Here is a 56,877-nt window from a genome sequence, read left to right on the forward strand (position 1 = left end):
GCATCAAACATGATCTCAACGACATTATCATCCATAATTGAGAGAGGAATATATTTCATTACTTTTCCAACAACCGATGGATATCTGCAAATTACTTTAATGCGCTTTTGTTGCTTATCAATCGACGTAGCAATATGGATTTGATCGATGAGTTCATTGAACTGTATTTTGCATTGAACCTTAATAGCTTGATTCGGAGACTTGTTGTAAGTTATACCTTATTCTCCGTCACAAATTTTTCCATCCCAATAACATAATAATGTAATAAATTTTCATGTCATGGCAATGAAAATCTATAAAAACAAAAGTATTTATTTCAAAGGATTTAACATCATATTAATATATAAAACACATGCATCGATTACAAAACTTACTACCCTAAAAAAGAACAAAGAACACGTATTATAAGAATCACATAAGTTACTTTTGCAAGATCTTAAAGATATTATATAGTAACACAAACTAAATACAAAAGCAATGAAACTCACGCACATTATCAACATGTTTGAAGTGATGAAAGAACCATTAACATATTACAGTGGAGTAAAAGATATACAAGAAACCTATAACAATAAGGAAAAGACACATATTATGCAATAAAGCATTAACCAACAGAAGGCAATTAGAAGGACTTACCTAGGACCGGCAGAATTAGGGCGGTTGTAGGGTATTCCGGCGGTGGAAGAAGAGCCGTAGGTGGTTCTTGCGATGGAAGCTCTGTGAAGATGAGTACAACGAAGGAGGGAACGCGGGAGAGACAACCATTTGAAGGAAACAGAGTTTACTAGGTTTTTTTTAATTAAAAATACAACTAGTTGGTAAATAAAGTTGAAACTACCTTTACTTGGTAAATGAAATTTTCGATAACTATGTTTATGTAAAAAACTCGTTGGTGGGCAGTAAACCCTAAGTTCCCAAATTGTTTGGCATTTTAACGATGACAGGATAAACTACTTCTCGCTCTATGCCTATGTCGAAGTGTTGATGAGTAAGTTTCTACTTCAAAAACCTCCTTGTGTTTGACTTTTTGAAAGTCGCAAGAGAAATCCCGTTTACTTGTTATATCAATTTTTTCAGAGATTATCTTTGAATTATGTCGCCTTTGATATCTTTTGTTCATTATAGTTAATCAATACGTTGACTCTATTTAATTTTTTGGATTTTGGATGTCATTTATCACCTATTCATTGGAAACAGAGTCAAGAAACTCATTTTGAAAAGATTTATTATTTGCAGTTCGAGATGTCATTGGATACTTGTTATTTTCGGAAGGAGCACGTATGAAGGGGTTAAGCTAGGTTTCGCCTGTGTTCATGTAATTTCTTTATTTTTGAGTAGATTTAAGTTATGTTTTGCTAGGGGAAGCCATTGATGGAACTTATAGTACAAGAGGTGACCCCCTCTAGGGTTTTAGGTATTCCATCACTACATACACGATGTCACTCTTCTGGAACTCTTAGTGTTATAGAGTCTCCAATTAGTACAATGTAATTGATTAGTTGCCTGAGTTTCTTGTAATGCATTTTAATTGACATCAATTTTGCTTTTGGAGATCTTATATTGCTCTAGGTTGGACACACTCTTACAACTATGGAATAAAATTATTGCTAGACGCTTTTGATATCCTATGAATTCAGGTCCCTTTCTCTTCGTTATTCTATGGGCCTCTTTTAAACCATTATGTTGTTGAAGACATTTGGATAGTTGGATTATTACCAAAATGTAATATGTGACTCACATTTCCTTAAAAAAATGCTAACAACCATTAACTATAAGTATTACAAAGACAAAACTGTAAAATTGGTCTTTGTGATATTCAAAAAACTTTAGATAGGGTCCAAAACGTTTTTAACTTGCAAAGACAAAACTGTAAAGAATTTCCTATGATTTTAGTTCAAAAAATGTTGAAATGACTATTTTTCCCTTCTCATTTCTTTTTTGTATTTTTATATTTGTTTTAATACCTTATTAATTAGAAAACAAACAAAAGAAATTTTTTTAAAAACATGTCGGGTCCAACCTACCCATAGGTTCTCTCTCTCTCTCTCTCTCTCTCTCTCTCTCTCTCTCTCTCCTACCCATAGGTTCTCTCTCTCTCTCTCTCCTACCCATAGGTTCTCTCTCTCTCTCTCTCTCTCTCTCTCTCTCTCTCTCTCTCTCTCTCTCTCTCTCCTAGATCTGAACCATAGATTGTAAAAATCGATTTCAATAATCTTTAAAAGTTGCATCAAAATACAAGCTTTATAATTCCCACCTCCAATTTTACACATGAACAAAAAGGTTATAATGCTTGAAGGTGGGTTTGCTCTTTCCAGATCTGAAACGAAGATGCATGGAGAATGCAAGATCTGAAATGAAAGTCACATACAAAACTCTAATCGAAGAACACCGCCTGAAATGACGATGAGCTCTGATGAACACCACCTGGAACACAACCGATGAACATCACTTGGAACGATGACGAACTTAGGAGATCCACCATCGATGATGATTTGAAGTCAGGGGCGTAGCAAGACTGTCTTCCTCCTATCCCCTGGAGATCCATCCACAAACACCACTATTAACGTCGTTTGGTTGTAGCATCAACCAAAATTGATATCTATTTGTGGTTTGTGGTTTTCGTTTCCTGCAAACATAACCCAAATTTATTGCTTCTTCTTCCATGGGGAAAGGTAGAATACCAGATCGGAATCCACACAACCCAAATAGATTACATCCGATTTCAAACCCAAATACATTGCTTCTTCTTCTTTGAGTTCAATCATCCATCAATTTATGTATGTTTATGTTAGCAGTTATTTCTAAAAAACCCATAAATTGATTTATGTGTGTTTATGTTAATAGTGTGTGTGTTCTGTGAGAGTTTAGGGGAGAGAGAGAGAGAGAGAGAGAGAGAGAGAGAGAGAGAGTATTGGTAGTGGTGGGTGTGGACCCACTTCCTTCATTTTTAATTTTTAATTAATAAATTATAAAAGAAAATATAAAAAAAAAATACAAAAAATGAAATGGAAAGGGCAAAACAGTCTTTTCAAGTCCTCCAGGGACTAAAACCGAAGGAAATTCTTGATTTTGGACCTTCCGTGCAAGTTAAAAACGTTTTGGACCATATCCAAAGTTTTTTGAATACCTCACGGACCAATTTTATAGTTTTGTCTATTGCAAATAAAAGTGTTTATTTATAATGAGTTATGTTACCACTCCTAAACCTCCACTGATATTCAAAGGATATTAAGAAGAGTATTAGAAATGTCAAGCTGTTTAGTGTTTCTTATTGCTTAAGCTTTCAATTTTCCTTGAAATAACCAAGTCCCATTTTTGTTTCTCAATCTAATGACAGGAAAATATAAAAGGAGGTCTGTAGCTTGTGTTGGAGAAGACAGAATCAGTAACTTGCCAGATCACTTGATAGCCTCAATCTTAGAGCGGGTCCCTGTTCAAGATGCTGTAAAAACAAGCATTATATCAAAAATATGGAGGTACAGATGGACCGAAATGAGGGCACTGGTTTTTGATAACTACTTCTCAAAAAAGATGGCAAAAAACAAAGCTTTTGGTCATAATGGGTTTATAAGGAGAAGCATTATATCTAAAAACTTGAGGTACATATTGACTGAAAAACAGGCGCTGGTTTTTGATAAACAGTTAAACAGATTTGCATAAAACGAAGCTTTTGGTCTTAATGGGTTTATAAGGATCATAAACCAAGTTTTGACCCTTCACAAGGGTCCTATCTTGAAATTTCATCTCATCTCCATATACCAGACATTTCTCTTGATAGCTTCCAAGAAGTCGATCAATGGATGCTACTCTTATCAAGAAACGGAGTCAAGGAGCTCAATCTTACCACTTCAAATCTATGTTATGAACTTCCTTCGTATGTGTTTCTTTGTCTAGAATTGAAAAAGTTGAAACTGAAAAACTGTTTCTTTAAACCACCACTTAATTTTGAAGGATTTCTAAATCTTAAAGATCTTTTTCTCCGACGTATCGACTTTGGGGCTAACTTGTGTGGAGCTAAGATCAACCTACCACAACTTAAGCAGTTGTCTCTTCATAAGTGCACAAACGTTTACAATTTCAACATTAAGCTTACAAAACTGCAAAATTTGACTGTCATTGCTTGTCCTGATGCCATGTTGACCACAATGTTAAGTAACATGACTAGAATTAAATGTTTTTTCGTCGATGCTCAGTTTCTTAAGGTATAATTCTCAAAAGGAATTTGCACAAAAGATATATTTTTCATGTAGTTTAGGCAAGTTAAAATCTAACTTTCACCTCAAAGATTTTTACAGCAGAAAATATTCCAAAGTGGTTTCCGCATCCGGTTAATAGTTTAAAGCGTATGTGGTTCCGAAAATTTCAACTTGGTGACGTGGATCAACTTAATGGTGCTCTTTGTTTGCTTCAGAAGTCACCAAATCTAAAGACACTGGGGATGCCCTTGCAAATGGTAAAGTAACAAGTGCTAAAATTATATAATTATTTTACTTATATAATGCAAGAGTTGGGAGCTAAACATCCGTTGCATTTTTGTGTTGTTTCAGGAGAGCCTCGAGTGGATGTGGGACCTGCTTCAAATTATTTCGAATCCCCAAACTTGGACTGTACATTGGATCGATTGCAAACTGTTGAGATAAGATATTTAGAAGGATCAAAACCAGACCTGCTTTTTATAAAGCTTCTTCTTGCTCATTCCCCTTCTCTTCAGAAGTTTAACCTTAGACCAAGTGAAGCTTCTGATGTTCAAAAAAGACTTGACATTGCAGTGGATATTATGCAGTTTCCTCAACCCTCAACAAAAGCAAAAATGTTCTACTTGAATCCCAATCTGTAATTCTGTAATGAGGAATGTTCAGCTATATTGCAATGTAGCTTTATACTTACATCCTTATCTTTCTTTTGTTTTTATTCCCCTTGGCGATTTTGATAAATGCTAAGTATGAATTCTGTTGCTTTATACTTTGGATCACTATATTACTCCTTTAGGCAACATGCTGATTTCAGCATTGCAAATGGCAATGGCCTTTGTTGGTTGCACGTCTACCTTGCATGTAGTTTAAAGCGGTATTGATTTGCGGATGATAGGAATAGAATTAATGTTATGTTTATTTTTTATGATATTTTAAAGTAAGTACACTTGCATTTGTTGAATGTAAAATCTTGGATTGTGTTTCTAGAATTTATTGGCAAAAACGAAAACCTATTTCACTTCTTTATAGTTTATAGAAAAATGATTTATTTTTTTTTAAAGAGTTGTAACTTAGTTTTAAAAATCACATTTAGAGATGACAAAAAGTGACATAATCTGTCAATTCAACTTGAACCCAATCCAAATTTAGCAAGTTGTGTTTAGATCTTTAACACGTTTACATAATTACATAACTATCATCCACGCAAATAATTGAAAGTTGAAACTACAGAAACCATCCACTTTTTAAAATAATAATAATAATAATAATAATAATAATAATAATAATAATAATAAATGAAGCTATGACTTTTATAAAGTACATGGACCTTTACGCAAATTTGTCTATATTTAATGGGATTTTCTAACATTTTTTTTTAGAAAACGGAAAATATCATTGAAAAGACATTCGCGATTAGTAAGTAACTATCGAGGGGAAAAAGAGAGTAACAAAATACAGAGCACAAAAAGTATCAGATACAAAATAGAGATGATGACCATTCATGACTCATCCCATGAATAGGTTCCACCATTACGTCTACATTTAACCCACAAAAATAATGTTGATTTGATTCGCTCTTCACCATACAATGGCATAAAAACACCTGTCTAACGATGGCTTAAAAAACACCTGTCTAAACATCCGGTCATTATGATAATTTCATAGATGCCAGAAAAGACCATAACATATGGAGTGAAACCGGTCTTTTATCTTCGGACTTCTCCCCCAGTTTGAAGCAAAACCAAGTACTTCTCACAACTTTGGCAAACGGACCTTTTACCAAAATGAGATCAGCATCCTCTTCTTCATTGATACATGCGCCACAAGTGATAGTTTGGGTAATCATACCTCTAGCTCTAAGACCCACCATCGAAGCTATCTTGTTTTGAATTGCACACCATATGAAACAATTGACTTTGAGGATCTTCTGACATGTGCTCTAAAAGGACACTTAAAAACTATTAATTATGGGAAATATTACCATAATTAAATGTGAAATGCATTAATTATGAAGAATATTTTCTATAATTAATGAATTTCACTTTTAATTATAGTAATATTTCTTATAATTAATAGTTCAATTAATGCTTTTTATGTATGCGATTAGGGCATGCTAGAAAATCTCATATTAATTTAGGGAGTGGTTTAATCTAGAAATCGATATGCGGTAAATTATAGCTCCAAAAACCTTCTCGTTACATATAAAACGTGGATGATCGCTCCATTCGTCGTTTCAATTTCATCTCAGAATTTTGAGATTTTAACACAAAGATAAACTACTTGGTCGCTCTGAGTGAAGGGTATCTTCAAGTGATGAGTAAGATTCTAATACGTAAACCTCCATTTATTTTGTAAATTTTGTTTGAATTCTGTTGTTTATGATCTCTTTTGTTCATTCAAGTTGAATACATAAACTCTGTTTTTAGAATTTCTTTGTCAACTTTCACATTCCCGTTTAAAAACATAAATCAGTAAACCGATTTTCTGAAGATGTAGTTTGTTGGAAAGTTAACTGGATAGTGCCTAATTTTGCAAGGGAGTGGTTTTCCATATGTTATATGGTCATACAATTTCATTAGTTTGAGTTTCTATAAGTTAGGTTTTACCTGTAGAACTGATGTAACTATAAGGTATTAAGTTTGAGGATAAATAAGTAGATAAGTACTTAAGTACTTAAGGCAGAGATTTGTACATGAGACTAAACATAATACTATACATAACAAGGCTTTATCGATAACGTTTGGCATGGATGGGACAAGAACAAAAGTAGTTGTTGACCAAGTCAAATGAAACTATCTTATTAGATTTTAATCCCATCCAAAAAGGTGGAACAAAACATAGTTACAAAAATACCCCAACATTATTTTCTCATCTCTTTTCCTTCATTAAACAACCATCCAGACACCCTCTAATGGCCTCTTAAAACTGAAACACTTTAGTTATTATCAAATTCTAACCTCCTACATACCTTTGTCTTTTTATCTTATGAATTTCTACAATTGCTTATATATATATATATATATATATATATATATATATATATATATATATATATATATATATGTCTCGGAGACAATCCGGTCTTTTTAATCTCATGTTATGTCCCGTCCTAGTGATAGCAAATGCTTCATAGATAATTTGACTAGTTATGTCGAGTTCAATACTGTTCAGTCCAGTCCTATGCACCAAACACTACCTAAATGCACATAAAAAGGAATTAATTAGCAAAGACCGTCGTTTCAAAAAGAAATAGCAAAGAGTCAAAGACCTATACTACTCGATTGTGCTAATTTTATGTATTAACTCCCTCCTTGGAAGGCACCAACATAAGAACCTTTGTACTCAAATATCATACTTTTTGTGAGAAAAACTAATAATAAAAAAATGTAATATTAGATGCCATTGAACAATCACAAAAGTGTCGAAATTTCCAATGGACCTTACTCCCGATACCAATGTGGGAAATATACTTCATTATCCACCCCTAATAGAAAAGTACTTATATTTCCATTTATTTACCAACAAAGAGCAATATGTATAACCTGAAACTTGGAAAATGCTTACAAGATTACAAGTTTCATGTTGCATAATGTTATCATCAATAAAAATATGCAAGTGCATTGTTATTATCGGTAAGGGATTGTAAATGCATTTCTGTGATATCTGTATAAATATAAGTACATTGCTAATATGAACAAAAACAGAGTACATTATACAAATTTCAGGTTTTGCATTGTTATTGTATGTAACAAGATGTATTATGTTTCTATTATGGGTAAATGTAAGTAAAACTTAGTCCATGTCTCTTATTCATTCCAATTTCTTTGAAATAACTTAGGTATGTGACATGTGAGTCACTTTTCTTAAAAAATGCTCATGACCGTTAAATCATAAGTATTGTGAACGAGACATTTTGTTTCGCACAAGCTATGCTAGTATGCTACCACACCAAAAAGCTTCATTGATAATGAAAGGATATTAAGAAGAGTATTTGAAATGTCAAATTGCAACATGATTCTTATTAGATTTCTTTTTATATTTATATAACTTGGTCTCTTTTGTGAATCTAATAACAGATAGAAATAAAAGGATTGTTGTCAGTTGTGGTGAGGAAGATAATCTCAGTAACTTGCCAGAACACTTGATAGACTCAATCATAGAGAGGCTCCCGATTGAAGATGTTGTAAGGACAAGCATTATATCAAAAAAGTGGAGGTACAGATGGACCACAATGAGGGTGCTGGTTTTTGATGAAAATTTCTCTAATAAATTTGCAAGCAATGGAGATTTTGGTCGTAATAGGTTTATAGGTATCATAAACAAAGTCTTGTTCCTTCACAATGGTCCTATCTTGAAATTTCATCTCCATATATCATATATATTTCATGATAGCTTGCAAGCAATTGGTCAATGGATGTCATTCTTATCAAGAAACGGTGTCACTGAACTAGTCCTTACCTATTCAAATCAACATTATGAACTACCTTCTTATGTGTTTTCTTGTCTGGATTTGACAAAGTTGGAACTGAAAAACTGTATCTATAAGCCGCCACTTGAGTTTAACGGATTTCTCAATCTTAAAGAACTCAATTTGGAGGATGTTGATTTTGGGACTAGCTGTGGAAATAAGATCAACCTACCAAAGCTTAAGAAGTTGTTCCTTTTTAGTTGCAAAAATGTTTACAAATTTAACATTAAGGCTACAAAACTGCAGAAGTTGACTGTCATTGCTTGTCCTGATGCCTTGTTGCTCGGGTTATTGGACAGTCCATGTCTTATTTCAGTTTTCATTTCTTCACAGGATTACACACAGGATTTTGTAGGAGTTGAAAAAATGAATTTGGCCACAATGTTGAGTAACTTGCCGAGACTTCGATACATTTATACCGACAGTAATTTTATTATGGTAAACTTTTTTATTCTTAACCTTTTCTCTTCCCCAATTGTTGTTTGCATAAAGGGTTATACATTTCGTACTCTTATGTAAATAATACTAATGTTTTCTAGGTAAGTTAAATCTAACTTTCATCTCACAGTCTTTGGTTGTAGAAAAGATTCCTAAATTGCTTCCACGTGCGATTAGTCGTTTAAAGCATATGTGGTTGATCCGTTTTCAAGTTGATGATTTGGATCAACTTGATGTTGCTCTTTGCTTGCTTCGAAACTCACCGAAGCTGGAAAAACTCACTATTACACACCTTATGGTAAAGTGAAGAGTGTTAAAATCATATTATATATAAAACAAGATTTGGATGGTAAAGTGCTGTTGCGTTTTTATGTTGTTTTAGGAGCATCATATTGATGTGGGACCAGCTTCAAATCGTTTGGAATCCCCAAACTGCTTGGATTGTACATTAGATCAGTTGCAAGTTGTTGAGATGAGACATTTAAGAGGATCAAAACCGGAACTTCTTTTTATAAAGCTTCTTCTTGCTCATTCCCCTTCTCTCAACAAGTTTACCATCACACCAAATGGAGATCTTGATGCTAAAAAAATACATGACATTGCGAAGGATGTTATGCAATTCCCTCGAGCGTCAACAAAGGCAAAACTATTCTACTTGGATCCCTAGCCGTATTTCCCTAAGAATGTTCAACTACATTGCAATTTAGCTCTATAATTTCGTCATTATAAGTATATTTAGGTTATCTTTTATTTCTTTTTGTTCCTCTTGTCTTGTTTGCTTTGGGATGATTTTGATAAAAATGGCAAGTAAGACAGATTATTTCTCTTTATAGTTTCTTCTTTATAATTGAGTGCGAACCTACTCATAGTTAATTTTTCCTTCTATATGGTGTGTGCTAATACTTGTAAATAGTTCTGTGCACGAAGAAGGGAACAATGATTTTTCTATATACCTTCTTCTTTATAATTATTACTTTACCTCATTCAAAACAGAGATGTTATGTGTCTTTCCAAGTCCCTGTGTTTATTATTGGGTGTTATTTTGCCTTTTCGTGTACTTTGTCTTCCCTATATATTTGTGCTTTGTATGTATATTTTTCATTGAAATGCACAGAATACTCTTTTCTAAAGAGTTTTATGGTATTAGAGCATATCGGCCTCTTTCCTTCCTTCCATTTTCTCCCTCCTCCTCCACAGCCATGTCTACCTCCTCCACTGATAACTGTCTTCCTCACTCCCTTGCTCACTTTATACTTATAAAGCTTTGCTCCTCAAACTATTTACTCTAGAAATACCAAATGATTCCTGTTCTAACTTATCAAAATCTCATCTCTCATGTAGACGGTTCATCTATGCCCCTCTCGCAACCCTCACTGTCAATGAGAAATCCACTGAAAATCCTGCATATGTTGCTTAAATAGGATATTTATATATTATATTAATTATATTTAAAAAAAAACGTAGCACTTATACCTTTGAAATAAAACCGTAGATACTATATTAATATAGGATATTTATATAGATAATTTTTAAATGATATTTAATTATAATACTTCAGTTTTCCAATTTGTAGATACCTACAAAATACCTACGCCACATTTATGCCTACAAATTTGCTACGCCTCCTAAAAACCCAATTCCCACTTTACTGATGTCCAGCACTCATTGATCAAACCTACCCCAACAAAACCCTATCTTACACGGGCGATTTCTGATCCGTCAATTTCCCGCTCCACTGCATCACATATCCGTCGGCGTTGCCCCGTTCCACCACTGTTGCTACACCATACCACCTTCTGCGACACCCCGGGTATGTATTTCACTTTCATTTGCTCACACATTCACAAGACTTCAAATTTTCAGAAATCTAGTTTATGTATAACATGTAATGTTAATCTTGATTTTGATAAATTCTATGTTAAATAAGTTGTGTGTGTTGTATATATCTTCAATTAAGGTTGCATATCGTGTATATTGTAAATGTTGGTTTATTTTGATCAAGACTAAACAGTAAAATACTGCTGCATCAAGATATTGCAAGGAGGTTTGACCTAAAACTTCTATTTTTCTAGTTCAAAACATGTAGCTCACTATTAAACTATTGTAAGATTATTTGACTTTTTATTTCTTTTCGGTGTTTTAGCTTTTAATCTGCTACGAATTTTGTGTCTCTGTGTTATTTGCACATGAGTAGTACAAGGCAGGGTGAACACTTACAGTCTTTCACCAAGTGGTGTATGGCCATATGGGTATATAATAATAAACTATAAAGTAATATACCATTAGCTTAAGTAAATAATACTAAACTATAAAGTAATATACCATTAGAGTACTTTTAGCTTAAGTAGTATTTTGACCTCTTAATGTGATTTTTTTGTACTGTTTTTCTGGTATAAACAGATGTATTATGGGGCTTAATTCCACCCACCAATTATCACATAATTCTCTCTACTAATTATTTCTAATTGTATTTTGCAATTGTCTCAGTTATGATAATTTATATATTATTTTAAATGATTCTTTTTACCCATGGTTGACTTGTCAAGAAATGAAAAAAAAAAAAAAAAAAAAAAAAAAAAAACCGTCAATGGTTTATTGGTTTAAGAGAATTTTGAACCAAGCTGAATAATACATAGAAAACAGCTCCTTTATAACATAATATGCTGTTGTGAAAAAGTTTTGCAAGCACTTATCATTAAAGCAAACAACAAAAAAGTGTTTAAAAAATTATATGGAAACTTAGAGGCAAACACAAAATATTATTTTCCCATTTAATTGTTATTTATTAGTTTTAAATTGTTAATCGGTTAGTTTTAAATAGTTTCATTTATTGCATCAACATATTTGATTAGTGTTTCATGTATTGCTATGCTTATTTGTTTAGGTTATACTACAATGACATGTTTATTTGTTTAGTGTAAAGTACATTGCTATGTTCATTTGTTTAGGGTTTAATCAAGTAGAATGATAGATTAAATGTTGTTTACAGATAGAAATGACATCAAATAGAGAATGGATGTACACAATGAGACTCACTACGAATGGGGCTTTCAATACCGAATTTCGACATTATGTCAATTATTTTTTGGACTTTGCTTACACGAACATAACAAACATCCAACATAGTATTGTGGAAGGGGTGGAGGTTTTTGAAATTAGATGCCCGTGTAAGAAATGCAAAAATCGTTATTACAAGACAAGAAATTTAGTTTAATTGCATCTATGCCAAAATGGATTCATGGAAGATTATATGTTTTGGTATACACATGGGGAATTATATCCAACACAAGAAATTGGTCAATGTTCAATCTCTGAAACGGCTCAAGACAATGATGAAGGTGTGGGTGATTATCGTAGATATGAGCAGATAATTATCGAAAGCATGCATCAACATGAGGCTCCTTACTATCAACAGGCTCCTTATTGTCAACAAGCACAATAAAACCCAAATCAATCAGCCCAAACTTTCTATAAAATATTGAACAAAGTTAGCGAGCCTTTATGGGACGGGTCTAAAAAAGCTTCCACACTCTCCACCACCACCAGATTGTTGAACTGGAAATCGGAGTGCAATGTATCAAACTCTTCATTTGATAGATTAATTCCTATAATCAAAGACAGTCTACCTATAGGTGAGAAGCTTCCTAACAACTTTTACGATACCAAGAAAATGTTGAAGCCATTACAACTGCCTTCACAACGGATTCATGTGTGTATAAACCATTGCATGTTATTCTATGGACATCATGCTAATCTGGATTGTTGTGCAGTATGTAATGAAAGTATATACATGGAAAAGGGCAACAAGGTTCCTAATTTGTTCATGACTTACATGCCTGTTAGATATAGACTTCAAAGGTTGTTCTATTCTAAGAAGACGGCTCAACATTTGACTTGGCACTCAGATCATCCGATAGATCATGAAAAGATGATACATCCCTAGTGAAGGTCGAGCTTGGAGTCATTTTGATGAAGTTTTTCCTGATTTTGCACAAGAGACACGTAATATCCGACTTGGGTTATGTACCGATGGGTTTAGTCCAAATAATTCAAATGGGAGTTCGTATTCATGTTGGCCAGTGTTTATCACAATATACAACCTACCTCCTTGGTTGGCCTTAAAACATCAATACATATTGCTTCCTTTGATCATTCCTGGGCCGAAGAATCATGGTCAAAATTTGGATGTTTTCCTACAACCTTTAGTGCACGAGTTAAAGATGTTGTTCATAGATGGCATTGAAACTTATGATGCTCATCGAAGGGAAAATTTCCAGATGAGAGCTGTATTGATGTGGACAGTTAGCGATTTCCCTGCTTATGCAATGTTTTCCGGATGGAGCACACATGGTAAGTTAGCTTGCCCATATTGTTTGGATCAATTAGAATCATTCTGGCTTCAAAGGGGAAATAAACATTGTTGGTTTGACTGCCATAGAAAATACTTACGCAAAGGCCACACTTTCAAAAAAGATAAGATTAATTTTAAGAAAAACATGACATCGAAGAGCGAAGTAGATATTCCGTACCCAACCAGAGAAGAAATTTGGCAGACAGTCAAACATTTTAACATTGTTTATGAAGGGACTTCGTATCGTCCAAATTATATAAAGCCGGATGGTTTTGGAGTGACACATAATTGGGTAAAGAGGAGCATTTTTGGGAGCTTCCCTATTGGCGTCATTTATTGATCCGAGATAACCTTGATCTGATGCATATCGAGAAGAATGTGTTTGAAAATATGTTTCATACAAGTATGGACACCCCCAAATCTAAAGATAAATTGAGCGCAAGACAAGATCTTGAGATGCTATGTGACCGGCCTCTTCTAAACCCCGTCCGGGACAAAAAAAAAAAAAAAGGGAAGGTTTGGATCAAGAAAGGAGACTACACTTTAGAGAGGGTCGATGTTAAAAAAGTTTGTGCTTGGCTGAAAAAGTTGAAATTTCCAGACGCATATGCATCGAATATAGGGAATTGTGTGAACATCAAAAATGGTAGTTTTTACGGTTTCAAGAGCCATGACTGTCACGTCTTTATGCAACGTTTGCTTCCACTTACTATTAGAGGGTTTGTTCCAAATATGGTATATGAGGCCATAACAGAGTTATTCATGTTTTTTCGAGTATTATGCTCAAAAACATTGCATATGGACGACTTGTACAACATGAAACACAGTATTGCTCAAACCATCTGCAAGTTGGAGAAAATATTCCCTCCTACTTTCTTTGATTCCATGGAACACCTAATCATACATTTAGCTGATGAAGCAATTCTTGGTGGTCCGGTGCAATACAGATGGATCTATCAATACGAGAGGTAATCATTTTGTTTGTAATATTAAGTATTAAACTTTTACACGTTCTTTTTAGTATTCATAACACGTTCTTGATAATTTCTAAATATAGAAAGTTGGGCATAATAAAAAGAAGAATTAGGAACAAAGCAAGGGTTGAAGGTTCAATCGTCAATGAACATCTAGTGAATGAAATCGCTACCTATTGTTCTTTATATTTTGCCCCCACGGTTGACAACATGACAACTCTTCAAGTGGAGATATATTAAGCGTATTTGCCTTTCCATCAAGAAGATTATATGAAAAGGGTGGAAAGAAAAGACCCTTGAAACATGAAGAACTTCACAAAGCACACACTTACATCCTACTAAACTGTGTAGAAGTTGCCCCTTTCATCACAGAATTTGATCGAGCAGCCCAAGCATCATATCAAAATGAACCAATTTCAGTACTTAGAGATAAATACTTTGCAGAATGGTTTAAATACAAAGTAAGTAAAACCAATTCAATCATACTTGTTAATTTTTGTATTTTTTTCAAGAAACATTTTGCATATATGCTCTTTAATGTAGGTAACGAGGGACTCAACTGATGGAAGTGCTAAACATTTAGAACCTTTAGCAAATGGACCCTCAAACAATGCTCGGTCTTATAACGGCTACTTTGTAAATGGTTATAAGTTCCACACACAAGAATATGGTAAAGGACGTGAAACAATAACTATAGACTATGCGTGAGGGGGGAGATATATAATGGCGAAGAGTCAGACTACTACGGCTTATTGGATGAGATCCTAGAGATTGACTATTATGACATTGGGTGCTCGACTGTTGTGCTATTCAAATGCACTTGGTTTGATAATATCTGCGGTGTAGTAGTTAACAAGAATAAATTGGTTGATGTTAAACCTACGTCTCATATTCAAACTAATGATCCTTTTTGTTTGGCATCACAAGCAGAACAAGTATTTTATACACCATATCCTGCGGTGACAGATGAATTAAAAGATCTTTGGACAGTTGTCAAGACAAAACCAAGAGGGGTATATGAAGTCACCAAAGCTGAAACGGAAGTTGCGCTTGATGGAAGTACTGAAGCAAATGGAGTCTTTCATCTTGATGAATGGTTTGAGTTACCGAATGAAGTAAATGTTAGTGAACGTTTGAACCTAGCCTCAAATAGAACTAACTTTGAGCAAATATCTTCCAATGAGAGTGAGAGTTCTGAAGCGGAAAACCAAGAAGATGATACAGATGAAGATGATAGAGACGAACCATTTTATTTTGACTACTATCCAGATGAGGACAAATGTTAGGAAGTTTGTTTTATGTTATACTAGTTGTGAAACCCGTATATTATACGGGTTAATTAAAACATAATATTAAATATGAGTGATTAAATGAAGAGTATTTTTGAATTTGAAATGTGAAATAAGTGAAAATTATGAAAAAAAAAAAAAAACATGCAAAAAATAAATTAATTAAAATTATGTGTTTAATTGTTAGACCCGTGTAGTAAACGATTTATTATTATAAAATGATAAATACAAATGTTTAAAGTGTTAATTTATTTGAAATTGAAATTGAAATTTCAAATTTGAAATTTGAAATTTGAAATTAGTAGTTATCATAGTAGGTTTAATTTATGGAAACTAAATTAATGATATAATAGAAAATAATAATGAAGTAATTGACAAGTGGAAAATAAATATATTTCAAAATTATGACAAAATGACATGTGGCCAAATAAATGAGTGAATGACAAGTGGCAATAACATTTTCATTTATTAGGGTAGATGGTATATACACTTTAATATATTTGTTATCTTGTTTTACTTTTAATTTATAATATGGTATGTAGACACTAGTCTATTTGTTATTTTTTATTATCATCTAACATATTTGACTGTTTTTGTTATATAAACGAAGCATGTTGGATAAAGGCCTAACACGTAACCTTTTTCCGGTTCGTCCTTCGTCGGGTGGTAGGTCATCGTCTTTGCCTAACCGTAGTGGCCTTCAACGCATTCCTCTTACAGGTGGTTCTGTACCAGGAGTCAGGTCATCACCTTTGCCTGATCCTAGTGGCCTTCCACGCATCCCTCTTACAGGTGGTTCAGTACCAGGAGCCAGGTCATCACCTTTGCCTAATCCTAGTAGCCTTCCACGCATCCATCTCACAGGTGGTTCTGTACCAGGAGCCAAGTCATCACCTTTACCTGATCCTAGTGGCCTTCCACGCATCCCTCTTATAGGTGGTTCAATACCAGGAGCCACCTTTGCCTGATCCTAGTGGCCTTCCACGCATCCATCTCACAGGTGGTTCTGTACCAGGAGCTAAGTCATCACCTTTACCTGATCCTAGTGGCCTTCCACGCATCCCTCTTATAGGTGGTTCTGTACCAGGATCCGGGTCATCACCTTTGTTTGATCCTAGTGGCCTTCCACACGGTGGTTTTGTATCGGGAGCGAGGTCATCGTCCGACCCTAATGGCCTTCCACGCATCCCTTTGTCGAGTGGCCTTTCACGCACTTTAGTTAGGACGGCAAGGTCAGGATTCTCAGGGAGTAGTAACATGGGTGACATAAATACCCACATGGGCTTGATTGATGCTATAGCAGATACAGGGGTGGTACAGAATATTGGGAATGGTATTGCATATGGTTATGAGATGACAAGCAACAATGAAGACCCTGCTAGTGATTTCTTTTATAATGGGCCTGAGCATGAAAATGAGCCTGAGCATGGGCATGAGCCTGAATCACCAATGGTTTAGACGCCCCATTATTCGGGTACACATGGTGGATCAAATGATGCAAACTCGAATGGCTCTCATAGGCCACTTATCACACGAAAGGGGTACAAGCAAGTCTTTTTTTTAATTATTATAAATTTACTATTTTAGATGTTATAATTATCCTTATATGGTTATTTCAATATTGTAGGTGTGGGAGACAAAGTATTCATCGGGCGATTGTAAAGATATTTTGGCAGTCTATAAATGAACCTTGGATTACTTCTAAAAAAATTCTAAAGGAAGTTGTCACTCAAATGTTTGAGCGTTTTAGGGTAATATATCAATTATTTATTTTTATTATCTATTTCTCATTCACTGTTATTTTGCATTTTAAACTTTTACTTTTTATTTTTTACAGACTCAATACCGGTGGGATCCAAATGAAGAAGGGTTAATTCGTGAAGGGTTTGAGAATACACTGAAAGATCGCTACAGGGGTAGAATGAGGGATGCTAGGGAAGCATCGGTAATTCTGCAAGAAAAGCTGGCCACATTATCGCAGAGATTAATGATAACTTTGAGATTCTTGCAAATTACAATCCTGCTGAAATACATATAGATGTTTAGCGATGTTTGTGCAGGGCAAGGAATCTAATACATTATTGCTTATTTTGTTGTTTTTTATTTTGTATTTTAATTATATATATATGTGTGTGTGTGTGTGTGTGTGTGTATATATATATATATATATATATATATATATTACAGAAATGGGACACGGATGAGTGGAAAAAGTCGTCCAAAAGCGGAAAAAACAACCGTAACACTGATTCTGGTGGGGGGCAGCCAAACATACGGGTGGTAGCATTGGATTTGAGGAGCACCATCTTAAATTGGTAAATAATCCTAATTATAGATTTTAGTGATCCATTTTTCTTTCAACACTAATTATATCAATTATATTGTGTCGTTTATATAGAAACAGTTGACGGGTGAAGACCCCTCATTCATTGATCTTTATTATAAAACACATCTTACCGCCGAATCAAAGAAAATATATTTTGGGGGAGATAAAGAGGCGCAAGTGGATTTTGTGAATGAGACATCTAGAGTGGCGATCATAAGTTGTCTCTATCTTTTTATATATTTACTAATATTAGTTTTTACTCTTTAGTACAATAACAAAAACTTTCTTTTGGTATGTTGTAGGAATCATATAACACAGCCCTATCTCAAAAATATGGTGATGATCCGACTCAACATAATGTGAATGATCCTGAATTGTGGACCCAAACACAATTGCTTAGGAACGGCGGGAAACAAAAAGGTCCTATCTATGGGGCAGGATACTCGGATCTTCATTTTCTGATGATGGGTGCATATTCTTATGAGTTAACTTCAGCTTTTGCTGACTTTGCAAAGTCACAACAGGAGGTACTATTATTTATATAATATATTATAAAGAAAAAAAATCAAGTAAAGAGGTACTTAATATGGCTGAAAAATATATGTTCATATTGGTAAGGTACATTGTTGTACGGGTGAAAATTGAAATATGTTGTCATTATTAATATTAGGTAAAGTGCATTGTTATTATGGTTGAAAATAATACTTTGTTGCTATTATTAAATTAGGTAAAACATAATGCTATAATGGGTGAAAATTATAGTATGTTGCTATTATTGATATTTGGTAAAGTAAATTGTTGTTATTAATAATAATTTAAATATATTGATATTATGGATTGGAAATGTAAAGTACAATGGTATAATGGATAAAAATATAGTATGTTATTATTATGCATATAAAAAGTTATTATTATAGATGTTAAAAACAATGTACATTTTTATTAGCAATAGTGTGTTTTATATTGAATTAAAAGTAAAGTACATTGCTATCATGGTTTAAAGTTGAATTACATTTACTAACTACATGTGTTTGTCTTGCTATATTTAGGTAAATGAGTTGCGACAAAAAATGTCAAATGCGAAATGAAATGGAATTGCAAGTGCAACAAATGCGAAATGAAATAGAATTGCAAGTGCAACGACAATTGGCGGCCTTTATGAAACAAATTAATCCGTCCGATAATCCACCAAGTAGTTCTTAGTTTTTGTTTTAGAACACTCAATTAATGTTATGTTATTGACTAGTTCTTAGTTTTTGTAATGGTATTTTGAGTATTTGAATGTATGAATGGCATGTTAGTGGCTATTTTAATGGTAATGAATGTAATGGTATTTGACTATTATTTTAATTATTTATTTGGTTTTTTTAGCAGAAAATTTGGATATTTTTTAAATTATAAATCTGTCGGAATTATAAATTTAATATAGCAATAAAAACTGGTAAAAAATTCATAGAAAATCTGTAGGAAATAAATATTCAGTAGGTATTCGGTAGGAAATAAAATCCAATAAAATCTGTAGGTATTTCGTAGGAAAAAATGATGGTAGATAATCTGTAGGTAAAGTAGTTGGTAAGTATTCTGTAGGAAAATCAGTTGGTAGGTAATCCGTAGGTAAAGTAGTTGGTAGGCATTCTGTAGGAAAATCAGTTTGTAGGTAATCCGTAGGTAAAGTAGTTGGTAGGCATTCTGTAGGAAAATCAGTTTGTAGATAATCCGTAGGTAAAGTAGTTGGTAGGCATTCTGTAGGAAAATCATTTCGTAGGTATTCCGTAGGAAAATAATCCGTATGTATTTTGTAGGAGTTCCGTAGCTAAATAACCCGTAGGTAATTTGTAAGTACTCCGTAGTTAACATGTTCCATAGGTATTCCATAGTTAAAACTTGTAACAGAATATTCCATAGGAAATGCGTAGGAACGTTTGTAGCTATCTTGTAGGAAAAAATTACCCACGAGGGTTTTCCCTACAACCCGTTTTTTGTAGGAAATTTGTAGGTAACGCCTTGTTCCTACGGATTTACTACCAATTATTCTGTAGGAAATGTGTAGGAACGTTTGATATATACTGTTTATAAGCGTCGGAAATATCATATTTGCTAAAATCCTATTTTTTTCTTTTTAAACATTTTTATACTCATTATTTGTTATTTAAATCATTTTAATTATAAAAATAATTAAGTTGACCACAATACTCTTGGTGAATCGACATTACTCTGTTCTCTTACCACAATCACTTGAGCCCTGGAAACACAATCGACCAAATTGACGTTGAAGCTTGCGTTCACCTACTCAGTCGTGCTCAGATACATAAGAGTGGTTAGTTGGTCAGATTGCGAACTGCGGGAGGTGGTGAGTCTGGAGAACATGTTTTTCTCTGAGGAAAATGATTGAAGTTGATGAAGAATCAAAGCAAGTTTCTTATTAGGTTATCAGAGACGATAATGGAAAAGTCAACTTAGATTGCCCTGTTTTCAGGAAAGAAGTCGTTCCTGAGGAAATTTTTGCACAGGTACCCATTTCAATTCATCTTCATTGACCGATCTTCATCAGTCGTTTATTTTAATGGAATTCATCTTTTCTTACAGCCAATCATGGATTCGTGAGCTTGTTTTAAGCAAAAAAAGAACTAATTGTCGCTTCACTTTTTTGGCTTTAGGTGCTGAGGAAGCTTGTGTAATGTGCATCGAAATTTTTGAAGTGATAAAGTCATGAAAGAAGTAGTAACAGTGCCAACAACCAAAGATGTTGGCCGAATCGCAGGTATTGAGGTTCTTCTCATTATCAATGACCCAAATGCTTCATTAGCTTATGGTTTTGAGAAAAAAAACACAATGAAAAAGTTCTAGTGTTTGATCTTGGTGGTGAAATGTGCTTGGTAAGGTTCCCTTTGTCATCTAATTGTGATTGCAGAAGTACTTTTATCCTTGTGCCATTGAAAACTTAGATCCATCTTTGTGTACTCCAAGTTAGTGACAGTGTTTTTGACGTACTTTCAACCTCAGGAGATAGCCATTTAAGAGGAGATGTCAAGGTTAGGATCCCGTCCTATGTTACAAATAAATTCTTAATGACCAAAGGTCTAACATGTTTCTTGAAATTTAAACAGAGAATTGTTGATTGGCTAGCTCAAACTTTTCAATCGGGACATTATGGTTTGGATGTAAAAAAAAAAAAAAAAAAAAAAAAAAAAAAAAAAAAAAAAAAAAAACTTGTATTTATGCAAAAATGACTTTTTAAATGGAAAAACTGTATTTATACTGTTTCAAATGTTTAAAAATATATATATATATATATATATATATATATATATATATATATATATATATATATATATATATATATATATATATTTATACAATTTCAAATGGAGAATGGTTGTCATTGAACAATTTCGGGAAAAAAATAATGTTGGATTTGGAACAAAAAAAATGGAATATCAAAATTGAAATAAATAAATAAATAAAACTGTGTAAAAATTGAAAAAAAAGTGGAAACAAAATATTTTTGTGTAATATTTTTTCAATTTTTATACGTTAGCATTCAATGTCAGAATGTCATGTCATGAAAACTACATATCATCATGCCACATCAGTTGGCAACCAGGTTGACCCAGGTTGACCGGTGAATTGGTCGGAGTTGTAACAAACTGAAAATTAAGTATCCAATTTGAGACAAAATATAACGCAATGTCAAACGAATTTTATGTAAACTTTATGACTTTTGTGCTATTTACTCTCATTTTAATTGAGATTTGCAAAAGTTTATTATATTTTCTAACTGACATGGTGTTGTTATGATTTATTTTAATAATAAGTAATCAACACATCAGTGATATTAATTGATACTTATTTGATAAAAAAGTTGAATTGGTATTGTTTGAGTTTATCACTCATTGATACTTATTTGATAAAAAGTTGAATTTGTATTGTTTGAGTTTTAAACAGAATAAAAAGATAAAATAATAATTTTTATCATTCAGCACAATAAATCATGATGATTTTAATAAGATGTAGATTCAATCAAATAGTAGACCAAGTTAAACCTTTGACAAGCAGACATCAAAAAAATATCAAATAGCCCCTTCATAGGTTTAAGAATTTAGCTTTTTAAAAAAACCAAAGAGAAAAAGCTTATATACATATAAAACTAAAGGTTCATATTTTAATTTTAAGATCTTAGCTACCCGCTATTTATTATTTTTGCATTTATACCCGTGGATTAGTGCTTTTTGCACGTATAAAGCCAACCTATTTAAAAATTATTTATCATGTAAAGAAATGAAAATATATTAGGCCCAGAATAATCAATGATTAAAAGTTTTCATCGAAAAGTACATTTTCTAACAATATAAAATGGATTTTGAAGCCGAAAATATATTCATCATTTTAATTACACGTTACTTTATAAAAAAGTTCATATCTAATTTACAAAAAAAAAAAAAAAAAAAAAAAAAAAAAAAAAAAAAAAAGTTAATAATTCAGATCATAATTTTCAAAATAGAAGTCCCTTTGTAGTAATGTATTTGGATCCGGATGTATATTTAATATATGAACTGTATGGGTATGTCCCTAGAGCAATTGATTGTGGAAGGCATGGGAGCAGGCCGAGATCGAGTATGTATGATGGAGATAGAGTTCGGAACCCCTAGAGGGCTAGAACGGTATGCACGGGAGGATTTCCCGAAGGGATAGTTCGGAATGATGAATGCTAGTTGAGTGGTCCGGATAGACTGAAGGCCGGTAGGCGTACCAGTCAGGCCGAAGGCTCGGAGGACGGTCCAGTCAGATTGGCTGAAGGTTCTGAGAGTGGTCCATATTGGCTGAAGGTCTGGGGAGGCGGTCCAGTCATGCTGAAGACTCTGCGAGTACTGTTGGATCGGTTCGAGGTTATGGGTTGCGTATGTTGCAGTGTGATTACATTGGGAGGTCTGGCCCCAGTTAACAATCTTGAGCAGTGAAGGTAGTGCATGAGCTTGAGAGTCCCTGCGATGAGAGTCAGAGTAGTGGTGATGTATGGATGTCGGGTGCGCTTTAAGGAGATGGTGTAGCGTGGGGTGAGCACCATAGTACCTGTCATGGTGATATGGCGGACGAGTGGTTTCCTTGGTAAGGAAAGAGGGAGGAATGGAATTCCGAAAGGAAGTGCAAACTCACGAAAGTGAAAGCGGCAATGTGGAGTTATGATTAGAGTGGTCCGCCGATGGTTTTGAGTAGCGTGTTGCGGCAATGGAATAAAAGCTCATTCGACTTGAGATGTCTGCTCAGGGCGCAGAGGGAATTCCGCAGGCGTAGAGCCAGGGAGAGGGGTTCGGAAGGGATGCAGGGAGAGAGTCTTGGGCTCTCAGTGAGATTCTGATCAGGGTTTTGGGTATGTATTAGCGGTTCATCCTGGAAGGATGTTTGAGGATATCATCAGGTTTTCCAAACCTGAGGGTGCTAGAGCTAGATCAACGTGTGTGTGTGATTGCGAGCGGAGAACTCGAGGGAGTTGCTCCGGAATTGAAGAATGGGTCTTTCTGTCGTCATGGAATGGATAGAGTGGGATTCGGATCGGGGATCCGATGGTTCATGGTTTTCTAGCCATAAGAGTCAAGTGAAAGATGAGAATTGGAGCAGTAAGGCATCATGGGTAATTCTCGGTTGTTAAGTGCGGCTATCGGAGGGTACAGCTGGTGCCCGGTTTGAGTAGGTGGTTGGGACACCGTATGGAAGGAGAAAGTGAGCTTCTGGTTTCTATGGTTGTACCTTGAGGGACTTGGTTCGGTCAAGGTCAGGTGGCGCGTCGTGGGAAGAAATTTGAAGATGAGATGCCGTAGACTTCGAAGACGACGCCTAATTTAAGTGGGGGAGAATTGTAACCGGAATCGCAAGAGTAGAGTTGAAGGGCTAAAAGTGTAAGTTTCGGAGGGGGACTCGGCGAGTCCATGGATAGACTCGGCGAGTCAGGTCGCGACTATGGTCGCGTATCAAGTGCCCTACTCGGTGAGTAGGTGCTGTGTGGAGAAAACCCTAACTTTTGGGGTTGAGCCCTATATAAAGATCATTATGCCCCTCCACAGCCTCCTCTATTCCCCCCTTGAGTCCCAGAAACCCTAATTTCGTGGAGAGCCCCATTGTTGAGCAAATTAGAGCTTGGAGAGGTGTTGGTTGAAGAAATCTTGAAGGAGAAGTGGCTTGGATCAAAGGGCTTTGCTTGGATTCGAGTTTCATTGTTGTTGAGGCATCCTTTGGAGGTAATACTTTCGTTCTTGGGCTGTGTTTTCCTAGTTTCTCATTTTGGGGTTGTGTGGGGAGCTGAGTTGTGTGGCATCTTGATGTTTGGAGGATGGATCTGAGGTTGCTACCTCAGATCTGGAGTGGAGAAGATCTTAAGAGCATTAAAGCCCCTGTTCTTGTGTTGTTAATGGAGCTATCATGTCCCAAACCTTGGTTCTAAGGTGAATAAGGCCTAGATCTCTTTAGATTCACGTAAACTTTGCCACTTTACGTGATGGATGGATTGTAGGAGGTTGGATCTATGTTTTGGATCAATTGCATGGCCTGAGATGCTTCTGTATGGATTCAGACCGGTGGTACTCGACGAGTCACATGGGTGGACTCGACGAGTTGCTTGAAGATGGCCTGGAACTCGGCGAGTTGGAAGAACAACTCGGCGAGTAGGTTGAAGATAGCCTTGGACTCGGCGAGTCTGTTCTTGGACTCGACGAGTCTTGTCGAGAAGTCCCAATATTTCTGGTTGAGTCGATGAATCGGTGAGTCAAGGGATGACTCGGTGAGTGGGTGTGAGTGGACTCAGAGTTGTTGGACTCGACGAGTCTTGGGGTGACTCGGCGATTTGGATCGCTGATTGAGGGAAGTTCTGAGCTTAAGGACTCGGCGAGTCATCGGGTTGACTCGGCGAGTAGGGTCAGTCAGGGGTTGACTTTGACTTGTCCAAGGTTGACCAGTTGTCTTCCAAGGGTATTTATTGAGTTGTATGTTTTGATGTTCAGTGGAGGAGTTCATGTCAGAGTTCGGAGCAGCGGGATCTTATCCTTTCAGCCGGCAGTTTCGAGGTGAGTTATCCTCACTATATCAACAGGGTCTAAGGCACCAAGGCCGGCCCTTTATTGGATTGAGATTCGGATATGGTTATTATGTTATTGTTTGATGTGTCTGCACCCGGTAGCTAGGATGGTACATGCTAGGAGACCTTGTTAAGGTCAGTTTCCCGATATATAGAGTGATGCTATGCTAGTGACCGGTTAGGTCGGTAACCTGGTTAGGGTAATGATATGCTATGTGATCTGCTTGCTCGGTTTGTTGACTATGACTGTTATATGATTGTATGTTTTGTGCACATGGTTGTTTGGACTGGAGATGGGTTGAGGCAGGTCCTGCTTTGTGCTGTAGGCCAAGATACCCAGGGCGGACCGGTTATTCCGAAGGCCCAGCGAGCGGTCCGGATAGGCTGTAGGCCCCACGAGGGCGGACCAGACGTGCCGAGGCTCGGAGAGTGGACCAGGCCGACTGAAGGCCCGATGCGGGCGGACCAGTCACACTGTAAACTCAGAGAGTGGATCAGGTGGGTTGAAGGCCCGATGCGGGCGGACCAACCCCACTGTAGACTCGAAGGACATGATTAGACCTGGAGGATGGATCCGGTGGACTGAAGGCCCGATACGGCGGACCAGTCACACAGTAGACCCGATATGCATGGCTGTTCTATGTTATGTTATGTTATGTATGTTTTATATGTTATGGGCCGGAAGGCAATATGTTTTGGACCGGAAGGTCGCAGCCTGGAAGGGCGTATACGTGGTTGGTATTTTTGGGGTATCTCACTAAGCTTTCGGGCTTACAGTTGTGGTTTAATGTTTTTTAGGTTCTTTAGGAGACTGTGGCAAGGCGAAGGCACGATCGTACCGCTCCTCATGATTTTGTAGCAATGTGATTCTGGGAATACTCTAAATGATTTGTATTGAAAACCTTTTTGTAAACAATTTAATGAAAATTGGGTTATTTTGAAAATTTTGAATTGGTTGTATTTTTCGGTCGTTACAGAAAGCTAACCCAAAAATCTAATTAATATGATATTGTTCGATACTTGATATCGATTATTTAGACTCGTAGGGTCAAAACTCATATACATTCACACAAAATGCAATGAAAAATATGATCCGAATAACATTTAACTTGCATTTTCATATTGCCCAATTTATGTCATATTCCATTATCCCTTTGTAATAAATTGATTTGAGCAATCATATTCGGTGTAATTGATTAAGAGCACGTGTAGATCCAAACCATAACAATATATTAACTCTATGATGTTTGCAACATACTATCCATATGATGAACAAATATGAGGAAAATATGTATATTATGTATCAAATTCTATTACAAACAACACTTGAATAAATTCAGACATAACTAAGTAATAAAAACATGGCAGACAGATGTGACCAACCCTTCATGCTCCTGATTCTCTACTCCAGCACGAGTTGATTCCAAGACTTAAAGACCAAAATAAATCACCTTATTGATGGTAAAATATTATGAAGTATGCTTATTTATGTTTTTATGAAAACTTTTGGTTTCACACACGAGTCATATGGAAAAACGAAACGAAGACTTCGAAAACAATTGAAAATTTAATCAAAATCCGCAATGTTACAATCAGTGAAAGTTTAGAAAAGATACATGAAAAAGTTTCATAGAGTGACAACAAAAACATAATCTTCAAAAAAAGATACATTAGTTTAAGGATAATTGGTAAAAAAAATAACGTAATCTTCAAAAAAAAAAAAACCCAAAATTTGGATCAGTTAAAAAAAAAAAAAAAAAAGACAAGATATTACCAAACACGAAAGCTTATTTCGAAGTCTTAGCAGGTAATTTGACTTTTGTTGTAAACAAAACTTAATTTCTGATTAAACTGTACCTAAAATATTAGAATAAAAGTCTCTTTTAATTAAATATAATATAAAATAATAGAATATGTATTTAATTAATTTCACTAGAAATAAATATAAACAACAATGTTGTATTTCATTTCAACCAATTAAACAACGGTTCCCCACTATTTAAACTTTAAACTTTAATTTCCTTTTTGTCCGGTTCATCGATTTAAAAAATTAAAACAAATAGAATATCTTTTATTTCCTTATGTTCCTTCTTCTTTTTCTTCGTCTTTTATTTCCTTTATTAATTTAAATCGTTTTTATTTCCTCTATTAAATCGTTACAGTGTGAACATAATTGTTTTATAGTGTTAGTCCTTTATCTGATTGAGCAGTAAACCCTAATTCCCAAATTGATAGACAGTTTACCCCGACGGATATACTATTTGTTCGTCCGATTGTAAGATGGGTAAGTTTCTAATTCATAAGCCTCCATATTTTTATTCTTCGAAAGTCGTGTGTTTCGTTTGAAATATGCTATTCAGGATCTCTTTTGCTCCTTCCAATTGGAAACGTAAACTATGTTTTTGGGTAGTCATTATCAATCATTACGTATCCACAGTAAAAAAAAAAAATAAGGAAACCGATTTCCAGAAGATTTATTACATGACATTCGCAAGATAATTGAATAGTTTTTAGATTTGGTTTTGTCAGGGGAAGCCATTGATACAACTTCAAGCTTGTTCATAGCTTCCGAATCCATGCAGGCTTCCCCACAGATTTCCCTTCGATATTCCATGTTTTAGACCATTATGATGTTAAAGACACTTGGATTATTATCTGTTAGGGTTACAAAATGTAATTTGTGTGTCACATATCCTTAAAAAAAACTTACAACCATCAAATCATAAGTATTCAATGAGATAGTTTCTTTTCTCATGAGCTATGCTACCACACCTAAAAGTGTCATTGACAATAGGAAGAGTATTAGAAAGGTCAAGTTGCCCCATGTTTCTTATTGGATTTTATTTTCTATTGATATAACTTTGCCTTTTTTTTTTTTTGTGAATCTAATAACAGATAGAAATAAATGGAGGGTTGTCGGTTGTGGTGAGGAAGATAGGATCAGTAACTTACCGGAACACTTGATAGACTCAATCTTAGAGAGCCTCCCGATTGAAGATGCTGTAAGGACAAGCATTATATCAAAAAAGTGGAGGCACAAATGGACCACAATGAGTACACTAGCTTTTGATGAGCACTTCTCCAAAAAATTCGCAAAAAATAGAGCTTTTGATCATAACGGGGTTATAAGGATTATAAACAAAGTCTTGATCCTTCACAAGGGTCCTATCTCAAAATTTCATCTCCATATACCAAATATTTTTCTTGATAACTTCCAAGAAGTCGATCAATTCATGCTACTCCTATCAAGAAACAATGTTAGGGAACTCATTCTAACTAATTTAAATCGCAGTTATGAACTTCCTTCTTATTTGTTTTCTTGTCGAGAATTGACAAAGTTAGAACTTCAGAAGTGTCGCTTCAATCCACCACTTGAGTTTGAAGGATTTCTCAACCTTGAAGAACTTCTTCTGAAGGATATTGATTTTGGTTCTAGATTATGTGGAACTAAGATCAAACTACCACAGCTTAAGAAGTTGACCCTGCATATGTGTAAAAATGTTTACAATTTCAACATTAAGGCTACAAAACTGCGGATTTTGACTGTGGCTGCTTGTCCTGATGCCATGTTGCTCCAGTTGTTTGACAGTCCATGCCTATTTGTGGCTGGGATTGCTCTCAAGAAACCCATACAAGATTTTGTAGGAGTTGAAAAAATGAATTTGGCCACAATGTTGAGTAACTTGCCTAGAATTGAACACTTTTATGTCGACAGTCATTTTCTTAAGGTAAACATTTTATGCGTAACCTTTGCTCTTTTTAAAAAAAACTAACTTTCATCTCACAGTCTTTGATTGCAGAAAAAATTCCAAAATTGCTTCCACATGCAATTTATAGTTTAAAGCGTCTGGCGTTGTTGTATTATCAACTTGCTGATTTGCATCAACTTCGTAGTGTTCTTTGTTTGTTGCGGAACTCACCAAATCTTGAAACGTTGTGTATATTCATGGCAATGGTAAAGTAAAGAAAGAATGACAAAACTACAACTTTTTTGGGTTATATGATACAAGAATTAGATGCTAAATTGTGGTTGCATTTTGTGTATTTTTAGGTTCCTCGAGTTGATGTGGGTCCAGCTTCAAATCATTTGGAATCCCCAAATTGTTTGGATTGTACATTGAACCGATTGCAAACTGTAGAGATAACATATTTAGAAGGATCAAAACCAGAACTGCTTTTCATAAAGCTTCTTCTTACCCGTTCCCCTTCTCTTGACAAGTTTACTATCACACCAAGTGGAGCTCTTGATGCTAAAAAAATACTTGACATTGCTAAGGATGTTATGCAGTACCCTCGAATCTCACCTAAAGCGAAAATGTTCTACTTGAATCCTAAGCGATAATCAAGTATGTAAGAATGTTCAAACACATTACTGATTGTTAGAACTACCAAGTATGATGAAATTTTTGCATTTACATTAACAAAATATATACAATTCGCTCTTTCTTGCAAACTAGTGTTTTGTTGGTCTTTTCACAAAATATGTACAATTCGCCTGCTATAAACTTTCACATTAAAAAACAACTTGTTTATTATTACTACTACTTTATTTAAATCACAGCAGTTTAAAAGCAGATGATAAACGAGTTACGAAAATGTTGATAGATAGATACCTACAACCGAAATAAAGACTTCAACCACCTAGAATGTGAGACTTATATAGAATCTCCCCTTTACACACCTACATATATGTGTAACCTATTTGCTTTGCTACCCTTGCGATTTTCTTATTTCCACAAAGACCTCGGTCAAGTTGGGTTGACATGGCTACATGGCCCTAGCTTTTTGTCTTTTTACGTTTAAGATATAACAAACAGCTATTACAATCCAACAAAGTTTGTTTATTAAATTTGTTTAAACATAAGATTAAGTAATAAAAACTGTGATATTAAAAGTTATATATAGTAAGAAACAAGTGCTCCATAGACCAAAAAGTTCATCTCTATATAGTCCTAGTATAGTCCCAACGCTTTCGTGAAGATCCAAGTGCTAGTATGTTTTAAAAACCGGTTCTAGCTGGTTGGAACGGGAACAGGGGATGAAGGCGGTTCAATAGTGATTAATTTATGGCAATTTCTATACCGGATTAAACCGGATGGTTTCCTAAAAAACTGAATTGAACCGGTCCATTTGATCAACCAGTTTATTAGACTTGGATAATTTGATTTCACCTAACCTTTTAAAAATGCAGTCCATTTCCAAAACAAATTGAATAGATTGATCGATCACGTTATCCGTAGTGTATAGAACTCGAAAGTTGATGCACGTCACTACTAGATGTAGACTGACGGTAGAACAAATTTAGCCGGCTGTCGAACCGGTAAACGTTCAAAAGACCAGTTCAACTAAAAAACCTTTTTAAAACATTGGTGCTAGTCGTATGGCCTTCTTTATTGAAAAGTTATTAATCTTATGTGCTTATGGGTTGATGGAATTTCTTAAATCCACCCCTCACAACTAGTTTTATTTTACGTTCTTATTTATTTTTTACCATATTAATTAAATTTCACTAAAAATAATATATATGTGTGTGTGTGTGTATATATATATATATATATATATATATATATATATATATATATATATATATATATATATTGATGGACAATGGTCCAAATCATGAAAGTTTTGGATTCGTGGTGATGGTCATACCCTCATGTCATGATAGATCAAGTCTAAAATAATTGGGGAAAGTCTCTTCGTCATGTCGTGACCATAAAATGGTCACGTCGTGACTCACGCAAAATGGGTATCTTAATACATTCAGCCCTAATCCTTGAACCCATGCATTCCAAATTTCTAGAGGGTCTTATAACTCTAAAATGAACCTAAAAATCGATGTTTTATGGACATGAATGTACAACGCATGTCCAGATCTTATTTTGGGTCAAAATGAAGAAAAATCATCAAATCTCACATGCAAGGGTCAAAAACACATTCAATTTCCAGATCTGAACCACATGATAAACATAGGATCTCAAGGATCCATAAAGTTGTCAACTTTATAGGATCCCACCTTTCTAACTAACTCATACATGAAGACAATGGGACAAAACTATAGATCTAGCAACCTAGCACAAGAAAGTTTAGATCTTGGATACTTACAAAGGTCCAGACTTGCTCAAAATGAAACTCCAAGCTAGCTAATGTGTTCACAACTCTATCAATGGCTCCTTCCTCCTTTAAAAGCTAGTACAAGCACCAAAATCAGCCCAAAAATAGAAGAGACGGATTAAGGTTTCATGTTTCTAGTTTGGAGGTGATGGAGGCTAAGGGTGAAAAAAAAACCCTAGCCCCTCACTTCTTTTAAATAGGGTCCACAGTCTGAAAATTAGAGTTTTCTATTTGATCAGGTATCACGTCGTGACACTTTAATGACCCAACACGCATATCACAGCCAAGTCACAACGTGAGGTGCTTCCTTCACGTCGTGACCCCCTTCAAATCCATATTTTACTTAATTCATTCGTACCTCCAAGATTCGAACGTAACAACAAGTATGTGAAGAAACTCAAACTCGACATCCAAATCAACGATGAAGAGGAAATTACAGGTTTGCATCTGATTTCTAAGGTCCACAAATGTATGTCTCTGTCAAATATCCAGCTCTCGAGTTTGAGATCTAATAGTTTATCAAGTTTTCTTCCCTCTTATTTCTCTAATCTAAAATACATAGTTGTTTTGCCCCTATTATACGCTTGATCTATAGTTGTTACAAAAACCATTTAACACTCGAAAGCGGAAAAATTGTTGCCCTGATGTCATCGATTGTCCCCTATTATACGCTTGATCTACAGTTTCTTCGTGTTTCTTGTTTCTGTGGTTTGAGTGTTTAGATCGGAGGATTTTCCAAAATGGAAGAATAGTGGGGTTTTTTATCTAGTTGTAGGTTTAAGGCGACACTCTCCAATAGCGATGGTAGTTTTAGTTATAGGTTTTAGAACAAAAGAAGGACAGGTGGAGTTGCAGGTCTAGAAGAAGTTTGCAGAAGTTATTGCTCATCCTCGTGAAATTGAGACGACATATGAAGGTCTAGAAAGGGTCAATTTCACTCAAGGTCAACTGATCCTTGCTCTTAATAGTGCTAGTGGTGTTGCACTTGATAATTCTATAGATGAAAATCTGATTATTCTGATTAGAAGACATCATAGGGATAGAGATTTATTAATATATATATATATATATATATATATATATATATATATATATATATAGAGAGAGAGAGAGAGAGAGAGTTAGGTTCAAATGTTTCTAGCAACTATTGTGTGCATGAATGCACCAATAGGAATTGATGAATAATTAAATAATTAAAAAATTGAATAAGGGTAATTATGTAACTTTAGAATGATAATTAAAATAAAATCCCTTAATTAATGGGAATTACCATAAAAATCTCTTTGACCAACTACTTAACCCTAGCCCTAAATCTAACTCATCATCGTTTCTAATCCACAGCTTCTACTTCTTCTTCTACAATCAATCATCAATATTCAAAACTTATTACCAGGTAATTATCCTTCTCCAATCAATTATTAAGATTTTCTTTCTTTTAATAAACTCATTTTTTCTTTAATCGATCAATCATCATCGGTGATGATGGTGGTGGAGGGAACTTGTCACAAGAATTGATGGAAAACGCGTGTAGCCTCTTCCTCGTCTACTCTGCTACTTATAAAATGGTTCGATTATGTTTCAGGCAGTCATGGCCAACACAACTTCCCCTTATGTCCTCCAAGTCCTTAATCTCTCCCTCTTATAAGTTATCTCGTCTCACGGTTGGCTTCTTCTACTGCTCTGCTTCTTCACACGACTAAACCCTTGTAACTGAAGATGAAAAGGGTGTCGCCACCAAATAATTTCAATCCCAGGTACTTTTAATTTTTTTTTAGGCTAGTAATTCAAATTGACACCTGATACTGTTGCATATAATCTCAAAAGTACTTAACTTTTTATTGTGAAGTATGTTTTCCAGATTTCAAAACCCAATTTTGATTGCCAAAACTTAACCTAGTATATATGGAAGAAATTAAGTCACTTACGGTTTTGGAATTTCTTAGATTCAATATTTGCACAAAACAGTGTAATGCTACTATTGTGTTTTAATCAATCATCTGTAATTTCCTTTATCAAGTTTAGGTTTTCCCAGAGTTTAGCTACAAATTCAGTCGAGTACTTGATCTTTTTCAAAGGATGGAAAAAATTTATTAAGGTTTTATCAAGACCTAAAAATACATGTTTTTATCTAAAACCAAGTCTTGATTGATTCGATCTACCTCACTCAAAACTCAAAAGTGGGCTCCTGTGTGGTTGGTGTGCCACTTCAAGTCTGTTGTTGATCTGATAAAGAAGGCTTTACTTTGAGGAAGGCTACAAATTCTTTAAGAATATTTAAAACCATTCTGCAAGAATAGTTTATTCTGTAAGAATATTTTTGTTTGTATTCTGAAAGAATTGCAATTAATTATTTGTATGCTTAAGGTGCGGTTGTTAGGATGATGCAGGAATGATGAGGAAACTTATGAAAAAAAGATATATGATACTTAATTCTCAAAGAATGAAGAAAAACAACAATATTCTTTCAGAATTTCAAGATTCAACATCCAAAAACAACAATATTCTTTTAGAATTCAAGAATTTAAGAAGAAAACATGGCACACGATAGTATTATAGCGGAATGTTGTTATTTTTTTTAAGAATGTTATTCATTTTTGTTTATATTCTTTTAGAATTTTTATAACTATATTAAAATGTATAAGACTTTTAGTCTGTAAGAATATGTATGAATTTGTATTTAAGTTCGGATGTATAAGAATATATTAGAATGTTTGTTATTTGAACATCTAATTCATGAATTTTGTTTTATTTCAGTAATATTCAATTAGAATAAAATTCTGAAAGAGTATCATTCTAACAAAAAATATTCTGATAGAATAAAATCGGTAAAAATTGAAATTGAATTAATTAAAAAATTCAGATTTTTTTAAATTAGGAGAATTAATCATCCCTAAAAAGCCGAAAATTTCCTTTTATAAATGTAGTTAAGTGTCCAAAATACCCTTTTGATAAAAATTGTGTGATTATATGATACATGCTACCCTATTGTAATATCATAGACCCTCAGATCATTATTGTTGATTCTATTCATCCGATGGTCCAGATCTGTGCATTCTGGCACACAATAGTTACTGGAAACAATATAACCTAACCCTATTTATAATGTGATTAAATCTATTGATGTGGGCCCTAACGGATTGGATGATCTATTATCCATAATACGCCCCCGCAAGATGGAGGATCCATCGGAGACACCAATCTTGGATCTATTGAGCAAAAACAGTTCTCAAGAGAGTGGCTTGGTAAGCATGTTAGCCAGTTGATCTTGGGAGTTGATGTGGAGTATGCTAAGAAGTCCAATAGATACATGTTCCCAGAAAAAATGATAGTTAAGTGCTACATTCTTCATTCTTGAGTGGTACACCGGATTGGCACAGACATACGTGGCATCTGTGGTATCACAAAATAAAGTAGGCGTGGTTTTGACAATAATAGCCTATTCTTGTAACAGTTGTTTTAAACAGATCAGTTCAGTAGCAGCATTGGCTAAAACTTTATATTTTGCCTCAGTAGATGACCTTGATACCGACTTTTGCCTTGTGGATTTCCAAGAAACAATGTTAGACCCAAGATAGAGAATATAGGCAATAGTAGACCTACCTGCATCGTATACACCACCCCAGTCATAGTCTGAAATGACCGTGAGTGTCATAGGAGAATTACGATTTAGGAAGATGACATAATGAATAGTTCCTTTTAGATAGCAGAGGAGACATTTGAGGGCTTGCCAATGGGATTGACGAAGAGCATGCATGAACTGAGACAACTTATTTATGGCAAAATAAATATTAGGACGGGTGAAAGACAAATATTGAAGAGACCCAACAAGTTTTCTATAAGGTGTAGCGTCAACTGTAGGAGTAGAGTCAATGGCGATTAAGGGTTTAGATGTACTTAGTGGAGTAGTAACATCTTTTGCTCCTTCCATATGAAACTGAGTTAAATAGCTTGAATATGACAGTGTTAAGATAGAAATAATACCGAGGTGGTGGGAATTACCTAGCCAAGAAAATGATGAAACATTCCAAGATCTTTGAGGGGAAATTTGTTGCTCAGGGATGTGATAAAGGAGGTCAAGAAAGTAGGATTATTTCCAGTGAGGACAATATCATCAACGTAAATAAGAAAGTAGCAGATGATGTTGTTTAAGTGGTAGATATATAGGGAAACATCAGTTAAGGACTTTTTGAAACTAAGTTAAATATCTTGAATATGACGGTGTTAAGATAGAAATAATCCCGAGGTGGTGGGAATTACCTCACCAAGAAAATGATGAAGCATTCCAAGATCTTTGAGGGAAAATTTGTTGCTCAGGGATGTGATGAAGGAGGTCAAGAAAGTAGTATTATTGCCAGTGAGGACAATATCATCAACGTACATAAGAAAGTAGCTGATGATGTTGTTTGAGTGGTAGATGAATAGGGAAACATCAGCTAAGAACTTTTTGAAACCAAACTCTGAGAGAAAGGTGGTGAGTATAGTGTACCAGGCTCTAGGTGCCTGTTTCAGGCCACATATTGATTTTTTTAGTTTACAGAAGTGAGTGGGAAATTAAGGGTGGGTGTATCCAGGAGGCGGAGTCATAAAGACTTTTTCATGAAGAGCGCCTTGAAGGAATGCATTATTGACATCAAGTTGACGAAGTGGCCAATTGTTGGAAAGGGCAATGGAAAGTATGGTTCAGATAGTAATAGGTTTGGTAACTGGGATGATGGTGTCAAGATAGTCTTTGACATACTCTTGGAGGAAGCCTTTTACGACAAGCCTGGCTTTGTATTTGTCAATAGAGCCATCGGGTTTGCGTTTGATGCGAAACACCCACTTGCAGCCAATGGGAGTGCAAGATGTGGGAGGAACAAGGTCCGAAGTTTGGTTGTGAAGGAGGGCATTAAATTCAGCATCCATAGCTTTACGCAAATTTGGATCGTTTAGAGCTTGATTGTGTGTTGTAGGTTCAATAGTAGGTGGGATAGGATGAAGAGTGGTTGAGTTAATAAGATTCACATTGAAATATTTAGGGTTATGTTTTCTATCTCGTAGAGGAGGAAAGGGACTGGTTCAATTATGTTGATTGGGTATGTGTTGTGGTGAGGTTGAAGTAGGTGAAGTGGGAGGAGACAATGGTGGTACAAGTTCTAAAGAATTGGATTCATATGAAGTCGGTGCAATAGAGGATTAGGTTTCGTATTGAGGAGTGCCTGGATCTATGGTGGGTAAGACTCGGGAAAGTCTAGTTGGTGATGGTGAGGGGATAGGTGGAGAATTAATGAGAAGAAACTCATTTGTGGTAGGAAAAGTAGAGGGAGTTGATGGCGGTTCAGCAGTGTGATAAGGAAAAGTATTCTCAATAAACTCCACATGACGAGAGTGATAAAGTTTTTGAGAGATTCGATCATAACATTTATACGCAAATTTTAATGAGGATTAACCTAGGAAAATGCATTTAGCGGAGTGAGGATGGATTTTTGTAACAACATATGGAATAAGCCATGGGAAGCACAAGCAACCATAATGTTTTAGCTTGGTGTATGTTGGTGGGTTATGGTACAGTTGTTGGTATGGAGACTTGTGATGGAGGATGGATGTGGGTAATCTATTGATCAAGTGAGCCGTTTGGAAGGCATAAGACCAAAAGGTAAGTGGAAGTTGTGCGTGATGCAGGAGAGACAGGCCTGTCTCCAAAACGTGGCGATGTCGTCTTTCTGCCACTCTATTCTGTTCTGGGGAGTGAGGAGGGGTAGTGAAATGAGAGATACCTTGCTCTTGGAGATACTTAGTGAGAGGAACATATTCACCACTGTTTTCTGTGAACAGAGAAATTAGAGGGGCATTATGGTATTTTTCGACTAAGGTTTTAAACTAAGGGAATAGGGTAGAGACATCTGATCTGTGTTTCATCGGATAGAACCATTTGCACTTGGAGTAAAAATCAACAAAAATGACATAGTAGACATAGCCATCAATGGACTTTTGAACAGGACCCCAAACATCCGAATAGACAAATTCAAGTGGTTTTGAGACAGTGAATGAATTGCTACCCAATGGTAGTTTATGACTTTTATTGATTCAACAAGCATCACAATGAAAAGAACTAGTTGACATATTAGGAGATTCTAATTTTAAACTTTGAAAAAGTTGCTTGAGAACTTTTATGGAATGATGACCAAGCTTGTGATGCAAGCAAAGAAGCGATCCAGGTGAAGTTGTGACTGAGTTTATTTGAGGAAGACTACGAAGAATGTGAATCGATGAATAGTAAACATCATTGACATTCACTCCCCGCATTAGAGATGCCCCCGTGCGAAGATCCTTGACCACAAAATGATAAGGAAAAAAAATCAACAGAAACACAGTTAGATTTGTAGAGTTTGGCAATGGAAATAAGGTTACGTAATTTGGGAACAAATAAAACATTCTGCAAGTTTAAAGAGCGTGTTTGAGTGGGAATGGACGAATGACCAGTGTGAGAGATGGGGAGACTTGTACCATTTCCTAAGACAATTTCATCAGGTCCTCCATATTCCGACAGGGTGTGAAACGAGGCAGGGTTGGATGCTACATGATGAGATAATCATGTAAGAATGTTCAACTACATTTCAATTTAGCTTTATACTTTCATACAAGTGCCAACTATATATGTTGGACTTTTTTTTTCATCCTCTCCTTCCACAAAATCTCTACTATAAACTTTGACCTTCACAAAGCGCTTCTATAAATTTACGAAAATGTAGACAGATACCTCCAACTGAAATCAAGACTTTATTGATGTAAGTATTTGAACTTTATGTACACAAAGAAAGAAAATATTTGTATAGCTTCATACCAGTAAACTATAAGTTTCTGTAGAGTATTTCCTTAAAACACGCACTTATTTATCTATCCTATATTCCTATAGCTTTGCTACCCTTACATTTTTGTTATTTGCACAAAGGACCTCATAGATACAAGTCCCCTGCTTTTCATCTTCTTACTCTTTACTTTTTAAGTCCTTGAAATAAAATAAGCAGTTATTAAACTCCAACAAAGTTTGTTGATTAAATTTGTTTAAGCATAAGGTTACATAAAAAAGGACTGCATATTGAAAGTTATAGTAAGAAACAAGTGCTCAGTAGACTATATATATTTCAGCCATTAGGAAACCAGGAATTTGTAATGATTGGTATCTTATGATTTAATTCAGAAGGATCCTAGTAACTTTATTTGATTTTTTATTATTTGTGGCGTGTATTAATATACTTGTAAATAGTTTGTGTGCATGAAGAAGGAACTGATGATCTCAGATTTGTGTTATGTAGATCTGCAGAGACCATAGCGAACAACCACTATGTTGAAGAACAAAAGGAAGCTGAAGCTGTATGTGTGTGTGTGTCAAATTACATGTGTTGAAACCAAAATACTATAAGTTTAGTGCACTCTATTTAGATTAGAAGCTACTAGTAGTGTGTGTATAATACCGAAGACCCAAGGGCTGTTCGTCTGTCGTTTTTGACTGGAAAGTTGTTAGCCTTCATTTAGAAAGAACTCCCGATGTGCTTCAAGGTGGATGGCCATGACATGGATATTTTTTGAGGAGTAATGCTAAAAAGGGCATTGAAATTGTTATTTTGACAAGAAGTTTCGTTTATCCTTATATTAAGTAGCATGCTCTAACGACTATGTATGAAAGTAATTTATAAAAATGATAAACTAGTTATTTCTCTTTGGTTAGATACCAAAACCACAATGAAACCTTATACCTTTTATAAAGATGTTTGTTTTGTTAAAATATCCATTCTTTTATGTGAACCAAGAAAGATGACACCAATAGACAATTTCTATAATATCATCTTTAAATTTTAAAGAAACACTTATGTTATCTTTTTTTTTTATCTTAATATTTTGCAAAAATGATATTTCTTTGTTAAATAATAACGTAAATATTCAAAATATAATATTGGAAAAAATAATTACATGAATTAGTAATTTTCTATAGAAAAAAAAAATCTATAAATAAAATGTTATCATTAACTCATTAACAGAAAAATGAGAAATAGCTACGAAAATCACCTACAGAAATATGTCGTCGGTATTTTCCGATGGAATTCCAATGAAAAGCCATGCCCTAAAATAGTGACGAGATTGTGACTGAATAGCGACAAAATACTGATGGGGTGAGAAACTGATGGAATAGCTACGGAACAAGAAAAAAATATAATTTTGGTAAATTTTCGGTCACTAGAAGTTAGAACTAGAAAAATGAAAAAAAAAAAAAAAAAAAAATGGGGTCGGTTTCAAACTTGGGTCTTGCATGAAACATATCAAACACTTACTATCATGGCATGCCACATTCAATTATAATGGTTGCTTGATATTTCTTATACAATACCTATTTCCTTTCCTTTATTATTATTATTATTTCCATTATTATTATTATTATTATTATTATTATTATTATTATTATTATTATGACACTGCTACAGCTGCAAACTGGTAACCATGTGTACTTTGTTGATGCCAAGAAGAATTGGTTCACACAAGAGCTTGATGTCAACAATGCATTCTTGCACGGAGACTTTGTTGAAGAAGTGTATATGAAAGTTCCCCAAGGTTATTCCAAAGAAAATGATACTCGCATTTGTCGTCTACAAAAATCCCTCTACGGTCTGAAGCAAGCTTCTCGTAACTGGGACCACAAATTAACAAATTTTCTTTTGAGCATTATTAATTTTCTTTTGAGCATTTTTTTTTTGTCAGTCAAAGGCCGATCATCACCTTTTCTTGCAAAATCGAAGTGGTTTTTTCACTGTCATCTTGATTTATGTGGACAATATTATCATAGTTGGTGACAATTTTGACCAAAAGTAACAAATAAAAGGACAACTCGACAAAGCTTTCAGCATTAAAGATCTTAGGCAACTAAAATACTTTCTTGGCATAGAAGTAGCAAAAACTTCAGACGACTTCGTTTTGAGTCAACGAAAATACATCTTAGATATCCTCGAAGATAGTGGAATGTTGGGTTGCAAAGCATGTTCCTTTCCTATTGAGCAAAACTTAAAGTTAGATCAACGAGAAGACGAAGATCCGATCAATGTTAGTCAGTATCGTAGACTTACTGGTCGGCTCCTCTATCTTCAAGCAACTCATCATGATGTTACATTTATTGTTAATTTGTTGAATCAGTTTGTCTCTGACCCTCGCCAAAGCCATATGCAAGGAGTTACACGAGTCCTAAGATACCTAAAGCTGACCGCATGCCAATGAATCCTTTTACTACGAACTGTAGAACCAATCTTAACCATTTTTTCTAATTCTGATTGGCTTGTTTGTTCATACACAAGACGTTCACGAACAGGTTACCTGCTTTTGCTTAGCGGTGCTCCTATTTCTTTGAAAACTAAAAAACAATTCATTGCCTCTCGCTCTTTCGATGAAGTTGAGTATCGTGTCATGGCCTCAACGGTTAGTGAAGTTTTGTGGGTTAGATGGCTCCTTAAGGATTTACAAATTGTCATAAACACTCTAACCAATTTCTTTTGTGACAGACAGGCGGCGCATCATATTTTAAACAATACCGTTTTCCACGAGAAGACAAAGCGTGTGGAAATGGAATGTTTTTTTGTTCGAGAACAGGTTGCTTCTCTAGAAGTTTCATTAATGAAGATAGACGACAAGATGCAAGTTGTTGACTTTCTCACCAAAGCTCTTGGTTCCAACCAACTTCATTACCTACTTGGAAATATGGGCATTGGTAATCTACATTCTCCATCTTGAGGGGGAGTGTTGGATATTGATAACATAGATATTGTTTCCTTATATGTGCATATCTAAGCATGTATGTTATGCATATTTCTTAATACTTTTAGATATAATTATGCTTAATTTAGGATAAATGGTACTTATTATGTTTGAAATACGTTTTGTTATAGCGAACACATGCTCGGGATGAAAAAAAGCAAACGAGGAGCAAGAACCAAGAAAATGTGAGCTTAGGCAAAAAGAAGAAACAAAAGGATGTTGTTGGACAGTTTGATCCCTCGCAGTATTTTGACCATATATTATGACTCGTAACTTTGATTAATGTGATTCAAAATGATTTGAAAACTAGACAAAATTTTGGATGACTTTCGTGTTTTGAGAAAATACTGATTCAAGATAACCAGGACGTGGTGATCCCACCACGACGTTGTAACGAACCAAAAATCGCGACTAAAAATTTCCTTTAAAGCATTACAAAACCATATTTATAAAAACCACATCATAAGTCATAACATAAATTCAAAGTATCAATCCAAAACATATTCTTGTCATCAGAGTAAAACATCCCAGGTTGTCTAATTAATGGTGTGTGCCATGCGATCACCCCGAGCTCTTCCCTCCGCTACCGGAAGTACCTGAAACCAAAACTGAAAATCATAAGCACGAAGCTTAGTGACTTCCCTAACCTACCACATACCCTGCAAAACCACATACAACACATATTGGGCCACGCCCACTGTTTCGGGCCTCACCCCCTACCTTGGGCCTCGCCCGCTCCAAAGGCCCCGCCGCTCCAGGCCTCGCCTTTCTTCGAGCCCCGCTCGGATACAAATCTGTTTCTTTTAGGCCCCGCCTGTCTCTGGGACCCGCCCGCTAACCACATCATAAAAAATAGCATATAACACATAACTGAACATACCCTACTGTATTCCTGTCCTAAGGTCTTGCCTGTCTTGGGCCTCGCCCCTATCCTGTTACTAGTGAGTCATGGAACCCCATCCAAGCTCCTACTGTAAGTGACATACGGCCCCCCTGCCCACTGTAACATCCCGAGTCCGGAAGTGCAAGTTCGGGGGGTTCAAAGTGTAAATTTGAAGGGGCAACTCGGCGAGTCCATGGGTGGACTCGGCGAGTAGGGTCGCGACTCAGGTCGCGTATTAAGTGGCCAACTCGGCGAGTCCAAGGCTGGACTCGGCGAGTAGACGCTGAGTGAAGAAAACCCTAAATTCGGGGGATGAGCCCTATATAAAGGACATTATACCCTCTCCCCAGCCTCTCTGCTCTCCCTTGAAGTCCAGAAACACTAGACACGTGTTTGTGAAGGTTTTGAGAGCATTTGATCATTTGAAAGAAAGTTGGAGGAAGATCTTGGAGAGTTAGGAGGCTTGGAGTAAAGGGCTTTGCTTAGATTCGGATTCCTTGCTGTTGGGGGATTCATTTTGAGGTAATATCTCGTTCTTGGGTTGTATTCTTCAAGATTCATCATTTTTGGGTTGTGTGGGAAGCTTAGCTTGTGGTATCTTGAGTTTGAGGGATAGATCTGAGGTTGCTACCTCAGATCTGAAGTGGAGGAGGTCTAGAGTGCATTAAAGTCTCTATTATTGAATGATTGGTGAAGCCATCTTGTCCCAAACCCTAGCCCTAGAGTGTAAAATGCCTAAATCTCTTTGGATTCACGTAAAGTTTGCCACTTTACGTGATGGAATGGATATAGAAGGGTAGATCTACGTTTTGGATCAATTGCATGGCCTGAAAGGCTTCTGTATGGGTTAAGAACAACTGGTATTCGGCGAGTCACAAGGGTGTACTCGGCGAGTTGCTTGAAGGTAGGCAGGAACTCAACGAGTTTGAAGAACAACTCGGCGAGTTGGTTGAAGATAGCCTTGGACTCAGCTAGTCTGTTCATGGACTCGGCGAGTCTGTTCTTGAGGTCTTAGCCTTTCCTGGTTAAGCTAAGAATCGGTGAGTCAAGGGATGACTCAGTGAGTTGGAAGGGGGTCCTTTTCAGTATTGGGGGACTCGGCGAGTCAGCGGGCTGACTCGGTGAGTAGAGTCAGCCAGAAGGTTGACTTTGACTTTGACCAAGAGTTGACCAGTTGACTTCCATGGGTATTTTGGTAATTATTGGTATTTATTGAGTTCAGTCTTTTGGTATTATCAGTGGTGGAGTTCGTGTTGGAGGTTGGAGCAGCGTAATCTATCTTTTCAGTCAGCAGTTTCAAGGTGAGTTATCCTCACTATATCAACAGGGTCTAAGGTGTTAGATAAGGTGTCTAAGTCCATAACTATTTCTGGTATGTACTTGACCCGACCCGGCATGGTCCATTTGGGTTGCATGGCACCATGCAATTGGATAGACTAAATGAGAGAAATAACATTTGGGGATTATTAATATATTATAAGTTCTAATATATTAATAATATTATTTGATTAGTTTGATCAAGAATTAATTTAGAATTAATTAAGTGATGAAAAGATAACTAATTAAATATATGGGTTGATTATGTAAATCATCCATATCTTGTATAGTGGGCTAAGAGGCTCCATGGATTATTAAGTTGGGTTCCACCCATAGGATGCTCCATGGGAGTTACAAACCCATGGATCATGGAAATGAAGAGTCATGACACATTAGGGTTTACATGGTGTAACCCTAGATGTGTCAACACTATATAAGGATCCCATTATCCACCAAAATCGGTTACATATATGAAACAAGAGGGATAGGCCGATTTCTAGAAGTGTGTGTTCTCTCAAAAGTCTTTCCAAGAGCATTTGGTGTTGTGTGAAGCATTTGAGGCATCACACTTGGGGTGCTAGGCTCATAAGGTTTCAAGGAACATAAACAACAACAAGGTAAGTTATTCTATCTTTCATTTAAGCTAAAAATTGTTCCCATGTATGCTAGATAGGAATATAGCCTTGGAATTCAACTTTGCATGATAATTAGACAAACATAGATCCAAGGTTATTAGGGTTGCATGTACACTTAGGAAGTGTTAGAATGCTCAAAACCCATCATAAGGCACCAAGGCCGGCCCTTTATCGGATTGTAATCCGGGTATTGTTGTTATATTGCTGTTTTGCTATGTTGCATCCTGGTAGTTAGAATGGTATTCGTTAGAGACCTGGTTAAGGTCAGTATCCTGGTATATAGGGTGATGCTATGCTAGTGACCGGTTAGGTCAGTATCCTAGTTAGGATGATGTTATGTTATGTGATATGCTAGATCGGTTGATTGATGATTAATTGTTATATGATTGTATGTTTATGTGCACATGGTTGGTTGACTGGGGTTGGGTTGAGGTGGGTCCTGCTTTGTGCTGTAGGCCAAAATACCTAGGGCGGACCGGATATACCGAAGGCCCAGCGCGCGGTCCGGATAGGCTGTAGGCCCCACGAGGGTGAACCAGACATACCGAGGCTCGGAGAGTGAACCAGGCCGACTGAAGGCCCGATGCGGGCGGACCAGTCATACTGTAGGCTCAGAGGGTGGACCAGGTGGGTTGAAGGCCCGGTGCGGGCAGACCAACCATATTGTAGACTCGAGGGACATGACTAGACTCGGAAGGTGGACCAGGTGGACTGAAGGCCCGACACGGTGGACCAGTCACACACAAGACCTGATATGCATGGTTTTTCTGTAATTCGATATGATATAGCATGTTATGTATGTGGTGTATGTGGTTGGTATTTTGGGGGTATCTCACTAAGCGTTCGGGCTTACAGTTGTGGTTTAATGTTTTTCAGGTTCTTCAGGAGACCATGGCAAGGCAAAGGCGTGATCGTACCGCTCCTCGTGTTTATGTTTTATGACATGGACCTGGGAATACTCTGACAATAAATGTATTGAAAACCTTTTTGTAATAACATGATTAAAATGGTTTGTTTTTGTAAAGTTAAATTTTGTTGAAATTTTTGGTTGTTACAAGTTGGTATTAGAGCCTTGGTTTGAGTGAATTAGAGGAACATTCGTGTGAATCCAGTCTCAAATCAGGGAGAGTTTTTTTAAAAGAGAATTCAAAATGGTTTTCAATTTAAGTAAAAGGAGGACGCGGAGGTACGATCAGCCGGAGCCAGTAAGTAACCCCAAAATACCATACATGATATTGTTTTCGAGCTTTGATAGAACAGCATGCTAGTACTAGGCTAGGGATCTTCAGGATTTCATGATAATGTTGCCTGTTTTATGATGCCTGCTAGCCTAGGGTTTCCTTTTGTATGAGATTTTCAGTGTTCCTCTAGGAGTGAGGATTGAGCGCTTGCTATGTATATTTGTCACTAGGGTGTTGTGGTAGTACTTCATACAAATATGGGTAGGTGTGGAAGGTAGTATGGGCCCGTACTACTGAAAGCACAGGACCCATACGTGTATCAGGGAAACCATGACCTCTAAGGTTAGGAGTTGGTCCCCGGGTTAGAGGGAAGTATCTGAGATTTTGTGATGTTTTTCAGTATGGTGGTCACGAGGCATGCTGGGAGCGGATCTAGGTCGGGATCGGGAGCTGGAGAGGGAGGTCAGGGTGAGTCTATACCGCCCGAGGCTGTTGGTCAGATGAGCACAGGCGAGTTGGATGCCAGGATTCGTGAGATCCTACACGATGAGGTTGTTGCGTTGTTCCGGGCCGAGCTGCCGGAACTGTTTGGGTCGATCAAGACCGTCATGGTGGAGTATTTCGATGAGCGTTATGCGGCTCTCGCAGAGACGGCTGCCGCGACGGCTACAGTGGCTGTAGCAGCGGTAGGGGGAGGAGCTGGTAGAGGTTTCCAGTATCGGGACTTCGATAATATGAAGCCCCCTACTTTTGATGGAGTTCAGGACCCGATTGTTGCTATGAGATGGTTGTCAGACGTGGAAGGGTGTTTCTTCACGTGCTCATGCCCTACTGATCAGAGGGTGAGGTGTGCCCTGAACATGTTGAGGCTTGGGGCGAAGGATTGGTGGAGATTGACCACGGGGTCATATTCGGATGCACAGAGGGTTGCAGTTTCATGGGATCAGTTTCGAGAGATGTTTAGCACTCGTTATGTTCCGCGGGTTGAGAGGGAGAGATTGGCTCAGGAGTTCCTTGAGTTGAAGCAGGATTCGGAGTCGATGACGGAGATCACCAGGATGTTCACTGAGAGGGCGATGTTTTGCCCCGAGTTTGCTTCGAAGCAGGCTCAGATGTCTCGATATCTGAGTATGCTCAAGAGGGATATCAGACAGTTCGTGTCTACGCAGAGGTGTGAGGCCTTGTTAGAGTTACAGGAGGCCGCCAGGCGGCGTGAGTTGGAGCTTGAGTTGCAGTTACGAGAGTAGAGGCAGGCTCCGGTGCAGTCGCAGCCGGCACCGAAACGGTCTAAGACCATTGATTCTAGATTAGGAGATCAGAGCAGCCACACTTGTAGGAAGTGTGGGAGGGGTCACACCGGGGTTTGTCGATCCGGTGGTGCATGCCGCAAGTGCGGAAAGGAGGGGCACTATGCGAGGGATTGTCGGCAGGCAGTCCCGGGTCGGGATTTGAGGATCTGTTATCATTGTCATCAGGTTGGGCACTTGAGGGTCAATTGTCCATAGCTTGCTGCAGGATCGGTGCAGGCTCCAGCACCAGCTACATTGAGGATCATGGGTGGAGGTCAGGGTGGAGCGGAGCCCCCAAGGGCTCAGGGTCGTGCTTTTCAGCTTACAGCGGAGGGGGTCAGGGCAGTACCGGATGTAGCTGCGGGTATGTTTCTTCTTGATGTCTTATTATTTTATGATTATTGTGGAGTATTGTTTATCTGCTAGTCTCGCTGCGTGGTTTTCGGTTTTGAATTCTTTGATTTTGAGGGTTATGGCATGGTTATGGGCTTAGTGTTAGAAATTTCATTGGTTATCATTCATGAGGGTTGTTCGTGGGAATCATGTGTTGGTCTGGATATCGGGTAGCATCTGCAGTCTGAGGAGTGGTTAGCTGAAGATCGAGTTTCTTTCAAGTTCGGGATGATCAGTGTTGATGTGTGAATTGTGAAGATTGCTCGTGTTAGTGGAATCGGTTCGTATGTAAGTGTTTGTGTCGGAAAGGTCTGTTGAGGAAGGTCGGCAATGGCGACCGGTGGTTGATAGTCAGTGCTCTAAGTGGGGGAGAATTAGGGAATTCTCCGGAAAAATCGATGAGTATGAAAGGTCGTTTAGCTGCATGGGATTCAGTAGTGTCTTGGTTAGCCAAAGGCGTAGGCTGGTATGAGTAAATGGCAGACGTGCGGGGCGGGATACAGACCATTAGCGATTGATTGTGGAAGTCCTAGGATCGAGCTGGGACTGAGTATACAGGATGGAGGTAGAGTTTGGAACCCTAGAGGGCTAGAACAGTATGCATGGAAGGAGTTTCCCGAAGGAGTAACTCGGAATGTTGATTGCTAGTTGAGCGGTCCGAATAGACTGAAGGCCAGTAGGCGTACTAGTCAGGCCGAAGGCTCTGAGGACGGTCCAGCCAGACTAAAGGCCCTGGAGGGCGGTCCAGGTCTGCTGAAGGTTATGAGAGTGGTCCAGTTTGGCTGAAGGCCTGGTAAGGCGGTCTATTCATGCTGAAGACTCTGCATGTGTCATTAGATCGGTGCGAGGAAATGGAATGAGTATGTCGCGATATGTTAGCGTTAGGAGGTTTGACCCCGGATATTGATCGCGTTTAGTGGAGGTAGTGCATGGACTTGAGAGGCTTCGCGAGTGGGTTCAGAGTATGTGTGGTGCATGGGATAGCGGTTATGCCATAAGGAAATGGTATAGTATTGAGTGAGCACCTTGACACTGGTGGTAGTGTCAAGGCAGCCAAGTGGATCTCCTTGGTAAAGAAAAAGGAAAGGAATGTAGTTCTGAGAGGGAATGTAAGTCGTGGAAGTGAAATCAGTAGTGCGAAGTTATGACTGAAATGATTCCATTATGGTTATTGCGCAGTGTGTGCGGTGGTGATATGGAATCATATCCGGTTTGGATGTCTGCCGAGGTCACAGAAGGAAATTCCGAGGGTGTAAAGTTAAGAGGCTCGTAAGAGATGCAGAGATGGGGTCTTGGATTCCCAGCTCGATTTCGGTTAAGAAATTGTGTATGTAGTGGTAATTCATCCTGGGGGATGTTTGGAGGTATTGTCAGTGTATCGGGTTTTCCAACCCGAGGGTGCTAGAGCCAGTTCAGCATGGGTATGAGATTGCGGAGGGAAATTCATGAGAGTTGCTATGAGATTAAGGGATGTATCATCCTATCAGCATGGAGTGGGTAAAATTGAATTCAAACCGAGATTCTAGTGGTTCAGGGATTATCTCTAGCTCGCATAAGTCAAATGATTATTGTAAATTGGAGCGAGCGAAGTATCAGGGAGTGGTACTCAGCGGTTAGGTGTGGTTATCAGAGGATGAGGCCGGTGACCGGTTTGAAGCGGTGGTCAGGACACCACAAGAAGAAAAGTTGGGTTTTGGGTTTCGATGGCTGTGTTTTGAGGAATCTGGTTTGGTTAATGCCAGGAGGTGCAGCGCGAGAGTAGTTCTGGAGTGAGTTGCCGCATGCTTCGAGGACGAAGCCTAATCTAAGTGGGGGAGAATTGTAACATCCCGAGTCCGAAAGTGCAAGCTTGGGGGGTTCAAAGTGTAAATTTGAAGGGGCAACTCGGTGAGTCCATGGGTGGACTCGGCGAGTAGGGTCGTGACTCAGGTCGCGTGTTAAGTGGCCAACTCGGCGAGTCCAAGGCTGGACTCGGCGAGTAGGCGCTGAGTGAAGAAAACCCTAATTTCGGGGGATGAGCCCTATATAAAGGACATTATACCCTCTCCCCAGCCTCTCTGCTCTCCCTTGAAGTCCAGAAACCCTAGACACGTGTGTGTGAAGGTTTTGAGAGCATTTGATCATTTAAAAGAAAGTTGGAGGAAGATCTTGGAGAGTTAAGAGGCTTGGAGCAAAGGGATTTGCTTAGATTCGGATTCCTTGCTGTTGGGGTCTTCATTCTGAGGTAATATCTCATTCATGGGTTGTATTCTTCTAGATTCATCATTTTTGGGTTGTGTGGGAAGCTTAGCTTGTGGTATCTTGAGTTTGAGGGATAGATCTGAGGTTGCTACCTCAGATCTGAAGTGGAGGAGGTCTAGAGTGCATTAAAGTCTCTGTTATTGAATGATTGGTGAAGCCATCTTGTCCCAAACCCTAGCCCTAGAGTGTAAAATGCCTAAATCTCTTTGGATTCACGTAAAGTTTGCCACTTTACGTGATGGAATGGATGTAGAAGGGTAGATCTACGTTTTGGATCAATTGCATGGCCTGAAAGGCTTCTGTATGGGTTAAGAACAACTGGTACTCGGTGAGTCACAAGGGTGTACTCGGCGAGTTGCTTGAAGGCGGGCAAGAACTCGACGAGTTTGAAGAACAACTTGGCGAGTTGTTTGAAGATAGCCTTGGACTCGGCGAGTCTGTTCATGGACTCGGCAAGTCTGTTCTTGAGGTCTTAGCCTTTCCTGGTTAAGCTAAGAATCGGTGAGTCAAGGGATGACTCAGTGAGTTGGAAGGGGGTCCTTTTAGGTATTAGGGGACTCGGCGAGTAGAGTCAGCCAGAAGGTTGACTTTGACTTTGACCAAGAGTTGACCAGTTGACTTCCAGGGGTATTTTGGTAATTATTGGTATTTATTGAGTTCAGTCTTTTGGTATTATCAGTGGTGGAGTTCGTGTTGGAGGTTGGAGCAGCGTAATCTATCTTTTCAGTCAACAATTGCAAGGAGAGTTATCATCACTATATCAACAGGGTCTAAGGCACCAAGGTCGGCCCTTTATCGGATTGTAATTCGGGTATTGTTGTTATATTGTTGTTTTTCTATGTTGCATCCTGGTAGTTAGAATGGTATTCGTTAGAGACCTGGTTAAGGTCGGTATCCTGCTATATAGGGTGATGCTATGCTAGTGACCGGTTAGGTCGGTATCCTGGTTAGGATGATGTTATGTTATGTGATATGCTAAATCGGTTGATTGATGATTAATTGTTATATTATTATATGTTTATGTGCACATGGTTGGTTGACTGGGGTTGGGTTTAGGCGGGTCCTACTTTGTGCTTTAGGCCAAAATACCCACGGCGGATCGGATATACCGAAGGCCCAGCGAGCGGTCCGGATAGGCTGTAGGTCCCATGAGGGCGGACCAGACGTACCGAGGCTCGGAGAGTGGACCAGGCCGACTGAAAGCCCGATGCGGGCGGACCAGTCATACTGTAGACTCAGAGAGTGGATCAGGTGGGTTGAAGGCCCGGTGCGGGCGGACCAACCATACTGTAGACTCGAGGGACATGACTAGACTCGGAGGGTGGACCAGGTGGACTGAAGGCCCGACACGGTGGACCAGTCACACAGAAGACCCGATATGCATGGTTGTTAGTAATTCGATATGATATAGCATGTTATGTATGTGGTGTATGTGTTTGGTATTTTGGGGGTATCTCACTAAGCTTTCGGGCTTATAGTTGTGGTTTAATGTTTTTCAGGTTCTTCAGGAGACCGTGGCAAGGCAAAGGCGTGATCGTACCGCTCCTCGTTTTTATGTTTTATGACATGGACCTAGGAAGACTCTGACAATAAATGTATTGAAAACCTTTTTGTAATAACATGATTAAAATGGGTTGTTTTTGTAAAGTTAAATTTTGTTGAAATTTTTGGTTGTTACACCCACACTCACTCCATACCTATCTCAGGCCTCGCCCCTACTCTGCTATTGGTGAGATACGGGACCTCGCCCATACTCACCTCCCTACCATGCACATACATGCATCACATAGACAACAAGTATACTCTATCATGCAAACCACTGCTTGGGCACCCGCCCGATAGTGGACCTTGGTCCTGAATATCATAATAGAAAACAGTGCCTAGGGCTAACCCCCGAGTCTTCCTACTCATAACTACATGGGCCGGAATTGTGGCCGTAGACCCATTCACACAAAGGGAAACTCACCTACACTGCTGAACTTTTGCTGATAACCCTCTGGCTGTTGCCGACAATTCTTTGAATTGCTGCTCCAGTAGCTCCCCAAGCTACTAATATCAATATAACACTTAGTCCCAAACTGAACTCTAGAAGTCAAACGAAGTCAACTCTGGTCCAAGTCAAAGTCCTGATCAAAGTCAACCTTCCAGGTTGACCCTACTCGCCGAGTCAACCCGTAGATTCGCCGAGTCCTTGGACTCATAAACCTCCAAAATACCATTCAACTCACCCCAAGACTCGTCGAGTTCGACGATCTCTAAGTCCTATCTTGTCCAACTCACCGAATCACCACTCAACTCACTGATCTGAGTCTTAACCAGAAAGGTTGGGGGGTTCTGCAACCAGACTCGCCGAGTCCAAGAACAGACTCGCAGTATCCACGGCAATCTTCGACAGACTCGCCGAGTTGTTCTTCCAACTCGTCGAGTTCTTGCCTATCTTCATCCAACTCGCCGAGTCTACCCATATGACTCACCGAGTAGCTTCAGTTCTTAATCCATACAATGGCTTTTCGAGCCATGCAGGGGCTCCAACTCATAGATCCACTCTTCCAAAGTCAATTCCTCACGTAAAGTTGCAAACTTTACATGAAACCAAGGAGCTATAGGCTTAAAACACTCTCGGGCTAGAGTTTGAGACAAGCATGCTTCCACAACACACTAAAGACTGATACTTTATAGGTTTCTGGGCCAAGACAATCCTAGATCTGAAGTTCTTTTTGCTCACAAAGGCACAATACACGAATTGGCCTAAAAATGACAAAATCTAACTAGGAAAGGGGATCTAAATGAATAACAACCAAGGTATGAGCTTCATACCTTCCAATGATCTGAAATAGCACACCAACATAGAGTCCACTACCACTTCTTGAATCACCCAAGGTTCCTTTCTTCCTTTTAACTTCAAAGCACCCAAAAATGATAAAGAAAGCTTGATAGTACTACAATGGAGGCTTAGGGTTTCGAGAGAAGGTAAAGGGAGTGATAGAGGTTGGGGTGAAGGCCTGAAAATGATGCTTAAATATGGCAACAAGCCCGGAAATCAGGGATTCCCAACCCATACCTGATACACCGAGTCAGTCCCTCTGACTCGGCGAGTCGGTCACTTAAATCCCAACACAAAACCTACTCCAACTCGTTGAGTTCACCAATGGACTCAACGAGTTGACCCCTTTGACTTAGGGTTTTCCTTTCCTTTCTTGGTCTTTCTGATTTTGGGTGTTATAGATGTGATGAATTGAATCTCCACGATTCCCAACGCTGACTTGGAGAATATGAGATAAACTTGAGGACCACGTCGCGGTGGAGGGCAACCACGATATAGTGACCAAATTTTGGTAATTATTAATATTTCGTACATTAGGTTGATTCCAGAGGGTTGAGGCCTTAGGGGTGCTACTATTAACAAAAAAAATACCCTTCTAAGACCCCTTTGAGGGAGGAAGAAGGAAGTGGATTCACCTTAGAAGCTCAATACCTCTTTGGATCCACATGCATATTTCCCTAAATCTTCATTTAGTGGTATAAAGCTCTGAACTTGTTGGTTACTTCATTAGATCTTGCTAGTTGTGGAGTTTTGTGCTTCTTAGCCCCATAATATTGGTCCATTTGAGTATGAGCTACTCTAGACCAAAGGAGTTGTCCTTTTAGATGTTTTAGAGTGTCTAGAGTGATAAAAATGTGATATGGGCCCTTATAGTCTTTCTATGCAAAGGTTATGATGTCTTAATGGGTTAGGAAGTTAGAGTTTTAAGATTTGAACCATTAATGGCCATGCAAGATCATAAAGTTGGAAACTTTATGATTTAGAACATTATTAAGGGACTAGATTTGGGATTTTGATGAAAGGACTTAATGGATTAAGCTCATTTAAAAGGAAAGGTTGCCAGCGGAGTATATTGGGCGTACTTCTAAGTACGCTGCATGTACTCTCTTTAGCCCCTGTATCTTGATTGTGAGTATGTCGTGCATATGAGCTGAGTATGTTGGATGTACTCAGTCTGAGTTGACTCTTAACTTTTGTCCTTTGACCATGATTTTGACCAAGTTTGACCTAGGGGTATTTTCGGTATTTTGCGCTATAGTCTCAGTTTTGGTCACTATTTGTTGTAAGGTGGTCGGTAGAGTTGGTACTTAGAGCAACATGTTGTTCAACTATTTCGCCAGAATATGAGGTGAGTTTTTTCACTGTACATGCAGGTCAAAGGCACCAATGCTAGCCCACTTGGTTATGTATCTTGGTATATAGGATTTTATTATGTTGTAGTGATCTATTAGATCTTTATCCTTGTATATAGGATGCTCTTATGCTGTAGTAATCTGTTAGATATGTATCTTGATATAAAGGATGTTGTTATGTTGTAGTGATCTGTTACATCTATATCCTGGTATATAGGATGCTTCTATGCGGTAGTAATCTGTAGATATGTCTGATTTCTTGCTGACTGGTTATGTGTTTATCTATTGCATATGTCGACATAGTACAGTTTTGGGTTGAGGCTTTTTTGCTATGTGTGTGAGCCAACAGACCGAAGGTATTCCAACCCGATGATTATGGCCCCGAGGGTATACCAGTCCGATGAATGAATGGGCACGTTACATATTGGCATTCCCGATGACTGATTGGGACAAGGGTAATCCAACCTGATGCTTGTGGACATAAGGGTATTCCAGTCCGATGACTTATTGGACCTAGCATGCATGATTGTATATGTTCTGGTTGTGTGTGGTACTTTAGAGGAACTCACTAAGTTTTGGCTTACAGTTTTCAGTTTATGTTTAAGGTAGTCCAGATGATTGGGGGAAAGCAAAGGCATGATTGTACACATCTTTCGGTTTTTATGATTTTGGATTTTTGGATACTCATAATTTTTTATTATTACTTTTGAGAACAGTGTTTTGAAAACAATTATGGTCTTTGGTTAGATTTTAAAAATAAAATTTTTACCTTGATTTTTGGGATGTTACAGTATTTCACACATTTTCACATAACTATGTTTTTATAAATAGGTCTTTAACATAAAATAATGTTTATATAAATACATATTTTGCATAAAAAAATTTTAAGAAAAGGTTTTTATGTATGTATTTTGCATATAAAAATGTTTTTTTTTAATTTATATAGAAAAAAGAAGGTTTTTATATAAAAAAAATATTTTTTTGTATAAATATGATTTTATATAACGAATAACACATATTTAAAAAAAAGGAGAAAAAATGTAAAAAAAAAAAAAAAAATTAATTTAAGATGAAATCGTAACAAAATTTTGAAATATTGGTCAAAATTGTAAAATTTTTACCAAATTTATAATAAAATTTAAAATCTACACTAAAAGTATTATTTTTGAAAATGAGATAACCCGTAAAATAGTCAAATTGAATACAATTCTCAATTTTTAGAACATAATCAAATAAAAGAACATATAATAATTAAATCGATTATAAATGTAAATTATAACGATTTTTATGAAGTTTTCCTTTTAAGAAGATATACAACACGAATATTAATAAAATGTAAACAAAAATAAATAGTTTGGTGAAAATTAAAATTTATAAACAACTATTCAAAATGTATATTATAATTAAATATTATATAGACAAGAAACTTTTGAGAAGTACACATGAAATTATTTTATAGGATAATATCTTTTATTCTATTTAAAAATATAATTTAATAAATTAATAAATAATTAAAAGATGTATATTCAAAACAAATATATATAAATAAATAAATAATAATCTTTTTTACTATTCAGCTTTAATTTTATAAATCATAAAAGCTTTAATTTTAATCTATCTAAAATTCAAAATAATAATTATGTTTTGGTGAGACTCATCCAAAAATGTAATTAACTAAACCAAATAATACTATCCATTGGATCAAACTATTTTGGTTTTACCCTGAAAGGTAAACTACTTGCTTGCTCAGTGTGTATATCGAAGTCATGATGGGTAAGTTTCTATTTCAATTTTTTAAGTCGTAAAGAAAATCCGGATATCCTTCTACAATTATATCCGTTTATTCGAGCTCTTTTTTTTTCTTTTTATTAATCATGTTGTCTATGATATCTTTTTTCTTTTTTTTTAAACATGTTGTTTATGATATCTTTTGTTCATCGCGGTTCCATTAGAAAAAAAAAATCAAGTAACCGATTTTGAAATTCATTACATGCGTTCGGAAGATCATTAGATAGTTGTTAGTTATGCAAGGAAGCAAATACGAAAGGATAAGCTAGGTTTTGCCTGTGGAAATCACATTATGTGTTCATGTAATTTCATTAGTTTTGAGTTGATTTAAGCTCGATTTTGCCAGTGGAAGCCATTGATGCAACTTGTAGCTTCAAGATAGACCAGATTGAACCTGAAAGAAATTGTATCCCTGTAAAATGCAATAAAAACATAAAGAGTTGAACCCCTCTAGGGTTTGGTGTATTTCATCACTACATACCCTATGTCAATATCCTCCAACTTTTACTTTGATACTATCTATATCATTATGGACTACTCATCCACCTTTCCATTTGAGGATTTTTATTTTATTGACGAGGATGAGGAGGGCATTCACGTCTTTTGCATACACAAGACACTACTTTTCAGTGGGACAAAAAAATTACAATTTGCACTTATTGAGATTTTCCTCTTTTCAAACACTACATTATTGAGATTTCCCTTTGGTGTTCTGTTACTCTCTTATAAACCATTATTTTACTTAAGACACTTGCATTATCATATATTAGGGTTAAAAAGTGTAATATGCGAGTCGCATTTCCTTAAACAAAGCTTACAACCATTAAATTATCAATATTGAAAATAAAATAGTTTCTTTCTGATGAATATGATACCACACCCAAAACCTTCATTGATAATGAAAGTATATTATAAGAAGAGTTTTAGAAAGGTCAAGTTGTTCATTCTTTCTTATTATATTCCACTTTATATTAAAATAACTTACTCCTGATTTTTCCTTGAATATGACAGGGAATTATGGAGTGGGGCTTGTGACTTGTGCTGAAGAAGATAAAATCAATAACTGGCCTGAACACTTGATAGAGTCAATCTTAGAGCGACTCCCTGTTCAAGATGATGTGAGGACAAGTATCATATCAAAAAAATGGAGGTACAGATGGACCAAAATGGGGGCACTGATTTTTGATGAGCAGTTCTTCAAAAAATATGTAGAAATCGCACCTGTTGGTCGTAAATTTATAAGGATCATAAACAAAGTTCTGATCCTTCACAAGGGTCCTATCTCAAAATGTCTTCTCCATATACCAAATATGAATAAGTTTTCATATGGCGTTGAAGACGTTGATCAATGGATGATGCTCTTATTGAGAAATGGTGTCAAGGAACTCATCCTTACTAGTTCAAGTCAATCTTATAAACTTCCTCGGTATATGTTTTCTTGTCTAGAATTGACAAACTTGAAACTGGAAAACTGTTTGTTCAAGCCACCACTTGGGTTTGAAGGATTTATCGATCTTCAACATCTTCATCTACAAACTATTGATTTTACTGGTAACTTTAGTGGAGCTCGGATCAACTTACCAAAGCTGAAAAGGTTGTGCCTGGATACATGCACGAATGTTTACAATTTCAACATCAAGGCTACAAAACTTCAAGTTTTACATGTTTTAGATTGTCCTGACGCCATGTTTCGTCGCTTATTCTATAGTCATGTTGCTTTGTGTTTACGAAAACCCATGGGAAAGTTTATAGGAGTTGAAAGAATGAAATTGGCCATGACGTTAAGTAACTTGCCTAAAATGAGAGGTTTTGTTTACGACCGTATTTTCTTTACGGTATGATAAAAAGTGAACTTTTTGTGTTTAACCTTTGGTAAGTTGAAATCTCACTTTCGCTTCACAGGTTTTGATTGCACAAAAGATTCCAAAATGGCTTCCACATCCGGTCAATAGTTTAAAGAGATTGTTCTTTCTAAATT

General features: G+C 36.8%; 1 protein-coding gene, 1 long non-coding RNA gene and 1 pseudogene across 2 annotated transcripts; all 3 read left to right on the top strand.

The window, feature by feature from the left end:
- The first annotated feature begins 3,330 nt into the window (after nt 1-3,330).
- Nucleotides 3,331-9,766, top strand: LOC145008695 (uncharacterized). The gene is made up of 9 exons (XM_078967293.1): nt 3,331-3,627; nt 3,693-4,152; nt 4,412-4,465; nt 4,548-4,833; nt 4,990-5,054; nt 8,270-8,495; nt 8,586-9,085; nt 9,201-9,397; nt 9,482-9,766. The coding sequence occupies exons 1-9, from the start codon at nt 3,331-3,333 to the stop codon at nt 9,764-9,766; spliced, it is 2,370 nt and encodes a 789-aa protein (XP_078823419.1).
- A 4,213-nt stretch (nt 9,767-13,979) lies between these two features.
- On the top strand, nt 13,980-15,793 carry LOC144999705 (uncharacterized). The gene is made up of 3 exons (XR_013660970.1): nt 13,980-14,418; nt 14,508-14,885; nt 14,968-15,793. It is a non-coding gene; the product is annotated as an uncharacterized LOC144999705 (long non-coding RNA).
- An 11,592-nt stretch (nt 15,794-27,385) lies between these two features.
- LOC145008702 (F-box/FBD/LRR-repeat protein At1g13570-like) lies at nt 27,386-29,447 on the top strand (annotated as a pseudogene).
- The last annotated feature ends 27,430 nt before the right edge of the window (nt 29,448-56,877 follow it).

Source organism: Lactuca saligna, chromosome 1 (genome assembly GCF_052625555.1).
Source record: "Lactuca saligna cultivar CGN05327 chromosome 1, ASM5262555v1, whole genome shotgun sequence".
Lineage (NCBI taxonomy): Eukaryota > Viridiplantae > Streptophyta > Magnoliopsida > Asterales > Asteraceae > Lactuca > Lactuca saligna.

Excerpts from the sequence above, each read along its gene's own strand:
- LOC145008695 (XM_078967293.1), top strand. The coding sequence starts at position 3,331 with ATGACAGGAAAATATAAAAGGAGGTCTGTAGCTTGTGTTGGAGAAGAC. Across the intron at positions 4,834-4,989 it reads TTCTACTTGAATCCCAATCT|GCAACATGCTGATTTCAGCA; the intron begins GTAATTCTGTAA and ends TTACTCCTTTAG. Across the intron at positions 5,055-8,269 it reads GTTGCACGTCTACCTTGCAT|ATAGAAATAAAAGGATTGTT; the intron begins GTAGTTTAAAGC and ends ATCTAATAACAG.